Source organism: Nymphaea colorata, chromosome 7 (genome assembly GCF_008831285.2).
Source record: "Nymphaea colorata isolate Beijing-Zhang1983 chromosome 7, ASM883128v2, whole genome shotgun sequence".
Classification (NCBI taxonomy): Eukaryota; Viridiplantae; Streptophyta; class Magnoliopsida; order Nymphaeales; family Nymphaeaceae; genus Nymphaea; species Nymphaea colorata.
In genome coordinates, this window is record NC_045144.1 from 7572413 (window position 1) to 7633360 (window position 60948).

General features: G+C 39.3%; 3 protein-coding genes across 3 annotated transcripts; 2 read left to right on the forward strand and 1 right to left on the reverse strand.

Moving 5' to 3' along the window:
* Nucleotides 1-18278: 18278 nt before the first annotated feature.
* On the reverse strand, nucleotides 18279-20103 carry LOC116257011 (uncharacterized). The gene is made up of 3 exons (XM_031633597.2): nucleotides 19949-20103; nucleotides 19706-19793; nucleotides 18279-19353 (listed from the first exon to the last, which is right to left on the reverse strand). The coding sequence occupies exons 1-3, from the start codon at nucleotides 19955-19957 to the stop codon at nucleotides 18590-18592; spliced, it is 861 nt and encodes a 286-aa protein (XP_031489457.1). The 5' UTR covers nucleotides 19958-20103; the 3' UTR covers nucleotides 18279-18589.
* Nucleotides 20104-29505: 9402 nt separating this feature from the next.
* LOC116257082 (uncharacterized) lies at nucleotides 29506-31906 on the forward strand. Its single transcript, XM_031633696.2, has 3 exons — nucleotides 29506-29809; nucleotides 29905-29971; nucleotides 31691-31906. The coding sequence occupies exons 1-3, from the start codon at nucleotides 29617-29619 to the stop codon at nucleotides 31833-31835; spliced, it is 405 nt and encodes a 134-aa protein (XP_031489556.1). The 5' UTR covers nucleotides 29506-29616; the 3' UTR covers nucleotides 31836-31906.
* Nucleotides 31907-39329: 7423 nt separating this feature from the next.
* LOC116257688 (heavy metal-associated isoprenylated plant protein 7-like) lies at nucleotides 39330-46036 on the forward strand. The gene is made up of 5 exons (XM_031634643.2): nucleotides 39330-39484; nucleotides 40235-40478; nucleotides 41336-41535; nucleotides 43054-43141; nucleotides 45556-46036. The coding sequence occupies exons 1-5, from the start codon at nucleotides 39476-39478 to the stop codon at nucleotides 45912-45914; spliced, it is 900 nt and encodes a 299-aa protein (XP_031490503.1). The 5' UTR covers nucleotides 39330-39475; the 3' UTR covers nucleotides 45915-46036.
* Nucleotides 46037-60948: the final 14912 nt, after the last annotated feature.

Genomic DNA, 60948 nt, shown 5'->3' on the forward strand with positions numbered 1-60948 from the left:
AGGTGGGAACCCGACCTCAAATCCATGGTTAATTTTATACAAATAATGTGGATTTAAGATTCACACTACTAAGGTCCTGAGTTTAAATCCGAGGCTATCAAACGCTACCTATATATTCCTAATAGGAGTACTAAGAACCAGCTCTTAGCTAGCAAATACTATATGCACGCACACATATGAATATGCAAACATTAATCGTATCTCGAGAATGCACACACATATGTGCATGCACGTACATACACACACATGCTGTTCAAGATTGTTCTCAAGAATATTCACACAACATGTTTGTGGAGTCGATCAACATGGGGCATGGTTTTATGTTTTGCATAGGAAATTCAAGATTCAAGATGAACTGGTTGAACTATCAATTTTATTTTATGTATTCTTGGATAGGATTCAAACTTGGATGTATGTTTTGTTATTTTCGAGTTACCGATGTCCATATTTGAATCTAGATCCAAATGCGAATGGAAAAAAGTCCATAGCATACCCGAACATGACTACTTTTAAATTAGAGTTTGGAATCCAATTTTCAAATTCACAACTTGTTATGGATCTAACTTTTAAATTCACAAATGGATCGGATCTGCATTGTGATGTGTTAAGAATCAACTTTCAAAAGATGTGGTTATTTGATATAGAAAAATTTACTAGCCATATTGATGTTTATTGTCTTATCTATTCAAATCCAAATCTGCAACCGAAATTGATTAGACGTCATTTCTTAAATCCTAATCATATCCGATTTCTTAATTGAATGTCAACTTTTTCTAATACCCAGCTTTAACACATTAGTTGGTTGTTTGATCCAAATCTGATTCATATTGACACCTCCACCTTTACCGTATCCTATTTATCTGGTGTTGACGCATTCAGATTCAAATGTAAATGAAGAAAAGTCACCATATTCAAATTGTGCTTTAACTTCACATTCGAAACTGAACTGCATTATGATATGTTAAGAACCGACTCTTTCAAGATCGATGGATACTTATATAGAACAGAATCATAAATCTAAATCCAATTGGATATTTATTCAAAACCAAGCTCAAGTATTTTGGTCAAAAGTTATATCTTTCGAACAGTAGATTTCACATTTTAAGTATTTGATTAATCTAATTCTAGGGAATGAAAAATCGTCGAATAGAATGCAGAAGTTGAATATCAAGATATGAATGATGCGTCTAAATAGCGTATTAATGAGTATGAGTTGCTAAGAAATGGGGGTGGGTGTTAATCAGATTTTGAGAATTCAAAATTAATCTAATCTGACGGCCGGTGTTAATCAGATTCTGGAATTCAAAATTCGGACTTATCATTGAAACAGGAAAGACGAACTGATGGCGGGGATTCGGCCCGTTGAAGTCAATCCCCAAACCGCGCGAAAGAGAGGGAGAGTGTGTGTGTGTGTCAGAGAGACGTCGGTTTCCTTTCCGATGAAAGTTCATGGGCAAGAACTCGGTCCTCGTGCTTGTGATAAGAAAGAAAAGAAACAGCGAGAAGAAGAAGAAAGCGACGGTGACGATGAAGGACAAGAAGAGAAGAAGCACGAGCAATGTGGGGAGCATGCGCCTACCGTCCGGATATAACGCGGCGACCTTCGCCAGGCGGGGCAAGGGAAGGCACGCGAGCCATCCTTGTTGGCATTGACCTTTGGGTCGTCCTTCTTCCCCCTCCCAGTGAAGATGTTATGTTCAAGGTTGCTCATCTTCTTCAATTTCTTACCCGCCACCTCTCACATGGTCATAAGAACCCTCCGACCTTCTTCCCATCATCCATCGCGTCGGTGAAAGCAAATGGTGCAAACACTTGAGCTGCTCCTCCACATCACTTCTATAGAACCCACTGCTCACACGGCCTGAGGAGTCCTCCGACATTTTCTCGATGATCCATCGCTTCAAAAGCATCGAGAACGACAAACGGCAAAATCCCTAGAATTGCTCTTCCCCTCTCAACGAAGACCACAGAGATTGTTCATCTTTGTCTCTTCCTTCACTACCGCCGCCAACATGGCCTGAGGAGCCCTCCCACCTTCTCTACATCATCCATCGCTTCGAGAGCGTCAGCGGCGACAAACGGTGCAAATGCCAGAACTTCACCCCCACATCACTTCCACCACCCCTGTTGCTCACACGACTTGAGGAGTCCTCCAACATTTTCCTCATGTTCGAAAGCATCGAGAACGACAAACGTTAAAATCCCCAAAATTTCTCTTCTCATCCTAGCGAAAACGTCAGAGGTTGCTCATCTTCATCCTTTCCTTCGCCACCGCCTCTCACATGGCCTGAGGAGCCTTCTGACCTTTTCCACATCATCAATCACTTCGAGAGTGTCGGCGACAGCAAATAGCGCAAGCACCGGAACTGCTCCTCCACATAACTTCCACCGCCTCTGCTACTCACACAACCTGAGAAGAGTGTCGGCAACGACAAACCAGAACTGCTCATCCACATCACTTCCACCGCCCCTGCTGCTCACACAGCCTGAGGAGCCCTCCGACATTTTTCCCAAGATCCATCGATTTGAAAGCATCGAGAACGACAAGTGGCAAAATCCCCAGAATTGCTCACCCCCTCCAGACGAAGACGACATAGGTTGCTCATCTTTGTCCATTCTTTCGTCGTGACCTTTGACATGGTTTGAGGAGCCCTCTGACCTTCTCTGCATCATCCATCGCTTCGACAGTGTCGGCAACGGCAAACAACACAAACACCAGAATTTCTCCTCCACATCACTTCCACCGCCCCCGCTGCTCACACTGCCTGAGGAGTCCCTCGATATTTTCCCCATTATCCATCGTTTCGAAAGCATCGAGAACGACAAACAACAAAATCCCCAGAATTGCTCTCCCCCTCTCGACAAAGACGACAAAGGTAGCTCATCATCGTCTCTTTTTTTGTTGCCGCCTCTCACATGGCCTAAGAAGTCCTCCGACCTTCTCCGCATCATCCACCGCTTCGAGAGTATCGACGATGACAAACTGTGCAAACATCGAAACAGTCTTACAGATCACTTCCATTGCCCCAGCAGCTCAAACGACCTGAGGAGAGCATCGGCGATGGGAGACGATGCAAACACCGGAACTGCTTTTCCACATCACTTCCATCGCCCCCGTTGCTCACACGACCTGAGCAGAGCATCGATGATGGCAAATGACGCAATCACCAGAACTGCTCCTCCACATCACTTCCACTGCTCTGGCTGCTCACACAGCCTGAAGAGAGCGTCGGCGACAGCAAACGTCATAAACATCAGAACTGCTCCTCCACATCATTTCCACCGTTCCTGCTGCTCACACGGCCTGAGGAGCCCTTCGACATTTTCAAAATGATCCATTGCTTCGAAAGCATCGACAATGACAAGTGGCAAAATCCCTAGAATTGCTCTCTCCCTCTCGACGAAGTCGGCAAAGATTGCTCTTCTTTGTCTCTTCCTTTGCCACTGCCTCTCACATGGCCTGTGGAGCCCTCCTACCTTCTCCGTATCATCCATCGCTTCGAGAGCATCAGCGACGACAACAACGCTAACACATGAAGTGCTCCTCCACTTCACTTCCACCGCCCCCACTGCTCACACTACCTGAGGAGTCCTCCGACATTTTCCCCATGATAGATCATTTCGAAAGCATCGAGAACGATAAGCGACAAAATCCCAAGAATTGCTCTCTTCTTCCCGACGTAGATGGCAGAGGTTGCTCATCTTCATCTCTTCCTTTGCCGCCTCTTCTCACATGGTCTAAGGAGCCCTTCGACATTCTCCGCATCATCCATCACTTCGAGAGTGTCGACAACGGCAAACGACAGAATTGCTCATCCACATCAGTTCCACCGCCCTCGCAGCTCATGTGGCCGGAGGAGAGCGTCAGCGACGGCAAACAACGCAAACACTGGAACTCCTTTTTCACATCACTTCCACCGCTCCCGCTGCTCACACGGCCTGAGGAGCCATCCGACATTTTCGCCATGATCCATCGCTTCGAAAGCATCGAGAACGATAAGTGGCAAGATCCATAGAATTGTTTTCTCCCTCCCGACGAAGGCGGCAGAGGTTGCTCATCTTCGTCTCTTCCTTCGTCGAGGCTTCTGACATTTCTTGAGGTGCCCTTCGACCTTCTCTGGATCATCCATTGCTTCGAGAGCGTCGCAATGACAAATGACGCAAACACCAAAACTTTTCCTCCACATCACTACCACCGCCCCCGTTGCTCACACGGCCTAAGGAGTCATCAGACATTTTCCTCGTGATTCATTGCTTTAACAAGCGTTAAAATCCCAAAAAATGCTCCCCCCTCCCGGCGAAGACGGGACAGGTTGCCGATCTTCGTCCTTTCTTTCACCTGTGCCTCTCACATGGCCTGAGGAGCCCTTCGACCTTCTCTGCATTATCTATCGCTTCGAGAGTATCGGCGATGGCAAACGACGTAAACACCGAAACTGTTCCTGCCCGTCACTTCCACCACCGCTGCTTGCTCACACGGATAGAGGAGAGCGTCAGCGACGGCAAATGATGGAAACACCAGAACTGCTCCTCCACATCACTTCCACCTTTCCCGCTGCTCACACGTCCTGAGGAGTCCTCCGACATTTTCCCCACTATCCATCATTTCGAAAGCATCGAGAATGACAATTAGCAAAATCCCCAGAATTGTTCTCCTCCTCCTGACGAAGATGACAGAGGTTGCTCATCTTCATCCTTTTCTTCGCCCCTCCTCTCACATGGCCTGAGGAGCCCTCCGACATTGTCTGCATCATATATCGCTTCGAGAGTACGCAAACACCAGAATTGTTCCTCCACATCACTTCCACTGCCCTCGCAGCTCACACAGCTTGAGGAGATCGTTGGTGACGGCAAACGACGCAAACATCGGGACTACTCCTCCACATCACTTCGATAGAATTTCTCTCCCACTCCCAGCAAAGACGGCAGAAGTTGCTCATCTTCGTCCCTTGCTTGGCTGCGGCCTCCCACATTTCCTGAGGTGCCCTCCGACCATCTCTGCATCATCCATCGCTTCGAGAGTGTCACGATGACAAATGACTCAAACACCAGAACTACTCCTCCACATCACTACCACCGCCCCTGTTGCTCACACGGCGTCATGTGTCCTCTGACATTTCCCTCCTGATCCATCGTTTTAACAAGCAATAATTTCCTCAAAATTGCTCTCTTCCTCCTGGCGAAGATGGCACAGGTTGCACATCTTTGTCCCTTCCTTCACCCCCGTCTCTCACATGGCCTGAGGACCCCTCCGACCTTCTCCTTATTATCAATCGCTTCGAGAGTGTCGGCGATTTCAAGCGGCGCACACACCGAAACTGTTTCTCCACATCATTTCCACCGCTGCTACTTGCTCACACGATTGGAGGAGAGTGTCAGCAACGGCAAATGGCACAAATACTAGAACTGCTCCTCCACATCACTTCCACCGCCCCCGTTGTTCACACATCTTGAGGAGTTCTCCGACATTTTCCCCATGATCCATCACTTCGAAAGCATCGAGAATGATAAGCGAAAAATCTCTAGAATTGCTCTCCCCCTCCCGGCGAAGGCGGCAGAGGTTGCTCATCTTTGTCCCTTCGTTCACCGCAGTCTCTCACATGGCCTGAGGAGCCCTCCGACCTTCTCCGCAATCATCCATCTCTTGGAGACCTTCTGCGACGACAAACAGCCCAAACACCAGAATTGCTCATCCACATCACTTCTACCGCACTGCTGCTCACACGGTCCGATGAGTCCTTTGACATTTTCCCCAAGATCCATTGCTTCGAAATCATCGAGAACAACAAATGGCAAAATTCCCAGAATTGCTCTCCCCCTCTGTCGTTCCTTTTAGAAGAGAACCACCACTTCGAGCTGGAGCTCCAGCATGTGGGGCGCTAGAATTTGGAGCTAGTTGCTCTGTCTCCCTCTTGCGGTTCTATTAGCACCAGTAAAGACGTTGAACCTTTGCTGGCGTTGGAGTTTGTGTTGGGTGATATTGATCAGATAAGCAGTGAGAGAACACAATGGTTGACCGAGGACAAGGAATTGCTCACATTTTTTGAATCCCTACCCCAAATTAAAACGCAGCGGATCACCAAGGACAAGGAGTTCTTGAAGTTTTTTGAATTCCTACCATAAATTGACTTAAATTGTGGAAAAGAAATACAAGCAGCCATATACCAATCAATGGAACAAGGTTGTGGACATCAGCCAACCGTTGCTTTTCGACGTTCTTCCTCCATCACCCATGACTTGGTACGCCTCAGAGTGTCAGGACTTCTCCATGTACCCCTACTGCTCACACTGCCTAAGGAGTCCTTCGACATTTTTCCCAAGATCCATCGTTTCGAAAGCATCGAGAACGACAAGTGGCAAAGTCCACAGAATTGCTCTCCCCCTCCCGGCAAAGACAACAAAGGTTACTCAACTTCGTCTCTTCCTTCGCCACCACATCTCACATGGCTTGAGAAACCCTATGACCTTCTCTGCATCATCCATCGCTTTGAGAATGTCGATGACGGAAAACTACGTAAACATCAGAGCTGCTCTTACACACTTACACATCACTTCTACTACCCCTGCCCCCACAGCTCACACGGCCTGAGGGGAGCGTCGGTGATGGCAAATAGCGCAAACATTGGAACTGCTTCTCCACATCACTTCCACTGCCCACGCTGCTTACATGACCTGAGGAGCCCTCCGACATTTTTTCCATGATCCATCACCTCGAAAGCAACGAGAATGATGAGCGGAAAAATCCATAGACTTGCTCTCCCCCTCCCGACGAAAACGACAGAGGTTGCTCATCTTCATCCCTTCCTTTGTCATGGTCTCTGACATGCTCTAAGGAGTCATCCGACCTTCTTCGCATCATCTATCGCTTCGAGACCGTCGCGAGGTAAATGACGCAAACAAAAAAACTGCTCCTCCACATCACTACCAATGCCCCCGCTGCTCACATGGCTTGAGCTGACATTTTTCGCGTGATCCATCACTTCGACAAGCGTTCAAATACCCAGAATTGCTCTTTCCCTCCCGACGAAGACAACAAAGGTTCCTCATCTTCGTCCCTTCCTACCCCGCTGCCTCTCACATGGTTTGAGGAGCCTTCAGACCTTCTCTGCATCATCCATTGCTTTGAGAGTGGTGGCGATGGCAAGTGGCGCAAACACCAGAACTGTTCCTCCACATCACTTCCACCGCCGCTGCTTGCTCACATGGCTTGAAGAGAGCATCGGCGACTTGAAACGGTGCAAACATCAAAATTGCTTCTCCACATGACTTCCACTGCCCCCCTGCTCACACTACTTGAAGAGTCCTCCAGCATTTTCCCCATGATCCGTAATTTCGAAGGCATCGAGAACGACAAACGGCAAAATCCCCAGAATTGCTCTCTTCCTCTCGACGAAGATGTCAGAGGTTGCTCATCTTCCTCCCTTCCTTCGACGCTGCCTCTCACATAGCCTGAGGGAGCCCTCATACCTTTTCTGCATCATCCATCGCTTCGAGAGTGTCGACGATAGCAAACGACGCAAACATAAGAACTGCTCCGTCACATCACTTCCACCGCCCTCGCATCTCACACAACTTTAGGAGAGCGTCAGCAACGACAAACGGCACAAACAACAGAACAACTCCTCTACATCACTTCCACCACCCCCTGATTGCCCACATGGCCTGAGGAGTCCTCTGATATTTTCCCCATGATCCATCACTTCGAAAGCATCGAGAATGACAAGCGGCAAAATCCCAGGAATTGTTCTCCTTCCACGGGGAAGACTACAGAGATTGCTCATTTTTGTACCTTCCTTCGCCATCGGCTCTCACATTGCCTGAGGAGCCCTTCGACATTCTCTGCATCATCCATTGCTTCGAGAGCGTCGACGACAGCAAATGGCGCAAACACCAGAACTGCTATTCCACATCATTACCAGTGCCCTCACTGCTCAGATGGCCTGAGGAGTCATCTGACATTTTCCTCGTGACCTATCGCTTCGAAGACGTATAGAAAGACAAACGTTAAAATCCTCAGAATGGCCCTCCCGGCGAAGATGGCAAAGGTTGCTCATCTTCGTCCATTCCTTCACAGCCGCCTATCACATGGGTTGAGGAGCCATCCAACCTTCTACACATCATCCATCACTTTGAGAGTGTCAGTGATAGCAAGCGGCGCAAACACTGAAACTATTCCTCCACATCACTTCCACGGTCGCTGCTTGCTCACACGGCCTGGGGAGAGCTCGGCGATGGCAAACGGTGTAAACACTAAAGCTATTCCTCCTCATCACTTCCACCGCCCATGTTGTTCACACATTCTGAGGAGTCTTTCGACGTTTTTTTCATGATCCATCGCTTCGAAAGCATCGAGAATGACAAGCAGGGAAATCCCCAAAATCGCTCTCCCCTTTCCGGCAAAGACAACAGAGGTTGCTCATCTTCGTTCATTCCTTCGCCGCCGCCTTTCACATGGCCTGAAGAGCCCTCCGACCTTCTCCGCATCATCCATCTCTTCGAGAGCATCGGCGATGGCAAATGGCCTAAACACCAGAATTACTCATTCACATCACTTCCACTTCCTCTGTTGCTCACACGGCCTGAGGAGTGCTCTGAAGTTTTTCCTACGATCCATTGCTTTTCGAAAGCATCGAGAACAACAAGCGGCAAAATCCCCAGAATTACTCTCCCCCTCTCTCATTCCTTTTAGAAGATAACCACCACCTCGAGCTGGAGCTCCAACATGTGAGGCACCAGAATTTGAAGCTAGTTGCTCTGTCTTACTCTTGTGGCTCCATCAGCACCAGTAAAGTCGTTGAGCCTTTGCTGACGTCGGAGTCTGTGTTAGGTAATATTGATAAGCTGTGAGAAAAGACAATGGTTCACTGAGGACAAGGAATTCCTAGAGTTTTTTGAATCCCTACCCTAAATTAAAATGCAGTGGATCTCCGAGGACAAGGAGTTCCTGAAGTTTTTTGAATTCCTATCCTAAATTAAGGGAGAGAATAACAAGCCGACGAATACCCATCAATCGAACCAGGTTGTGGACATCGGCCATCCACTGTTTTTTGACGTTCTTTCTCCGTCACCCATGACTTGGTCCGCCTCAGAGTGCTGGGACTTCTCCATGTTGTAGGAGTCACCTCTTCACTGCTTGTCACAATTTCAATCCAGCATTGTAGAGGGTGAGATAAGTTCCTTCAGCGCGATGTTTGGTGACTCAAATGCACTTCATAGCATTTGATTTATTGATCTTGGCAGTCTTGAATGCCCACTCTTCTCCGCTACGTGCAGTTTCTTACTTCTCTTTAGTTACTCATGACATGTTGTGCGTATCACATTTTTTGCAAGTTTCTTACATCTGAATGCAAATCATCATTCAATGTATTCTTTGGGGTTTTTCTTACATCGGCACTAATAAGGGCGTTGAGCCTTTGCTGATGTTGGAGTCTGCAATGGGTGATATTGATCAGAGTTACCATGAAAAAATGCAGTGGATCACCGAGGATAAGGAATTCTTGGATTCTAATCCCAAATTAAAATGCAGCAAATTACCAAGGACAAGGAGTTCCTAGAGTTTTTTTAATTCCTACCCCAAATTGAGGGAGAGAATCACAAGCCGATGGATACCCATCAACGGAACCAAGTTGTGGACATCGGTCAGCCGCTGCTTTTCAACGTTCTTCCTCTGTCACCCATGACTTGGTCTACCTTAAAGTGCTAGGATTTCTTCGTGTTGCAGGAGTCACCTCTTCACTGTTCATCACAGTTTCAATCCATCATTGTAGAGGACGAGATAAGTTTCTTTAGTATGACGTTTGGTGACTCAAATGCACTTCCTAACTTTTGATTTTGCTGGTCTTGGCAGTCTTCAATGCCCTCTCTTTTCTTCTATTTAGTTCTCTTTAGTTACTCACAACATGTTGTGCACATCACATTTTTTGCAAGTTTCTTACATCTGAATGCAAATCCTTGTTCAACACATTCTTTGGGGTTTTCTTACATAAGCACTAATAAAGACGTTGAGCCTTTGCTGGCGTTGGAGTTTGCGTTGGGTGAGATTGATCAGATTTGCTGTGAGAAAACGCAGCGGATCACCAAGGACAAAGAATTTCTAGAGTTTTTTGAATCCCTATCCCAAATTAAGACGCAGCGGAACACCGAGGACAAGGAGTTTCTGGAGTTTTTTGAATTCCTACCCCAATTTGAGGGAGAGAATAACATGTGGATGGATACCGATCAACAGAACCAGGTTGTGGACATCGGCCAGCCACTGCTTTTTGACGTTCTTCCTCTATCACCCATGACTTGGTCCGCGTCAGAGTGCTGGGACTTCTCCATGTTGCAGGAGTCACCTCTTCACTGCTCGTCACAATTTCAATCCAACATTGTAGAGAACAAGATAAGTTTATTCAGCGTGACGTTTAGTGACTCAAATGCACTTCCTACTTTTTGATTTTGTTGCTCTTGGTAGTCTTGAATGCCCTCTCTTCTCTTCTACGTGTAGTTTCTTAGTTCTTTTTAGTTACTCACGAGATGTTGTGCACATCACATTTTTTGTATGTTTCTTATATCTGGACGGAAATCTTTGTTCAACACATTCTTTGGGTTCTTCTTACATCGACACCAATAAAGACGTTGAGCCTTTGCTAGCGTTGGAGTCTGCGTTGGGTGATATTGATCAGATTTGCCGTGAGAAAATGCAGTAGATCACCGAGGACAAGGAATTCCTGGATCCTTACTCCAAATTAAAACGCAGCGGATCACCAGGGACATGGAGTTCCTGGAGTTTTTTGAATTCCTACCCCAAATTGAGGGAGAGAATCACAAGCCGACGGATACCCATCAATGGAACCAGGTTGTGGACATCGGTCAGGCGCTGCTTTTCGACATTCTTCCTCCATTACCCATGACTTGGTCTGCTTTAGAGACCTGGGACTTCTTCTTGTTGCAGGAGTCACCTCTTCACTGTTTGTCATAGTTTCAATCCAGCATTGTAAAGGACAGGATAAGTTTTTTCAGCACGATGTTCAGTACTCAAATACACTTCTTAACTTTTGATTTTGCTGGTCTTGACGGTCTTGAATGCCCTCCTCTCTTCTCTTCTACGTGTAGTTTCCTAGTTCTCTTTTGTTAATCTTGATTTTGCTAATTTATCTAGATAGCTTCATGCACATGTTGACCGACTCCACAAACAACGAGGTTTTCTCTGGCAATTTTCAACAAAGCTAAAAATCTCTGGAAAAAATCATTATTTTTGTAGAAAAGTTTTTAAAAATTGGCAAAATGTAAAATAAATGAAAAACTAACAATCAAACATGAAGGTTAACTTGTTGAAACGATAAAAATGATGTTTTAGTAATGATAGAAATGAAGATGAATAATTAAGCTAAGTTCTAAACTTTAAAGCAAAAATAACATAAAATTTACAATAAAAGCAAAAAATGCAAAAAATTCGTTGTAGAGTTTTTCTTTTTCAGAAAACAGTGAAAAAGACTGATATTTTTTTGTTTTGTTGTTTTTAACGTTTTTATTAGGTCTTTTTTGAAAAAGATGGGTTTTCGCCAGAGCTAGCGGGAAGCCCATGGAAGATGCTAAAAAATATTAAGCAATTGAGTGGAAGTTCATAAACCTCATGAAGTCTTGTCCAAACATTAAATATGCCGTGTGAATATTAATGGATAATTTCATGTGGTTCTCGGTAAGATCGATGGATATTCTTTCACATACAACAAGCAGCAAAGGTTCAGAACAGTGAGAACCAACTCTTACCTAGCAACCGGAAGTGCTGTATATATTCTTCGAACTGAGTACATACATTCAGAATATATATATATATATATATATATATATATATATATATATATATATATATATATATATGTGTGTGTGTGTGTGTGCGCGCGCGCGCAAGCACACACACTCACATGCGCACATGCACATTGGATTGTCTTGAAACTCAAAAAGCACAAAAAAGGAGAACTCTTGTACAATCTTGCAAGTCACTCAAGTTGAGACTTAACCAGTTGACTGCCCATTGAATCATATACAGTGGCGGCCAGCCCCTCAATGTTTCTTTATTTTTCACGTTATATATATATATATATATATATATATGTGTGTGTGCCATTCCAGAAAAATTTTTCTTGGCCCTGCCACTGATCATTTACCACACTAGGGATATATGTTGAAGAATTGTGCTGTGAAAATTCTTACACTCTATGGTGGCTTTACGGGTATTGGATCTTTTGTGAGGTTAGTGAGTAAATATATCTTCTCTTCTTGCAAGAATCACATGCGAGCTGTTAACATAATTCTCAAATACATCAGGATCGAACACCTAAGTTATACGAAACAAAATCACCACATCAACATTAATGAGACAGGAAATATAAATGCTTGGGTGGGGAGTCCAAATAAAAGATCCACTGTGACAAGACAGCATTCTTGTACAAGGAAATTTAGTTTCATGGAAAAGCAAACAGTAGCGTATATATCCATATGTATTTGTAAACTATGGCCTCTATTGCATGAAATTCGATTTAATTGGGCCAAAGCTCTTTTAGTCCATGAAATATCTGTGGCCATTATGACTATACATAGTCACTAACCTTAGTTATGTTTTTCATGAAAGAACTAATCATATTGAAATAAATAAATTATCCTTATGTGAGAGAAAAGTTTTCGAAGGATGAAATCAGCATGCTATGCAATACTCAGGACCCAAAACAACTTATAGATGCTTTGACTGAGGCTGCTCCATGCAAACAACGTATAGATGCTTTGACTGAGGTTGCTCCATGCAATCAAATTAGAGGCTTATTTAGCAAGTAGGGTTGTAATAATCTTCAAGGAGGTTGACACAACAGTTAGAGTGAGGGCCAGTAGGCGACCAATTCTTGTTTCGAATCTCCATAGCATCAACCCTCTATGTTGCAAAAGGAAAGTACTGACATGCGAGCTGAAGCATGGTAGGGGTGACACCTCGAGTCACTGAAATCAGACCCTATACACTAAGAGGATAGGGGTTTGGGTGGAAGCTTCGGTATTTTTTGGGTGGTGGGAAACCCTGCTCACCCAAAAATTTTATCATATCGATTATACCCACTTGCAGAGCTAGAAATTTTGACTGAAGGGGTCATTAATTCAATAACTCATATATATAAACAATCAAATATATCAAAATATTAAGTTAAGAGTAAACAAACTTTGTGAGGCTGGCCGCCACTTATCATACTTTTTACCATATCTGATTGGCTTTTCTGACATTCAAATGTTTGGATTTAAATTCAGATTTCAGCGTGAATGAGAAAAGCTTACACCTTATCCAAGCCAAAATTGCAACTTTAAAGTCTGAATCCGACCCAGGGACTTGACTTTTAAATATACAACTGGATCCAAACCACATTATCACATATGAAAGACCAACTTTAAAAACAAATGGATATTGGATATACACGACATTTATTTGAAATTAAACCGAAATTTCAATACAAATCCAATAGTTGCATATGTTGTTTCTTAAATACAAATCCAATTTGATCGATTTCTTAAATAGATGTTAAATTTATTTTCCTCATCATCTGATATTTTATAAAGCAATCCAGTTTAATATCTTATTTGAATCCGATCTATTGACATCCCTATGTAGTCGTACATGATTTACTTTTTATTTTTGACTTCTCCTGCCGCTGATAGAACATATTATTTCACATGATAGTTTAAGCAACAAATGCAAGTTAATTAATTGAGAGCTGTGACTCTAGGGTGAATCACAGGATAGCAGCAATTTCTTCGTTCTACGATGCACCGCTCCTTTTGAATATTTCACGTGTGGGAAAATAGGTTCGTGCCACTTTTCTCTTAGTATTGTTCCAATTTTATCATATCTCTTTGAAGAGATCGATACCTCTTTTGTAGGAATGTCAACAGATCCGATTTGAATCGGATATTTGACCGAACCAATTAAAAAAGGATAGGTATGGAAAAAAATTTAGTATCCGATTAAGAAATCGGATCAGATTTGAATTTAATAAATGACATCCGATTGGATTCAAATTCAGATAGACATAAATATCCGACTAGACTTGGACAGGATTCCGATCAAATTCATTTTTGCACAAATATCTTGTATCTAGTGCTATTAAATTTTGAAAATTGGCAAAAACTGGTTTAGAATTTGGATTTGGATTCAGATATAAATAAAAAAAATTAGATTTTAGATTGTAAAATCAGATTTCGGATTCGAATATGACTTTTGTTTATTTTGAATTCGAATCAGAATATGTGAATATCCGAAAAAATAGATATAATTGAGGATATATTATATTCGAATCCGATCTGTTGACATCTCTACCATTTTGTCATCCAGGCCGCTTGATTATGAACTTGACACACGGCAACCAGCTACCCAATCAAGTTTGCGTGCTACCAATTCGATTCAAATATGATAAAATCAAAAGCAGGCTATTGAATGTTTTTCCCATTTTCGAATTGAAAATGAGGGTAAAAAATACAGAATTCAAAGAAGTAGCAGTTTAAAACCAGCTGCGATCTCACTTTTTGATTTTATTACAACATTATGTGACATTTTGAACACTGATTTCGTTATATTGAAAGACTTGTATGTAGGGCTGCAGAACGAGCCGAGCCGAGCCAACTTGGGCTCGGCTCAAACTCGTTAGAAAAAACTTGGTTCGTGCTCGACTCGTTTATAAACAAGCAGAGTTCGAGCTTATAATGATGCTCAAAACGATAAACGAGTCGGGTTCAAGTTTCGGGAACTCGACTCGTTTATACTCAATTCGACTCGCAAACCGGTATTCTATGTAATTTCACAAAAACTGATTTAACAAGTTATATGAATTAAACGAGTGAATGCTTACACAAGTTAACCCTAAATGAGTTAACACCTAAACAAGTTAAATGAGATAAACGAGTCCAGTTCGAGCTCGATTTGTGGGTTTACACCAAAAACAAATTTGCCTAAATAAACATTCCACCGTTTGACATTTCTTTGGCCTTTTCTCGAGTTAGGCAGATCTGGACCAGATTATACGGATAAAGATGTCGAATTCCGACATTTTTTCCACATGAAGGTCTCAAATCGAACCACCTTACCACTTACTGTATTTCTAATCCAAGTACGGACCCGAGATTCGGTATGCCGAAAGTGCCTTACATTGGTACCAGATTTGGTTCGTGCATGCGTCATGTGGCCCAGAAGCAATTAAAACTGCCTAGTTTTTCTGGATGTATCAAAATTCCTTTTTGCCTAGAGGTGATGCAAACGTAAGATACACAATCTCTCTCTACCTCTCTCTTTCTTTATATATATATATATATATATATATATCAAAGAAGTGGGATATGAAAAAAAAAAAATATATTTGATTAAGAAATCGAATTGGATCCATATTTAAGAAATGGGATTCAATCGAATCTGGATTTGGATATATATAAATATTTGATCAGATTTGGATACAGATTTAGATCTGATTTACTTTTAAACAAATATCATGTATCTAGTGCTCCTTCCTACATTTCAAAAATTGATCAAATTAGGCTCAAAATTTGGATTCCCATTCTGACATGAATGTAAAAATCAATTTCAAACTGTTAAATCAAATTTTGGATTTGGATTCATACTTTGTTCGTATTCAAATCCAAATTCGATGCCAGATATGCCAATATTGAAAAACAGGTACAGTTAAAAGTATATTTCATTCAAATTCAATCCATTAATATCCCTATATATAATTGTTACTTGTTGGCATATATATATAATATATATATATATATATATATATATATATATATATATATATATATATATATATATATAGATATATATAAACAGGTACAGTTAAAAGTACATTTGATTCAAATTCAACCCGTTGATATTCCTATATATAATTGTTACTTGTTGGCATACATATATATATATATATATATATATATAAAAGTCCCAATTACAGATATAAGGCGTGTGAAGAAAGCATTGTGTTTAACGATGCTGCAAGGGACACATTCTTCCACATCTAATCTTTGAGATCCTTAGACGTAAAGGTTTTATCCACACCCACCCAAGTAAGAAAAGCCCTGATAGGATAGTCCAGTACATGATTCAATGACAGATATCATTTTCAAGAGTTTATGAATATTTTTTTTTTCTTTTAAAGGTGGGCAGTTTCCATTCTGCCCCTTCACGAGGTGCCGTGAAAAGAGAGCAACTTGTCTCTCTTAAGTTTAGAGTGTTTTTCTTGTTATGTCGCTTACATGAGAAGTCATGTTTCCTTTGTTATACCATAGAGGCATTTTCAAGATGTTATTGGATAATTTTTGTTTCCATTTTTGTCCTTATAGAAAAGGGGGAGAAGTAAGACTGCGCGTCAGGCTGAGCCTGGCCGGCCCAAAACTCAACGAAGTCGGGTTCGGGCTAGCTTGAAGCCTTTGCCGGCAGCCTAAGTCCGACCTACTTATCTATTGGGCAGGGCCTCAGGTCACTTAACTGATTCAGGTCAGATAAATTGGTGGTCAAACAAATCCGCTGTCAACTTTTTACCCGTCAAGTACTCGGTTTGATGTCCATGCATATTTAAGACTCTTAATATTTTGCAATTTAATGTCTCGAAAACCTTACCGACGTGCCAAGGGTTTTTAATGGTGCCATCAACAACATATGAAGAGTTTCTAAGAGTATCATGGGCGGCACATAACGGGTTTGTAAGGGAGTTATTGGCAATGTCCCAAGAGAACCGATTGCTAGTGTCATATGCTGAAGAATATATATAAACCCAACTCAATCTAGCCTAACCTGATTTTTTTTTTTTATTTCAATCAGGCCGGCCCATGTATCAAATAACCAGCGCAAACCTGATCCATCACAGGCTGTACCCAACTATCTATTAGGTACCCGGCCTATTGTCCACCCTTAAGGAGAAGTGAATCTTCTTTTAACCAATAGAGATATTTTGCTCATTTTTATTCTGTAACACATGATCCCTTGTTAGTAGCGAAGGACCACTTCATTTAACATGCTCCTTTAAGGATCCAAACTTTCATATATAGATATATGAATTTACATATGTGTGTCGCCTTTGAGAGAAGCCGATTTGCATGTATCAAGGACAAATATAATCTGTTCTGTAAATGGAAGGTCATTTACGAAACATGTACCAAAGGAAATGTTTCATAAATATACCTCAATCTTTAAGACAGATTCCAGAAACACTAATACAATGTCCATGTCACCAAATACCACGAATATATTATATTTTGAAGCAGGCAACGTTCATATAAAGAGCGTTACTGTGCCCCTTTATGTCATGTTTCATTGATCCGTCTACTTGAGCGGCATTTTGAAGCAGCCCTGAACCAGGAGGACAAAAAGAAGAGACAAAAGGTTTCCACCTTTATTCGAGCAGCTTCGGCTCACAAAAAACTAGAGCTGGTGGCATTGAAGAGGAGGGGAAGACAGAGTCAGCTGGTCCCCCATGCCTAATAGGGAGCTTGTCTTTGCTGGACAACTTTTCATAAATATAAATAAAAAAGGTGCAGCTTATTGTAATTTATAAAAATATAATTAAGTAAATAGAGTGGGCCCCAGTAATGGATGACACGTCAGACGGTATGCGGTAGAGTGTAGCATGAGTTGGGGACGTTGTCCCATTTGCATGTTAGTGGCATGTGATGTGCCGTCATCCTTCTTCATCGTCACAAATCCACGTAGAGAAACAAGTTTTTTTTTTCTTTCTTAATTTTTATCTTTTTAATAAATTATTGGCTCTTAGAACAGGTTTTTCCAATTCTATTTCTAACCAATGTTTTTAAATTAAAAAAAAATGACCCATCTTCTTCAGGCAAACAAGAAAAACTATAAGAAATGAACAAAAATGCACCTAATACATGCAAAAATGTGCCAATTTTACATCCCATATTTCTAGGATGCATTCATGTTTGAGTTCTAGTAGAAATTAATGTGTCTTAGTTGATTGACCATGCACCTTCAAACTGGATGCTTACATTTCTACCTTATATGGCATCATATTCAAAGCATTCAAAGCATAACGCTAGATTTTTATCCGACCAGTTATACTATGCTCCTTGAGACATGCGTTTTCTTTATCTCTTGAAGAATCTTCAATCATAAACACACAAGGAATGAGTACAATGCCCAATTATTCCCTTCCAGCTAATCGTTGGTCCTGTACATGCAAGAAGATAAATCCATCAAAGTTCCAAACCTCAAATGGCCAAGAGGTAGGACCCTATACAATAATCAAGTAGGTCCTACAGACTTGAAGAAAATATACCAAAATACACTTATTCATAATCTTCATATTCTTTGGATCTTATTTAATCAACACTTCCACATGATTTCATAGTATTATGTATTTACTAAATGCTCGTATATTATAATATGCCCCTTCGCCGGATAATTTTAAAGGAACAAATTGCGACTCGAACCCTCTAGGAACGACAAGGAAGCTTCTGGAAGTGCCTCCTTTCACCGACAGCCGGCGTAAAGAGCTATGTCCATGAGAATTGAACCATACCAACTATGCCGGCCGGCGCTTGACCGGCGGCGGCCTAGCGGGGGGCCCCGTCGCTACATGAGCCTGCACATAGGGTCCTCCTCGCTGAAGAACTCGCATTTTTGACCATGGTAGCCGTGATGACGCCTGTAGCTGCAGGCGCAGGCGCATGGGGCGACCTCGCGCACACCGTAGCACGCCCGGTAGTAGCATCCGCAGTGACATGGCCCACAGGTGCACCAGTAAGCCGGCGCGCCGAATGTCGGCAAGGCGTACGGTGTGCCGACTGGCGGCTCGGGTTTCTTTTCTGGGGCGGGAGGCTCTGGTTTAGGTTCCGGCGGTGGCGGCGTCGGCTCTGGTTTCGGATCAGGCGGTGGTGGAGGTTGCTCTGGTGCTGGATCAGGTGGTGGTGCGGGCGCTGGAGCTGGAGCTGGAGGAGGCGGTGGTGGATGCTTGGACGGCACCACCAGGAACACCACCTTCTTGGATTTCCCATTCTTCTTGCCGTTCTTTTTGCCATTCTGGGACTTGTCCTTGCCGCCGTCGTCCTCCGCGGGCGGCGGTGGCGGAGCTGGTTCTGGTGGCGGCGCGGGAGCTGGCTCCGGTGCTGGTGGTGGTGCAGGTTCTGCTGGTGGTGGTGGTGCAGGTTCTGGTGCTGGTGCAGGTTTAGGGTCTGGTTCAGGAGCTTTTTCTTCCTCTTTTTTAACCTCGATGACTTCATAAGCGAGGATCCACTTCCCGGCTTTCCGGCAGAGGCTTTTCATCACCTTGTGGGGATCGAAGGTTCCCGTGATGGTCACCGTGTTCTCCTTCTCATTGAAGCACTTGCTCTGCAACTCTGCTCGGGCAGGGGAAATCTCCATTAAGAACCATCAAAACTCAAAAGGCAGAGGAAAATTTGTAAAGGATAATAGTTGCCAACAAAGTTGAGGAACAGAGTGATCAGAGGTACCCAATTGGAAAACCACCAATGAACCATACCAAATCTTCTCCAAAAAATATAAAATATGAAAAAAAAAGAAAAGACAAAAGAATCAGGGAAAGTTGCAGATTTGATAAGAGCAGAGATCAAGATTCCATCACAGGTAAAGGTAGAACATATGGTCAGACACTCCGAATATGAACAAATGTATCTGATGAAGACCAATAGTCAGTAGGACTCAAGCGATTGTAGGAGAATGGAATTCTACCGCAGGCGCAGATGGAGCATATCGCTTTGCTGATCTTCTTGTAACAAATTTCGCAATCCAACCTCACATTTATCACTATTGAGTATACCTGAAAATTTCACAGAAAAACAGAGAATTCAGTTCTTGAACATCATATTCATCGCTATAGAGTATTTTCACAGAAAAAACGCATAATTCAACACAAATCAATCGAAACTATGAATTGGGAAGAACAGAAACAGAGAAAGTATTTGGTGGTATTACCTTAGACATCGTGATGTAGAAGATGGGAATGTTGACCTGTGTTGAATTGGGAAGGATGGGAGGAAGAAGAATGAAGAATGGTGGTGTTGATTGCGCCTTTTTATACGGCTTGGGGTATGAAGCAGTAACCCATCAGAGCCGCCAACTATCAGGATCTGGACAACTGTCCTTCACAAAAATGTATGGTAAAGTGTGCGGATCAAAGTCGGTTGTTGGTTTTCATCGAGATCTGCAACCTTTTCATGTGATGCCAAAAGCTAGTGTCCTGTGGAATTTTCAATCAAGTTCTTGAGATTTTAAGAGCTGGATTGTACAAAAGTTTCTGAGAATTCTGGTTTTCCTGACTTGAGAAAACTTTTTGGATTCTTACTGTGTCCAGTTATAACCTGCACTACCGATTACCATGAGGAAGTTGCAAGGTTTGAGAGAAAGTTGAGGATTTTGGTTGTTTGGAGCAATTAAATTCATGGTTTTCGTAAAATTTACTGAAAAAAACCTGAACATTTCGAGGTTTCTGTCTCGAAATTCTGACTTTTAGATCCGTTTTCTTTAAAATAATGTGCCCACTTACATGTTTAAATGTGAATAGAAAAGCTTGGATCGAAAGTCGAGGGTATGAGGTCAAAATTATTGAACGGGTGAAAATTCATGTGTCCTTGCATACTGAAATCAAACGCAGGTGGAATCCACTGCCCACTACGTCCCTGACTATTGTTCTTGAAAATTTCTGCTCCCCATGGAGACATTCGCTCGAAATAAACTTCCAAACATCCAAATCATAAGTCCTGGCTCCACCGGACTAGAACGAGAAGCAGTTTTCAACTGTCAATTAATGCCAATTATTATCCTAGCCGTGTCTGTGCTTGTCGTGAAAGTTATGTCACATAAGTGCGGGTGTGGATGCGGGGTGTCGGTGCAATGTATCCCAAAACATTTGGGTGCGGTGCGGTGAGGATATATATATATATATATATATATATATATATATATATATATATATATATATATATATATATATATTCTTAATATATATAATTTTAGTTTGTTTGGTAGCTTAATTTGTCATTTCAAAGTGTACATAAAAAAAAGAAGGGATAAAGAGAAAAAAAAAAAAATAAAAAATATTTTGAACTTGCATAAAAAATGATGCAGTTGGAGTGCGTGTTGAAGCCGCACCCGTATCAGCACCAGCACTAGCATCGTATTGATAGGGGTGCGGCCCTTATCAACACGAGTCTGTGTGACATAGCATGAAAATTACTTGTACTTACAACTAAATGCTTCCAATGGTTTTACTACTTCTGCTTCAATAAGCGTATCAGAGCTGGTCGGGCTGGTCTCATGGATAACACCCATTGCCTGTTTGGTTCATGTGTGCCATATATTGTTATGAGTCTACAAGAAATGACCGAGAAGGTTAATTCTTTGATTTACAATCTCCATGAGCAACCTATGGTGTGTTCGAGTCTTCAGACAATTTTGCTAGCAGGGTATTTTGGTCCCTTAAAAAAAATTTCCACCTTCTAATTTTTTCCTCAAAGGGGAGCCCCTTTTGCTTTTCGAGGGCATTTTGGTCATTACTTTATCTATATTTCATGAGTTATTGTAAGAAAATAAAATATCTAATAGACTTTTTAAATCCAGTACGCTAATAAAGAATATGCTAATGAAGAATATGTGATCTTTTTATTACTATGTTTCGGATGTTTAGAATGATGCCAGACTACTCATCTCCGTGATCAGAATGAGTATTTCACCTTATTGTTGAAAGCCGAAACCCTCACTCTTTCAACCTTCCCGATCATGAATGAAATTCATCAATTATCTAAGTTTTCTTATAAATTTTTTCAATCATTAGTCACATATTCATCAATTAATCCATCAGATCTTGAACTATATCCAACAACGATATTGGTCAATATAACTATATGTCAATACCGCTTCTCCTATAATTAATTGAATATTTTCCCAAAACCATACATGCTTCTGGAGTAAGAACAAAGACAGGCTTGTATTTGAGCATTTTATATCCAGCCACTTAAATGTATACGCTTCAAACATGAGTGTCTATTTGACATTTCACTAAACTTTACGCTTTCTTTGCAAGTATTTCTTTTGATAAACTTGAAAAATGCACAGACACACGTGGCAACTTTTAGAAAGGGAGTAACAAAACCCACGGGCTTTTCATTTTTTTAAAATTTAATCTGATCCAAGGTTGTTACAATGGTATTAGAGATCGGTTCAGCACGGGTGGATGCATGCACTATAAAGGAATGAATTATAATACTTAAAAATGTTTAGTCCCGTATTTAAAATTATAAAGAATCTTAAGAAACTGATAAATGAGTTTGTTAAGTGATTGGTTATTCTTGTTTTTATTAAATTTTGGATTGCAACTATTATACGACGGATTGGGATCCACCAACCAGAATCAACAAGAAAAATCAAGTTGGTGGAAAGGGACGATTCTTCACTACTTTATCGACACATGTTTAGATGTGCTCGTGAAAATGTTCGGCTTTGACTTGGAAAACATTTGGCACTGTCGGCATGCAAGGGGTGCGAGCATATTTTAGACCGCTCTCAAATTAAACACTTGAATCAGGGGGGAATCAGAATTTTTTTTCGTGGGGCACGAATCATATAATTAACAAATTTTTAATTGGCCATGAAGAAGTGACCTAGGTCTCATGGGGCTGTCTTATATAACTAGAACTAGATAGCTTTAAGAGAGTGGGTATTCCATAGAGCCGTCACCTGTCTACACCCCTGACCTAAATATGTAGCTATGCTACAAGTACCTTTTTCAGGCCAAGGTCTAATTAAATCATTCTGTCAAGTCTCAATGCCCATATCTTACAATTTTGTTGCATGTGCTGGTCAACGTATTGGATTCGGATTGGAGATATCCTTAATCATATCTGTTTTTTCGGATATTCACGTATTTGGATTCGAATTCGAACAAAAAAAAGTCATATCCGAATCCAAAATCTGATTTCACAGTCCAAATCCGAATTTCGAACCAGATTTTGCCAATTTTGAAGCATTAGATATATGATATTTGTTTAAAAATAAAACTAATCCGAATCCATATCTGAATCCAAATACGATCGGATGCCATTTATAAATCTAAATCTGATCCGATTTCTTAATCGGATATTAAACTTTTTTCTATATCCAATTTTTTTTTGATCGGTTCAGTCGGATATTCGATTCAAATCAGATATATTGACATTCCTAGCTGTGCTGTTGAGTTTCATCCTTGTTTTCTGCATACAAGAGTCGTTAAAATCACTTAAATCGCATTTTCACATGATTACAGACCCAAGTTTCATCCATAAGAGGGTGTTTGTTTTGGTAACAAGAAGAACACAATGTTCCATGAATTTATTCCAAAAGGCCAAGCACATTTATTGAACATTGTGTTCGACTAATGCAATGTTCCGCTTGTCAAACACCTCCTTAATGCATGTTGGGTGGCCCTGAGAAGGAAGCCTTGATATCTCTCTGGCTTCAATGTCCCTTTGCTTCTTTAGGTAATCTCGCGGATTTGAAATCCGTGGATTTGAGATCCATGATTTATTAGGACCATGAATCTTACGGTAGACCAGACCACCAGATATGAGATCTCAAACAAAACTAAATATTGACATTTTCATGATTTTTAGCCTTTTCTTTAATTAATCACAAACTAAATGTTAACTTCCTTTCCGGCTACTAATGTTGAGCGTTTTGAGAGGCTCTATAATCTAAATGCACGCATCAGATTCTTGTGATTCAAGCCTTAATGCACATAAATATTCATTTATAGCTTAAGTTACAAGCAAAGTTCATTGATAGTTGGAAGGCACTTTTTTTTCTTTTACATAGCCTTGTAAGTCTTGAGACTTGTGTCCAATCTCAATTGCTTGGACTTAGCAACAGAGTAGAGCAGGTGGACTCTATAATGCCATAAAATAAAGGAAAAAATCATGCATGATCATTTTAGTTATATATAAAAGAAAGGTGGGGGGTTGGTATGGGAGGGGCGAAAGCCATCCCCCTTTGCCCCACCCCGAACAATCTCGGGCTACGTGGTTATATGGTTAATTTGAGTGTCACGCATGCCACTACGTGCAGTTTAAAGTAAACATGAACAATCTCGGGCTACGTGGTTATATGGTTAATTTGAGTGTCACGCATGCCACTACTTGCAGTTTAAAGTAAACATGGGCAACAGGCTCTGGCACCCGACGGGTACCCAGCTTGGGCTCGAAAAAACTGGCACGGGTTGACCTGATTAAATTTTTTTATTATTTTTATTTAATAATAATGTATCTTATATTACTAAAAATATATTTGTTATTCAAAAATTTTTATTTTAAATTTAAAAAATATTTTTGGCTCGGGTTTCTGGCATTGGTTATCGGAATAGTAGTCATAAGAATTGTTTGAATTGAAGACGAGTTGAAAAGAAGAGACCACAAGATTGTGATATCTCATCCATAGAATCGAAACCTTGATGGCTTTTTGAAACGCAACTTTTGAGGTTATCTGAAAATACTATAAATAAGCAAATCCCACAACCATGAAACAAATTAAAACCTTTTATTACGCACTATATTTCAGTGATTTAAAAGCCGATATTCACTAATCCAACCACAAAAATCATGTTCATACATTTGAAAAAAATAAGTAGTAAAAATAAAAAAAAATGGGTGCACTACCACACGCTACACAAGAAAGAAGAAACAAATGCAAAAGGCTAAATTCCATTATGCATCTCATCACATTTCTAATATATCTGAATGATGGTTGGGAAAACAAAAATCTATTTTGTTCCACATCTCCAAAAAAGAGAAAAGGACGCCTTTTACTTTGTCTATAGCTCTAGGGCTAGCTGGACCAACATGATTCTTAGCTCAGTGGCTTGATAGAGAATCCAGAACGAAGCATAGTTTTCAAAATTGTGAACCTCATTCCTCTTTAACAAAGAATTTTGGAGATCAAAGCGCAATGGGTTCTAACCTTTATGTCATTTTCTTTCAACGCCCACTTCTGGTGGTGCAAAATCACTGCCAACTCTAATATCTTTGGTATTCTTGGGGCTGTACTGAGGCCTTTGATGGAACTTTTATCTGGCAATATGAAAAGTGAAGATAGAATATTATTTTGTCTTCAATTGTTATGAGAAGCATTGGGCACTAAAAATGACCGTAGTGCGCTCATCCACATGGGCGGTCTTAGTGAAAGTGATGGCTCATCTACCCTTTAGAATGTGATGCTGTCGATGTTGGTTCTTGTTTGTAGCCACATGGTTGATAAATCTTGATAGAAATCGAGATTAATATGTAACTAGCAAAATTTATGCAAGGGCAGATAGTTGGGACATATATGGACTACTTTTTAAAAAATTTACAAAAGTTTAGCTTTCAGGAGGGGCAAGGATCTTTCAAGAGGCTACCATGTTCCCACGTTTTTAACGCTTTTTTTTCACTTTTTGTATTTTTCAATGCCAAACAGTTTTTTTTTTCATTTTTTATTTTGTATTGGTTGTACATCTATTTATCTTTTGATGTTTGTGTTATTATTTTCTTATTTATTTTATTTTCTCTATTTTTAGTTTTTTAATTAAAAAATACAAATTTTTTCAGTTTTTTTCTATCTTTTTCAAGCTCGTCATATAGAGAGAGAGAGAGAGAGAGAGAGAAAGAGAGAGAATCAATGGGAAATGGCTGATTTGAAAACATGGGAATATCGATTCCCATGAAGGAGAAATTTTGGATTCCTTGGAACCAAATTCCCACTTGTTGTGGACTTATGGTTCCCACAACAATAGTAGATCTTGTTATGGTGAAATACTTTAAAAAGGACCTTATGCATAAACCAAAAGGAACACCTTTCCAGCTCGGGTGAGCCCAGGATTTTTTTTTACATTGAAAAAATTAAATTTTTTTAGTTTGGCCTGACCGGTCGCTCCTCGTCGCTCTTCTTGTCCCGACCCTAGAAAAAATCCTAGCTCCGCCCCTACACGTAACCACGTCTCCATTCCAAGATCTCGATCTCATACTAGGGTGATTGTTAAGGAGAAGCTCTAAACACAAAAGGTGCAGCATTATTGCTTTGCAGTATAACTAGTTGGGCTTGCACCAGCTAAATTCTGCATCTATCAGTTTGATTCATGTGAGTTATTTCTTTCTGTTAACAACACAGTGATAATGTTGTTGATGTATAGTAGGCCTGCAAGGGTCCTGGCCCCACCTCAATTTTTTTTTAAAAATTTACATGTAAATTAAAAAAATCACTTATTTTATATAAAAATTTTGAAAAATGATATTTCAAACATAGTCAAAATTTGAAAACTTTAATTCGGGCTCTGCCTGCATATTAGGTACCAACATAGTCCCGAACCCTTTTGGAAGGGGAAAAGAGAAATGTTTTGGCTCTTAGTAGACCAGTAGGGTGTAATACTCCTTTTATTTGTCAATCAACCATATTTTTGCAGAGGTTCTTTAGAGAAACTACAAATTTGATCAAATAGGACGTATATTACTCTTTTCAAATAGAATTACGTGAAGCTATGTCACAGTGGTACGCGGTGGTACGGCCTGGTACGTTTGGATTTGGTTTTGGGTCGAAACCAGATCCAAACTGTATTATAACTAAAAAGTAAAAAGAAAATGACTTGATCTTTTATTTATTTGTTTGTTTTTTTTACTTGCATAATTATTAACATAAGAAGCCTCATTAACCAAGATGAAACCTTGGTAATTTATTCATTAGCAGCCTCTTTTTGTTGGCATTTTCATTGTTTGAAGTTTTTTATCAAAACGAAAATAAACATTTTTGTCAAATTTTTTGAGTTAATTATATATAATAGTCGCCGCACCCGTACCAAGATTTACGAAAACGTCATACCAGTACCCGTACCCCGTACTCGTATCCGCACCCATACTCGTACCATTGTGACATAGAAATGAAGTCAACGAGGAGCCATTTGTGCACTGCTGCCATCATCCATTGCTTGAAAGAGAGTTTTCCAGCTTATCAACATCACATCTTACAGAATTTTTTTGATGATGCGACTGATAATTTAGAGAGAGAGAGAGAGAGAGTCATGCATGACGTTTAGTTCTGGTCCCCTTTTGAGCCTCCCAACTATAGTTGGGGCGCCCAACTTGATTTATGTACATTGGGCACCGACAAGTTTGAGTTATCTCAATTCTCATGTTCGATTAATTAACTTCCCCAACTTCATCTATAAAAAAATTGTCTTGATAAATAACTACATTTGTCTAGATTTGCGACTGCTACGCCAATTATTCAACAAGAAAAGGTAACGGAGATCGAATAATTCAAATCCGCATCACGTGGGCAGTCTTAATTAAAGGATGGGGATGCACATCATGTTTGAATGGGCTTCATTGCCTCTTTCCCTTTATCGGCTAACATGTGTATATTTACTACGTCATGTTTGTTCTAATACTCCCAAGAGAATTCATAATTTGGCAAGTAATGTGCTCCTTGGATATTCACCTCTCAATAATTGATGTTTGCATTCAATAAAGTTGATAATATGCTTATCCGAGTCCACGTAGCACTTTGATGCACAGTAATATGTGTTATTTTATAAGTTGTGACATGTTATTATATATATATATATATATATATATAGAAGCCACAAGAAGGCTGAAATTTTGAAGCAATCAGTTTAGAGTGAAATGAGATACGAAAAAACATGTTTTTAGATCACTCTGCTCTTTGGGTCTGTGTTAAATTTGATGGCAGCTCCACAGAAAAGCACAACCAATTCAAATAGTACAAGTTCTCGGCCGGAAACCGGAATTCGAGGCCATTGCCCTCTGTTCTTGGTCCCGGCAGTACTATGGGTGTTCTCCCATCCATGTTATATCTAAATTCGAATTCAACTTGATTATTTGAACGAGTGGACTCATGAACTCAAGCTCGACTCGTTAAGTAAATGACTCGACTTGAACTTGCTCACGAGTCGAGCTTTAACGAGCCGAGCTCGTTGTTCACCGTTACCGGAAGGGGATCTTCAAGTTGGGTAGAATGGTTAGTAAACTAATTTCAAACACGGTAATTGCAGATCATGCTTTGTTGTGAGCCCTTAGATTTTAAAACACGACAACATCATCAGTAGTTAGCATGCGAATAGCTAGACATCTTGCATAGTTCATTCATAATATTGGTGGATCTAAGATCCCTCGTTATAGTTTTGATGCAATCAAACAAGGGATCTCAAATCCATCGTAAGAACCCCTGATCTGATATCTGGGGATCTAAGATCCTTGGATCTTAAATCACCTTGGATTTTCGTTCTACGTTGCCAAACACAACCGTAAGGATTCGATTTTAATTTCAATGTTCTTTTTTTTTTAAAAAAAAAATGGAAGAGTATGTTCTTGGTATAGGTTGATCCGAGTCGGGTGCATGTCAAAAACAAGATAAATTTGGTTAGGCCGGTCGAGTGCACCCGACACACATTGACTGTGTTAGGTGCCGTGTCAGAACCACATCCCCATTGCACCTGATACACATTGTCAGCCCGTGTGGCTTGTGACCCAGCTCAAACTTGGCTTGCACCAACTAGACATGTGCGCTGGTGTGGTCAGTTGCCCACACCAACTCTTTAAAATTCTTTTATGTTTACGTTGACAAATTTAATATTTACTTTTATACACATAGGTGCCCTTTTATTGATGTTTCTAAACAGGTGTTCCCCAGCTAATTTATCAATGTTATCAGCACGGGTCAGTATCAACCCTCAACAAGCCGATACTCTTGGTGTCAACGTGAAACCGAAACGAGACAGACCAAAACAAATCGCCTAAATTTTCTTATTTTCATAAAAATAGTTTGAACTAGTTTTAACTATTTTAAATAGGAAAAATTTACTGATAACAATAACGGTAAAGTCTCTTTAACACTGGCTTGCATCAACCTTCCATTTACTATAATGCAAAGGAAATAAACTGGTTCGGATGCCGATTCGGGCAAGATCAATGTTTGGAAGCAGTGTCATCAGTATCGCTCTGTATCCGCTGATGAATATCGTGTCGGACGGTGACCCAGTTCTAGGTAAGTCTATCTCAAACTGACCCAGTTCAAGCTCAACCCGACTCAATCTTGAGTCTAGTTCTATAGAGTAGGCTTGAACTTAACTCAAACTCAAACTCGAGTGAAGCTCCATAGAACACGCTCGAGCTCAACGATACACTGTGGAGCTCAAGTTCGACTCACTTAACTCATTTTAACTCGTTGAACTATTATCTTATTATATTCAACATTTATTATATAGTCGAGCCAAGCTGAGTCGAGTTGGATCGTTTCACATTTCAAGTATGCATTTGTGCTCGAATTCGACTCATTTATAAACTAGTCAAGCTCGAGTCAAGTTTTAATGAACGAGGTGAGTATGAACCGATCCGGCTCGACTGCTTGTGCAGCTCTACTTGCAAGACAAGAACACAAGAACAGAAACTTCGAAACTCTGAAAAATATCCGAAGGTGGGTGTTATTTAGTCATTTCCGGTGAGGGTGAGAGCTTTGGATGAGTGACCTGACAAGTGACAACCAAGCATTGGCAAGTCGATATTTTCAGCGTTATCTATATCTGCAAGCCAAATTCCCAGACTTGGGCAGCGTGATCATTCTGCCAAGCAATGGCTCAGGCGATGCTTTCCTCCTCCTCTCCCTCCATGGCGACTGCTGCCCTGCTACCGTTATCCTCCACGCCCTCGTCATCGCCTTCTTCATCGTCTTCTTCGATCGCCAGGGTTCACACATTGGCGCGCTTCAATACCCCGGCCATTTCCTGGTCTCCTCGTCCTAGAACCAGAGTGTTTGCCAAGTTAGGTGGGAGACATCATATATGGCAAGACAATCAACCGAGAATTTTGCCCATTTGGCTGTGTTTCTCTGACTTTTTTTTCTCTGCTTTCTCATCGCAGGTGGTGGGGAAAAGGATTCGAAGCCTGCGCAGAAGAAGTTTATTACTAGAGAAGAAGAACCGGAGCAGTATGTCTCTTTATCTCTGTTTTTTCCTTCAATCTGCTTGAACACCAAAGGGGCATCGTTCTCTCAATTTTTTTTAGCCTAGGTTTGTGGATATGGATTCTTGTGCCTTTATAATGTGACGTACAATTGCAAATGGAAAATCAAAATGCAAGATTCGTAAAGAGCTTCAGTGGAAACTCAGCCAGATAATAATGAGTGAAAACAGCACGTCATATTGCCAGTTCTCTTTATTTACATTTTTCTATTAGTGTATTTTCTATACAGGTTTAAAAGCTTGTAAAATTCCGTTGGTTTAACCTGAGGGAGTCTTGTTTCCCAAAGAAAAAATTTTTACAGTGGGAATCTTCCTGGTTGTATAACTTCATATTGAGAATCGAACTCTTGCCTGCACATCCTTTTTCCCTATTATCTGCGGGATTGTTTATGTTTCCAGGAATTTCAGAAACTAGGATCCGATACTTCTGAATTTCCTTCACTAAGCTTGAAGATTGGTTGAGAGATTCAGTTCATTACATTCTAAGAATCCAGACGGATCAGAATGGTAAACAAAAGCATCTAGATTGACTGGACATTGACTTTTTATTGTTACCCGAAATTCTTCTCATCCAAGATTCCATTAACTCAATTCCCGGACGAGTTAAAATTCCTCTCAGAATTCCGGCGAGCTACCATTCATTAGGAACATATGAAAGATGACTTGATGGCAAAGAGACAAAATGCACCGGTTGCAGATATTGTAGACCTAGAGCAATTCGACCTCTAATTGGCAAAATCTCCAAGACTAGTGCTATAGTCGACTACTTTCAGAAAGATAAGGGGATAACTGTCCCTAAACATGCAGACTTTCACTTTCAAAGAACCCCAGCAACTTGCTTTTTGAATCAAACTTCATGCTTTCGGTTGTTGAGAACCTTTTTGATATAATCAGTACCCCTGCAACAAGGGTTCTTCTAGCTAGAGTCATCCACATTGTTACTTCTTGTATGGATTGCTTTGCTTTCACATTTAGGTTGAAAAATGACTAAATTTACTGCATAACATTTTAGTTTCAAATGTCAGCTAGTTCTGTATCTTTGACATTTCATCATTTAGTATTTAGTTGTTAATCTACTACTTGATGAATAAAATATGCGTTAAAATGTAATGTACTTGTGCATTACATATGATTGTATAGACTATATACATATGAAGCCATAATGCCAAACCCAACTTTTGAACAATTGCTATGACCCTTGCCCATGTACTCATACCTACGTGATACTGTTAAATATTTTTTGAGAAAGAAGCTAACGATACACTTTTGAAAAAAACATGAGGTTTGGATCCTTTTTTAATCCTCTGCTTGTTGTTTTGTCTCTTTCAATATTGGTTAAGGTACATTCTGAACACTTGCTTCTGCACCTACTTCTTACAATAACAACCACTGACCGAATAACTAGAATTATCCCCTAAATTGGAAGATAATCATTAGAAAAGCCAACTGTTCCTGCAGCATCCCTTAAAGGAGCAAATCCAGAAACATTACGTCCTACTTTCACAACTGGTGGTGACATCATTCTTATTTTCTGTCTTCACGAACATCTCTGCTGCACCCAATGGCTGGAAGAAATATTCTTTAAATAGATATAACTGGGTTTCGATTTTTACATAAATGTTTCAGTGGAGTACTTCTAGCCTTGGTAGAAGTGATCATTGGCGATGTAATGGCTTTGAGTGCAGGTACTGGCAGACAGCAGGAGAAAGAGAGGGGGAGAACCCAATGAAGACGCCACTTCCATATATCATTATATTTGGGATGTCCACACCATTTGTCATCCTGGCCATTGCTTTTGCAAATGGCTGGATCAAGGTGCCTGTAAGGTAATTGTACATGATGAGTGTACATGATGAGAGAATGAAGATCCAGAAATCTTCATGGAGGTTCCCTTCTTTCTACTCCTCCTTGTAACTTTGTCTGAGCTTGTATTGAAATTTCATTATGGAGTTACAAACTTGGCCATGTCAAAGGGGTGGGACGGGGAGGGGGAAGGACTAGAGGAAGGGAGAGCGAGAGTGACAGATAGAAACTGCATTTAGACTCGGACGCCCAATCTTGCTTGCTTTTGATAATGCTATCAATGGCATGATACTCCAGTACATCTCAAGGTGTTAATGCAGCTGGAGAAGGCCTCTTTCCTGTAGAGAGATGGTAGAGGTTCAAAGTTTCAAACCTCATTATAGCCCCTTGGGTGAAAAGTAGACCCTCTTGGGGCCCTCCACCACAGAGTCTTGATTCTTGAACTGAGGCAGAGGAAGTACAACGGATTAAACCAGTGTGTTCAGCCTCAGGTTTTCCACCTTAAGAATGGTTTCTCTGTTGATGAAAAACAAGAACACGTCCTTGCACCAAAGAAGCCTCCTGGTTACAGATCCCAGATCCTTTGACTTTGAATGCTCAACTGAGTAGAACACTCCCAAGTTGTGTTGACTGCCATTTAGATAGTTTAGGCTTCGTCTAGAACATGTGTTTTTATCAGTGACGTGGAATAACAGTGGAACCCGAAGGTCAAGATCACATCATGTTTGCTGCTGCAACAGAGCTATATGGGGATCATCTGAAAAGAGAGAATTGCTTTCAATGCGTCGGTCTGCAATATATTTCTAACACTCTGCCTAGAATAACCATAACATTTCTCATAAATTCTTGGAGTAATAGACTAAATTGATAAGGAATAAACATAACCTTCGAAAAAGCTTAGCAATAAAAGCGAAAAATGAGTTTAGGATCATCAACATCTTCATCCTCCAGTGCTGTAACTATCTGCCAGCCGTATGTGCAGAAGAACCCTGCATATTTGTTACTATGAAAATGCAATACAGAAGAATCATTAAGTGTTAACAGCTATGAGATCTGATCACCAAGCCGAGAACGGTTCTGAATCTGTGACTATAATACAGTACAAGTGATCTGATCCTATATTTACCAAATTCAGGACGTAGGAACTGGGCTACATTGAATCAAGACCCATAGAGTTGGACCTAAAAGCAGCTGGAAACATGCAATAAGTTTCACCAGAAGAGAAGCACAGAAGCAACGTCAAAACCAACCCTGGAGATTAATAAGATTTCAAGAAGATTTAGGGAATAGATCTAAACTAAATTGGCATCCTTTGTACACGTGTAACCAAAATAAACCAAAATCTAACAAAAAGACTCAATTTTTAATGATACAACAAAAACATGTTTACGTTTGATAGCTTTTTCATGCCGAATTCAGTTGTCTAGTATAAAACATTTGACCATGCGCATGTTTTTGTTATTCCTCAAGAGTTGAATGTGCCTTATAGAATCCCCAACAGAACATTATTTACTAATTCGAAGCAAATTGACTGGTGTAGGCCAGTTTGCAGTGGTATTGAAGACATCCGCAGGACTAACATACAGACTTAAAAACGTGAATATTACCCAAATTGCTTCCTATAGTTTCAGATCTGCTGAAACTATGATAGAAATGCAGAAATTTACCATTAAGAACTGGAGGATTATGGCTATAAGAGACCATAAAGAATGGCATTTCCAGGTTGCTTTCATGCCAAACTGAGTATGCAAGAACGGGAATGGTAGAATCGGAGAATATACTTCAATTGCTGCCAAATGAGACTGATTGCTTTCCAGAGTTCCTGGACAAATTCACCGCATGCAGTCGAAGGGTTCTAGGAAGGAAGAACATGCAGGTAAAATGATTCCAGAAACAATTGGACAGGATACTAGTAGGTTCAGGCTTCAGTGAGAATATAAACGAGTCCTTTAAAAGAACAAGAACATGGTGCAGCTGCTTTATCACCTAAAAGTGATAAAATTATTATGAATCTTTGCTGAAAGGTTAAGCCTCTGAATTGGGCTCCTGATAAAGAATTTATTTTGATTGTTCCGTACATGTTTTGTAGCTGACTTCTCTGACAGGGGGTCTGCGTGATAACTCCAGCTTACTATTCCAAAGAAAAGAAAGGAGAACGTGAACAAGGTTACAGGACTAGGGGAATGAAGGCGTTGATAACTCCCCTAGATATGTTTAAATATATAGGTCAACAATTCAGTAGCTGCCCTCATGGTCAAAGTGAAAATATCAAGGTTCACAAGAGCACAAAATGTTCTTTGTCAACTACAGTAAGTTCGAAATTCCACCACCAGTCCAGCTGAAAACCTGCTGAGCTCAATTTCCAATGTCTCTCAAAATGTGATTCATGGCAACATTAGTCAAGCCAATTACTTTCCTTCCTGCTTGCTGTACAGTCTACAGACCAGTGTGTCCCTGCAGGTACATCTTTTCTTCTTCCTGCACTGTTTTCTGGAAATGATGGACCAAATTTCTTTAGAACCAAAAATAAAAGCAATGTAGTCTTTCATATGAGATCAAAACTCCTTATCCCTAGTGCCTTCGTCAGGTGATTATAATCAGAAAATCAAAAGATGGTTTCATCGTCGGAAGATCAACAACAAAAGCTGGTTTCAACAGGGCACGAGGACGGCTTGCTCCATCTAACTTCCCAATATTAGCAGCAGATCCTTATAAGGGTCCACACACACATATCCAAAAATGTCTAGCATGTGGTTGCCAACATCAACAGTATTATGACCACAGCAACATTATTGACTCGCCTTAGGTGCAGAATGCTGCAGATTATACACTTCAATGCCGGTGCATTCTGGCTTCACAAGGTCTGCCAGTTCCGTTGTCAATCTTGGGATCACAAACCTGTCAGCATATCAAAACCATAGCATATAATCCTGATTCTTTTGTCTTTATAAATCACAGAGAAAGCGTAAAAAAGAACCAATAAAACAAGTCTCGTGCGCTTAGCGATACTGAAAGTTGCCCACTACAATCACGAGTGGACGTTTCCTCCTACAACGACTAAGCAAATATTTGTCAACTCATTTGTCTTGCCATTTCTGTCTTATTTTTTTGTGAAGAAATCTCTTCACTAGTGGTGATGAATTCATACCTTGAACACAGGAAATCCACCTTAACGAAGGTGTCTGAGTGGACAGAGCCAAGGGAGCCACAGTTTCTGAACTTGAGCCTCATCTCCTCTGCCGTCTTCCTTTCAGTAGGCATGTGTCTGTTTAAATTTACATTCCTCACAAAAAGAAGGGTTTAACTGTATATAAAATTAGAGTGCATAGAAAACTATCTCTGTCAAATCCCATTTCAAGACAATTGGAAGAAGAAAAAGGAGCACTGGCTGCATGCCTTGTTTTCAAGTTAGCACCCCAAGTGGCATGCATTATTGCTGAACCTGGGAAGCTGCTTCCTCGATATCAAACATTGCTGCTTGAAGATAACGGACAAGTGAATTGATGAACGATACCAATGTTCAACTGCAACCTACAGCCACAGAAATGCCTTAATATCTACACAGACAATTCAATACCAGCTGCCATATTCAGAAGAAAGACTGTATTTGCAGTTTTAGACCCAATAAAGATGCTACTAACGAGTAAATAGCAAAAGCATAAGAGGTTACGCATCGTTTAGGTAGGTTAGGCATCACACAGTGTCAGTTGTACATATTTCATGCATCATTAATTACTGAACAAATGGATTTTGGCGTTTTGCAGTTGATAAGACTTGAACTTTCGATGGTCATCGTCAATATGGTATCCAAGGTTGATGGCAGGCATAAAATCCTCCGCTTGAAATTAAATATACTATTTCATAAGATCAATACTTGCCATTCGTCAACTGTAATGTTTACTGTACAAGTATCCTTCAGGCTGAACCAGGTAATCTGCCGTAATTCCTCAACTAGTTTGCATGTTAATGTACAGCTGAATGAATATATATATATATATATATATATATATATATATATATATATATATATATACCTAACAGGAATGTTATTAATGTGTTCGGTGCTGGACCTAACCTTCTTCAATTTGCATTTCCCTCTTCTTCTGTTCTCCACGTTGTAGTCACCTACCTCAAAAGTTGTTTCCCATCTGCATTTACAGCCGTTAATACTCAACGAACAGCAAGCAAAATCCCACTGTGGCATTTATAAATGCATTTTACGATATGCAACTACCTCTTCTCCTTCTGTGGATTATAAATCCCATGAATTCATTGTCAATTATGATTACTAAACTTCTGCTTAATTTACGCATATTTTTCTTCGGGAACATCAGCTCTGGTACTGGAAGTGAAGATCCCACATCAAACCCATTGTTTTATGAAACTGCAGATTTTGGGGCGGAGTTGAGGACCGTGAATTTAATGTCTCCTTTATATATTCATCAATTCGTAGATGCCCAGTCAGAGAAGGGATTAAAAATCCATGAATTACAGGTTCCTGTTGGAATCCATCAGACAAGGTATCTAAGGACATCCCTGTTGAAAGCATGGATCTAGCATCTTGGAGTCTCAAAGCTCCTAGGATCCGAGATGGAAGGGATTGAAAGTCCATGGATTACAGGTGATATGTTAAGGACTGATATCCTTATCAAAGTTGCTGATACGAAATGGAAACTGATATTTACAACATTGATTCTACATTTCCCTTATTCCCGGATCTTTGACAGACCCATGTTCACTATATAAAGTTGTTTATGGCAGAATAAAAAATAATTTATTTTTTATAAATATAAATAATTATACAATATATAATTTAAATAAAATAATATTAAAAATAAGTTAGCCAATGCCCAATTTGGGGGCCCCGGACACAATAAATAAATAAATAAATAACTTAACTGGCATCAAATCACCACTTTCGGCGGAGGAGTACGTCCTGCAAAACTGCAAATCCCTTCTTAACGAAATCATTAACTTCCAATTACTGCATATTAATTTACATCACCTAATTAATTCTCTTACATCAGCTTGTTTGTACTCGTAAATTATATTTGATAGACCTTAAGAGCCAGTGTGTTTATGTTAGGTATATTATTTAATGATAGCTTTATGTAAAACAAAAATGCTATAAGTGCTTTCTTTAATATAATTTTTAGTTCAAGAATCTTATAGTGCACAATTTATTTGTCAAGACAAAAGGTAACAGATTCTAGACTTTGTCAACGGTTATGAGAATAAGAAGTGAAGCTAGCTAAAAGCCATACTTAAATATAAAGCAAGAGATTAACTAAATGTTTTGCATAAAGAAGTTTGTGAACAAGTAAACACTTCTGCATTTAGGAAGTGAGATGAAGCAGGTATTAAACAAGCCGGATGACAAATGAAAAATTTATTAAATAGAGTCACTTTTTTTTTTACTTAAACCAATATAATTCTTTTAACCTAAAACTCAAAAAGTATGTTCATAATAAGAACTACCTTTAAAAAAGAGAAAATATTTGGCGTGAAATACATCTTTGGCGTGAAAATATATATGGTACCTTTTGGCCAGTTTAAGTAAGCTCTTGCTAGCTCAAATCAGGATAGGTTTACCTTAATGAAATAAAGGTATTATTTCTCTACTTTGATTTACCTAACCCAAGTTTCAGTCCTATAATAACTCACAATAAAGAAACATTAACTAAGCAACCTTAATATAACTTGTAAAAAATTGAACTTACAACTTTGAATATTGTGACTCACTCCTTGAGGATCAAAATCAAATGAATGTTAACCTTTATTTTTTCAAGAAAAAGTAGATTGACAATGAGAGGAAGGGTCTCAGAGATAGGCAACAAGAGTCTTTAGAGATTTTGAGTTCCATGATCTTTAGATATCTTTCTTCTGAAATCTTCAAGTGGTTTGATAAAGAAGTTGGATAGTCTGTTTTCTTACAAGGTTTTATTAAAAAAAGGAGATACATATTGAGAAGAACTAGAGTCTATTTTTCACCTTGTGCTCATGGAAGGAAACACTATTAACGATTCCAAGCAGTACCACATTTTCAACAATGTCTAACTTTGGAATAAGTTAAAATTAAGTTCTACAATTTATTGAGTGAGTGGAAGGAGTATTTCATCCTACCGCCCAACAAGAAATTCGAAACCTCCACACTGTCCCCAATTCTCGTATGATGTCAGACCTGCTTTTGATGCTTTAAGATAAACTTCAACTATGTTTTAACTTGTATATAAGTGTCTTCTCTTTTGAAGTATAGGAAGTTCATGTCCCAACAGTTAAAAACAAAGACAACCACTTACTTGCTCTTGGCCATCAGTTGTATCAACCCCGGTTTCACTCGATAACAACAAAGACAACCACTTACTTGCTCTTGGCCATCCGTTGTATCAACCCCGGTTTCACTTATGAGTTTTATAAGGCCATATTTCTTGTGCAAGGAGTTAAATAGACAGTCTTTTACATAAAGCCGTTCATATTTTTTATGACATAATAAAATAAGCTTAATTTTTTATTTTTTTTAATGTATAGTTAAATGAAAGGTACAAATTTAAGCATGTTCTTATTATATCATCAATTTTTTTTTTTAAATGTTTAACATAAAACTCTCAAAGTCATACTTTTATGCCTCTAATATTTGGTTTACTTTAGAGGATAAACAAACTTATGGTACATCTTTCAACTTGGGTGTCACCCTTATATTTTTTGCATCTTAAAAGTTTGATTTTGTAAAAAATGATAATAATACATATTAAATAGATCTCATGGCTTGGTATATCATTTGAAAAGTTAACACTGATACATTAATTAGCAAATTAATAGGGAATGAGTAGTTCTAACTTCCAATGCATCGGTTCCTGAACTTAGTCGACCGGGCGCCGTCGCGCCGATTAGCCTGTTCATCGATTCGGTTAAATCGGTTTTTAACAGGCTAAAATTATTAAAAATTTATTTATAAAGCTAAGTAAACAAATAATATATAAATTTTTTTAAAAGCGTAAAAGAATTTAATTAATTAAAAGGTGGCATATCTCAACCTTAGCGGCCAAATATCGGCTACTTCCGGCGCATCCTGGCAACATTTAACTTCCCTTAAAATCTCCATTTGGGGTGCGCGATCGAAACCCATATGTGAAACACCGGCGAAAGAAAAAGGAGTTTGAGAGCTGAGAGCCGAAAAATCCGGCGAAGCTGGTTCCCGTCGTCCGTTCACCGGCGCCACCAACGACCGAGCGAGTGGGTGGCGGACCGTCGTTCTGACAGAGCAACTGCCCATTTCTCCGGCATCCGATGCCCACAGGCCGAAGTTCCTTTCCTCTTTCCTGATATTTACGGACATGTCCCTCCCAATTTATCGTTAGGTAAAAACCACGTTGCCCTCTAGAGCAGCTACCCATCACTTCCCCTGAGTTTTGTGGGCAGTTTGGTCTTTTCTCTTTGACCGGATGGCAGTCCGTCAGCGTGACGCCGGCCGAGTCAAAACAAGATGGCACCAAATTAACTCACTGTAAGTGTCTCTCTCTATCTCTCTTTCTCTGCCTCAAAATTTTTTTGCACATCTCTCTAATATAAAAGAGAAGGCCTTTGTCCTCTCGAAGACGAAGGAAGGTCCAAAGGAAACTCAGAGAAGCACTTGCAACTGTCTCCCTCTCTTTGGTTCTCTCTCTGCAATGGGTGAAGTACGTTTGAGCCATTTCCTCTGTTAACAGAAAAACTCTCTTCCTATCTGAACAGAAACTCTTTCTCTCCCTCTTTCTCGTTAGCTCTCTCTCTGTCTCTCTCTCTTTGTGAAGAGAACAAATGGTCGAGTTTTTGTTTTGGTTAGCTGAGCCTTTTTTGGATCTTTCCTTTACTTTTTCCGTCATCATTTTGAGAACAAGGAGAGCATGTTGGTGGTGAAGATTTCGATTTTCTCGGCGCTTTTCCCTTTACTGATCAAGTGCATTGGATTGGAGTTTTGAACTGTTTTATGGTTTTCGAATTTTTCGTTCTTCTAAGGAGAAACAGTTTTTGTTCTTCGTGTTTGTTTCTGTTTTTGGTTAAAAAATTATGTGAACTTATTAATATTTCAGCGTTGCTCTTTTCTTTTCTTTTCTCTCATTTGGAACAATCGGTTACAGGGCGAGTTATTGTCTGTTAATTCTTCTTATTTCCTATTAGATCTTGATCGGAAACGCTCTCTCTCCTACTTTTTAATTCCTCTATTATTTCGCTTCAGTTTCAGTACATTTTTAGCAAAGTCCAAGTAGGAGAAAAAGGAAAAACAAGGTCTCTCGATATCCCGAACGGCATGGTTCAAAATCCTGCAGTTCCATGAATTTATGATATGTGGAAAGACTTGTTGTTCTTCTAACTAATTAAAAATAGTATGCGCAGTAACTCAGTCGTTTCTTTTCTTTACAATAATTTTTCATCGCTACCCAATGCAGGAGACAAAGGAAGAAGAGCAGAAACAAGAGGAGAAGAAGGAAGAAGGAGGCGGCGAAGGGAAGGAGGGAGGGGAAGCCGAAGCAGATCAGAAGAAAGAAGGAGGAGGAGGAGGAGAAGAGGAGAAGAAAGAAGGAGGAGAAGGGGAGAAGAAGGAGGAAGAGAACCCAGAGATCGTGTTGAAGGTGGACATGCACTGTGAAGGCTGTGCCAGGAAGGTGCAACGTTCCCTCAGAGGCTTCCCAGGTCCTCCCTCTCTCTCTCTCTCTTACAGTAATCTTCTGGAATCACCGCTGCCCTGGTTTAGTTCCGGAGCAGTCTATTTTAAGCAAATTATTGGGTGGTCACACCATTGTCCTGCACCCTCTCTCTCTCTCTCTCTCTCTCTTTCTTTTTCACAAGCAAAATTATGCGGCGCTGGTGTCTTGATGATCTTGAGATATTGAGAAGTATTGATTTAGGTTGAAGATTGCCTAGCTCTTGAGGTTAATGTGACTGGATCTTCCCCTCTCTTTTCATACTTCATCTGCTTTTTTTTTTAAGTAGCAAACTCGTGGCGGTAACTATGCTTTCTCTCTCTAAAATATTTCTCTTTCTCTCTCTAAAAATATTTTTTTGTTAGAATTTTCTAGAAATTACTTTATTACCGTGCATGCCCATAGAACGTATTTCTTAACCAGTGAAAATGTTTTCCTGTCATTTGCTTTGAATTAGTTTGCCTTGCACGTGGTTCCAACTTACATGGTCGAAACTATTGCATGTCCAAAGTCTTTCAGTCTTTCATTGATCAATTACAAAGTTGAAGCAGTAAAAGGAAGACTAGTTCAACGATTTTAACCTCTCTTCACGCACACACATTTAATCTCTTCTCTCTCTCTCTCTCTCTCTCTCTCTCTCTCTCTCTCTCACACACACACACACACACATATGTGCGGGCATACAACTTTATAGCTACTGATAAATCCACCTCTACCTTGTTATACTTTGCCTTAAATTGTAGTCCATGACTACATTAATAAGAAAGAAATGCATTTTTTTGCTTAAAATTTAGATTGAGCCTATATATGTGCTATTTTTTTGGCTAAATGAAGAAAAATATGTAGGTGTGGAAGAGGTGTACGCAGATAGCAAGTCTCACAGGGTAACAGTGAAAGGGAAGGATGCCGACCCAGTGAAGGTGTGTGAGCGGATCCAGAAGAAGAGCGGGAAGAAAGTAGAAATCATCTCCCCCTTGCCCAAGCCACCAGAAGAGGAGAAGAAGGAAGAGGAACAACCCAAGCAGGAAGAAGAGAAGAAAGAAGAGGTGAGTGTTCATGCATACTTGTGTTCTGTATATATACATATATAGAATAAGGTGATCTTTCTTAACACAAAATCGTCTTAAATTGGTTCTGCATTGAAATTTTCAAATGTTGCTGCCTCTGAACAAACTGCAACATTACCTGCAGTAACAGTTTTCAAAATGTTCTTAAAACTTCAGTCCACGTTATCGACAAAGCAGAGAAGAGAATTCACTGCCACCTTTTCATTTAATTCTCTGCCTAACTTTAAAGCAAAGGGTGAAAAGAAAAGGAGGGAGTGAATTATGGGAGTTACTGCTCTTTTTGTCTTTGAGGGAAGGCAAAAACTGAACGCCTACATGGCGAAAACAGGAGCAAGGTGATGTGCGGACCGATCTGGCCTGACATGCCCACTGAAATCTGAACCACAATATTTATAGGTGGTTCTCTGGGGGCCGGACAGTTCTGACGTCCCTCCGATCCAGAAACATACGGTCCAGATCTGTTCTACTCTTCTTCTCTTGTGCACCTGACAGAACAAGTGGCTGCTGGCCTTCCCCTTTTGGGCACAGCGCGCAGGCCTTCTTTCTTTCTTTGAGTGCTCTGAGTTGATCTTTTACTTGCTGCCATTAATTGCGGCCATTGATAAAAGTAGGAAGGACGGACAGCTTTCCTTTCATAACTCTGGAAAAGAAAAGCAGAGCCCACAACGTCTTCTCTGCTTCATGTTTGTGGCACCAAACACACCAAAAGACGATTTCTTTTCTTTCTTTTCACCAAATATTTGCATGGGAACAGACCTACTTTACTTTCACTATTTGCTAAAACTACTGCTCACTGACATTGCCTACCCCTTTCTCTCTCCTATATAAAAAAATTTGTTGGTATTTAGTAAGTATGGTAGTTATTGCCATTAACTTTTACTCACGAAGCTTTTAGTTGTTAGATATTATGTTTAGTTTACCTTGCATAGGTCACTTAGATTTTGCTAGTTGGCATATATATATATATATATATAAAGGGAGAGAGAGAGAGAGAGAGAAAGATTTATCATATTTTTTATACTAGACTTTAATAAGAATAATCAAAACCAATAACTCCAAAAAAATTAGATGGTGGAGATTAATTGTAAATATAAAAACCAAACTGTTTTATCAAGAATCAGAAATACTTTTTAACTAGAGAGAGCGAGAAGGAGAAACCTAAAACTTTTTCTCTTTTCAGTGGTATTTAAGGCTCTGGAAAAAGTAGTTTGATTTCTATGTTTGCAAGTTAATCTTTATTATTTGATCATTTTAGTGTCAATGTTTTGAATGATTCTTATCAAGTGTAACGTATAAGGATCTGATAACTACCAATTTCCCTATATATATATATATATATATATATATATATATATATATATATATATATATATATATATATATGCTTACCAACCTCACACACTAGAAATTTATGTGTATGTGTGTGTGTGCGTGCATGCACACGCGGTGTTTGGATTGATGGTGTTGGTAGTTACTTTGTGATATTGTGGTTGGCAGCCCGTCGTTGTTACGGTCGTCCTGACCGTTCGGATGCATTGCGAGTCATGTGCTCAAGTGGTCCAGAGACGTATACACAAGATGAAAGGTCTCTCTCTTCCCCGCACTCTCTGTCTGTCTCTCTCTTTTTCTTTCTCCGTGCATGGGTAACAAGAAGAAAAGATAAAAAAGAAAAAGGGTGCATGATCTTCTCTGTGAGTGTTGCATGATTCCATGTGATTGTGATGTTTTATTTCCAAAAGCTAACCAGACGAAACGGAAATCTGATCTTCATATATGCTCCGTTTTTGTTCGTTTCATACACTTCCGAGCTCATTTTCAGACAAACAAAAGCTCGTTCCTTAAATTACATCCCACTGATCTTGTAAGACCAGAGAGATGCACCAACTTGAAAATATGAACATCATCAAACATGACATTAGATGTAACCAAGTGCCCTTAAATGTTGTTGATGTTTAATATATGTATATCAGAGTTCAAGAGACTTTGTTGCTCACCCAGTGACTAGGCCTGCACACATGGCCGAGTCCAGCTTGAGCTTGGCCAGCTCGAGCTCGACTCGGCTCAAAAAAATCAAACTCGAGTTTGGCTCGAACTCGAGTCGAGCTCGACTCGTTTAACCCATTTAACTTGTTTAGGCGTTAACTTGTGTAAGCATTAACTCATGTAAGCGTCAACTCGTATAACTTGTGAAACCGGTTTTGATAATATTATATAGAGTACATGTTTGCAAGTCGAGTTGAGTATAAATGAGCAACTCGGCTCGTTTATTGTTTCGAGTGTCTTTGTAAGCTCGAACTCGGATCGTTTATAAATGAGTCAAGTTTTTTCGAGTGAGTTCAAGCTGAGCCCAAATTGGCTCGACCCGTTGTGCAGCCCTACCAATGACCGTGATGAAAACTCTTTTAAGATGGTGCAGGTGGTCGGACATGCCAGGGGAAGTTCTATGTTAATTTGATTTTTATAGGTACTACTTATTTGGACTGCAAACAACAAATATAAACTCTTTAATTGATTGATGTACGATATTATACTGAGATCCAAAGTGGAGCTCATCTGGAAAAACTTTACCGTAGGTGACAAATGAAGAGAACAAAGTGGAGAATATGCGATGATCAGAGGATTGAGGGGCCATGGTCGGCTGCAAAAGGACAAGTCGTACCATGTCCCTCGTCCTTGAACACTGTGTCTATGCGTGTTTGCTTTGGCTGTTTGCGGCTTCCACTTCTTCCCCCACCATGATGGCACCCATGTGCTCCTGTTCTCCCTGTGCTCTTTTTTAACTTCAACCTCAGGAGAAGAGGGAACAAAAGCTCAGAGAAAGTTAGGAATTTGCTTTAGAGGGTTCTACTTTACCTATAACTTAAATAGATGGCCAGCGTTTTTTGGTTTTCGGGAGAGCCTCCTGAGTTACATGTAGAATTTGTGAAAGTTAAACTTTTGGACGTTGTTATGTCAGGTAAAAAATGCTTTTCATTTTCTACTCAAAAAGGTGGAAAATTATTGTCACTTTCTTTATCCTAGCTCACATTTTCACTTAGAGGAAAATGTAAAAGTAGACTTACAATTGCTAACCAGGAAAGAAGAGGCCTGTATAAAGAAAAGTGGAAGTATGAGCCTTATTTTTGAATTACGTTCTAAGGGTGGTCAATAAATAAAAATTCCCCAAAAAAGAAAGTAGAACCAATCATCACCCACAAGACCCACGCTTACGTTGGTTTTTTCTGTACTTTGGCAACCTCTTACGTGGATTCCATTTTACCATCGTCTTGTCATCTCTCTCTCTCTCTCTCTCTCTCTCTCTCTTTATATATATATATATATATATATATATATATATATATATATATATATATCTTTTACCTTGTTACAACAAACTGTTGTATGCATCTGATCCAATATATTCGTTAATTGTGATGGAGAAATCCTCCAACCTCTTTCGATCTAGTTTAATCACATTCACCTTGCATTTATGCAAGCAATTGTGATTGAACAAAGATTTGGATGGTTGCAGAATTTCTAACTTACAGTAGAATGGCTGCATGTGTGAGAGATCTCAATGGACAAGTGGCTAAAAGAATCTAATAACCCCATTATATATATATATATATATAAAGAATGTCAACTTAGGCCAATTGTAAAAATAACAAATATATGATCTTCCCAGAGCTTTTATTTCATATCAGTTGTTCTTATGTGAAGCATCTTAGGATGATGATAGAAACTTTTTTGAGACTCATCAAATTGAATGGGACCTTTAGTTATGCCGCATTATTTCTTTATTTGTATTTCTTTTGATCCTTTGATGGAACATATTCAAGAAGATCATATCATCACATTGTGATACCTCCGTGTTTTCTAAAAGACAAAGCAGAAAACGACCGTTCATCTATCAATTACTCTACGCATGAATTTTTTTGCAGAAATATGTAAAGGGATTCTTCCCTCGGGTTAAAATTAAATGGCTCATAGACTAAAGACGCATTAGTTTACTTCGTGCAGGTGTGGAATCAGTGGAGACGGACTTGAAGAACGACAAGGTCATCGTGAAAGGAGTGGTGGATCCAGAAAAGCTGGTGGAATATATTTACAGACAAACACGGAAGCAGGCGACCATTGTGCCGCCACCGCCGCCGCCGCCGGAAGAAGAAAAGAAGGAAGAGGAAGCAAAGAAGGAAGAAAAGGAAGAGGGTGAGAAGAAGGAAGGGGAAGAAGGGAAAGGAGAAGAGGAATTAAAGAGCGAGGCGAAGAAGAGTGAGTACTGGCCCTACTGGCCGCCGCCCCGGCACTACTATGCGGAGCAAGCTTATGCGCCCCAGATATTCAGTGACGAAAACCCAAACGCTTGCTCTGTTATGTGATTTTCACATTAGAGTTCTGAGATCTTTTTGTTCTTTCTTTAGTGTTTTTTTGGTAAAAGGTCAGTTATATCTACATAATGATAAGCAACTTACCTTATGTAATAAAAACCAATTACTTAAAACTCTCTCTCTCTCTCTCTCTCTCTCTCTCTCTCTCTCTCTATATATATATATATATATATATATATATATTTGACGCCAAGTAGTGTGCCGATTGGACTAGCGGTGCATCCACAGTGAATCTCAGGTTCAATTCCTGTGGGCATTACACTCAGGTCGATCAACAGTGAATCTCAGGTTCAATTCCTGTGGGCATTACACTCAGGTCGATCGACAGTGAATCTCAAGTTCAATTCCTGTGGGCATTACACTCAGGTCGATCTTGCGGGCTATTAGGACAACTGGGGTTGTAGTTGCAGCCCCTTTCCTTGTCCCTTTCTCTCTCTAAAACATATTTTTGTATGTTTATTAGACAATTAAATGTAAAGACTACACACAGTAATTACCAATGGGATGATCAACTTAATTAAGTGTTAATTTACAGTGTGTCACATATAAAGTTATTTTTCTAAGGTGAAAAAATAGTTGTTAATTCACTTATTTGAAAGAGTAACTTTATAGGCGACGCTGACATCGACGCAGCTTAGGACCCCGGAGGCAGGGGGAATGGGGGGGCCTTCGGGCCTCTTTCGGGCGGTGGGTTTCATACCCCTTGCTCACCTAAAAAAAAAGAGTAACTTTACATGTATACCTTAAATTGATGTAATAATGTGTAAGCAGTTCAATACTCTACACAAACATCTAGTTTGTCAGTGGCTGTCCAGGTGGTTCCTCTATTTTACATTTTTTTTTCAAAAATGCAATATAAATTGTAAATTTATAAATAACTGAATAGATTAAACTTTTCATTTGTTTTTTGTTTTTTAAGTGCCTTAAAGTCCTTAACTAAGGACCATGACAGGTGTAGGCATTGTGTGGACAATTGCCCACAATGCTCACAAAAATGCTTATTTTCATATTGATATTTCCGGATAATTTTTCTTACTTACATATTATTGCCTCTAAAATTTTTTAAATTTTATAACTGATTCCTCTTAGTTAGAACTTTTTTTCCCCTATTCATAAAATCCAATGCAAATAATTTGTGATTATTTTATTAATATTTTCCAACAACATGTATCCATTTATATGACACATAAAATTAAGGGTATATTTATATGAAGAGAGAGAACATTGTCTATGCATTTTTGTAAAAAAAAAAAAAGAAAATTCTCCTTCCATTTTTGCCCTCGCAGGTGGAGGTATCTACTTTTCAAAAGAGAGCAGCATTTTGGTCATCTCAGGCCTGTTCAGTTCTTCACTTTAAATCCGTCTTATTATTATAGAGAAAAAGTTTGTAATATGTGAAATATCTTATGATCATTTAATAAAGAACGATTAAGCTTTGGATCTGGATTGTGTGATGTATCTTATTCAAATGAACCACTAATACTATATAGAAACCATTCATTAGGTGTAATATAAGGTAAACTATAATAGTACTTTGCATAGTAAAAAAAATTAACATAAATTAACCAATGTGAAATTGATTGACACTAATGGTGTTTTATTCATTTATTTAATAACACAACTTTGGTTGATGATAACCCATGAATTTTTTGTAAATTGTAAAAAGTAAATTATAATTTTTTGTAGCTCGAGACAAAAAGTGAAGCTCCTAATTTATAATTTCTTTAAATTAAAGAATAACCTCATGCTGAGTTGAGTTCTAGACAGCAAATTAAGGTTTTTTTTTTTTTTTGGTGATTCATCACACACTCCCACTTCAAGAAAGTTCTTTTAAGAGAATTATTATTTTTTCTTTCCTGCAAGTATTTCACGGCAGAGGTTGAGTTTCTCGTCTTTATCAATTTGTGTCACACCCTTTGATCAATCTCATATGTATGGCTGACTCGCCGAGTTGGCTTGTGAATCGCCCAAGTCAACTCGGATCACTAGAAAACTTGGCCACGAATCAAATTGGCTCGGCTTAACCTTAACTCGCCCCTGACTTACTCGATTCAGGTTATTGTTAAAACTCAATCGAGTCTACGAGTCAACTCGCAGACCCGATCATCTGCCGATTCGAGTCCGAGTCATGAGTTTGCCGACTATGATCAAATACCTTCTCCCTTTTCCTCTTTTTCTTCCTCCTTCTCTTTGTTCCGCTTTCATAGAAGAAATGGTCGGATGCCGATAAGGCTTATCTCGCAACTTGGCCGACTCTCATTGGATCTACGCGTTGGGACCCACATGATTCTCAGGTCCTCCTTAGCTTTGGTTGCCTATATATGTGTGATGGGTAGTCCTGCACATTTTCAATCACTGGGATAAGGAATCCTCATCCCTTCCCTGGCCCAGTTTGAGTATGACTCTCTCTCTCTCTCTCTCAATGTTACTTTCATTAGCATGCTTTACAATTTGGTGGTTTCTTGATAACAAAAGATTGGCGAATGAATTCGAGTCTCTACATACATAAAAATCACTTTAACTTTTTTTTTTTGGGGTTCAATACAACAAGTTGCATTATGTGAAGTTTTTCTAAGAGGAAATGAACTTTGAAGTTAATTTAAACACATTGGTGCTCATAATTCTCATTTTTTTCTTAATTCCACACATTTTACAACCACATGGGAGTATGCAATTTCATGAGGAAAGTTGTTTTGACTCCATTCACGTTCTAAATGCTCTTACGACTAAACTTCTTGTTTTTAGAGAAATTTTTCTCATTTACATATTGGTTCCAGCTCTGACTTAGATTAGGATGGTCAATTTTATGATAAGTCTGGTTGAGATTCTTCGTTCCTTAAAAAAAAAAAAAAATGAAACGTCTAGTGAACTGCACATCAACCACATCATTCACATCCCGTGACGGAAAAAGGCTCCTATCTTCATAAAAGTTGGTGCATATAAACCAAATCTATCACAACATTTGATGAAAAAGTGAAGCGAAAATGTCAAGGCTAAGATAAGCTTAGGCTCCAGCAGCTCCTAATAATGGCTCACCTTGTAAAAGCGACATATATATATATATTTAATATCCTTAGATCAGGAAGATCAAAAAGCTTCTTTCCTCAATTATTTTTCCTTTTTTTGGGATCACTTGCTACATTTTTTAATGTTCCAAACTTTACAACCACAACCATTTTGGTGGCTTTCTTGGCAGCATTTTTTTGGTAGATATCACGGGTAGAGCCAAATTTTTTTTTGAAAGGAGACGAATTAAAATTTCTAAATGTCAAAAATATCAAGCTTTTATCTAAGACAAATATAATTTTTAAAAATTTACATGTAACTTTTTTTTTAATTTTTTTTGAGGTGGGCCAAGGTCCCCCCTGGCTCCGCCCCTGGTGGGTATGAACCCTTTATAAAGCTTAGCTCATATTTTGGATTCTATTCTGGTGAAGCACATGGAAACTGGTGGCATTTTTTGTAAGCAGGAATGTGGTCGGGATCAAAATCCAGAGCCGGCTTCTCCTGGCCAAGAACTCTGCCAGTGGTCGGTTCCTTTTGGATCTTTTTGAAGACTTGTTCTTATTCCCTTCGACTAGTCTTCTTTTCTTTTCTTATTTTGATGATATTCTATACGTGCCAACAAGCAGGGGCAGAGCAGAACAAAAAAAAATCATGTAAATTTTAAAAAAATTTACTTGTCGTATATAAAAATTTTGAAAAATGATATTTAGTATGTGTTAAAATTTAGAAACTCGTAAATATGTATGTGTGTGAGAGAGAAAGAAATAAGTAAAAACCAAATATCTCAAAAAATTTGTGACTAGCTTATTTCTTCAATATCTACCTATTATAAGGTTGGAATGATGCCCTCAAGGTGCATAATATAGCTGCACGTCGAGCTCGTGTATGCATGAACCATTGTCACAGGAAACACATCTTATTCGAAAAAAACACATATAATATGTCAAAATACAGTCAGTCGTATAAAACGTAAAAGAAATACATCTTTTTTTTAAAATATACTACAAAATAAAAAAAAGTGAAAAAGCATGTATTATATGCATTTTTTGTATTATTGATAATTTTTATTTTTTTATAATTTTTAAGATTTATTAAACGATTTAAGTTTTTTAAAAATTTTCTGAGAATTTCTTGAGATATACAACTTTACCGTATTATACCCGAATATTCCTCGCCGTATATTACCCATTCACGTTTTTTGTGACAATGGTGTGAAGGTTCAGTCAACAATTATATTCATGCGTGCACGTTACTGATACTTATAAAATTTGATTTATTTACGTATTGATACGTCATTCCCCATTACTGTTTATACATACGAGTGCTTCTTGAAACTTTAATTAATAATACCTCTCAACCCGAAATTTCTAGCTCCGCCACCCGTTTCTCAGCAACTTAAAACTAGGTACACCTATTTTACATCCCTTATTCATGACCCCAGCTTCCATTTTTCTCTAAACTCCAAAATTGTTGCCTCTGCATTTTTATAATATTAGTTTTCCAAAAGTGGTTGGTGCCTCTAAAATTTATGGGCCACAATTTTTTTGGGAACAAACAAAGAGGGAAGTCCAAGTGATATCATTGTTTGCAATCACATAAAATAATTCCAAGATCATTTTCCCTTTTCATTGTGGTTTCTATCAATGTGTATATTCTGGATCAAATCATGAACCACTATCTTTTTGGAGTGGAGTAGTATGCAGAATAAGCAAGCAAGAGTCATATCATGATAGGTATCTAGTGGTCCTACTTAGGTTGGCACTAAAATGTTTGTATCAGTAGAAATGGGCCTGCCAGTGATGTATCAAAGAAAATATTCTTCAGAACAAAAAGGTAAAAGGCTTTTTTGGTGTGGCAATAAAGTAGTGACTTTGTTCTATGTCATATAGTCAAGATTCCAACATAATAGTGGTTAATATCACCAATATCACAAATACTTTCTACTGGTTGCGGCGGCAGAACTAGAAAATTCTGGCTAAGAGGCACTATTTATAAAATTTTAAATTTTTAATCAGCATAAACGTGTAATATCTATATGAAAATAGGAATTTTTAGTGTGTTTGTGCAAGCAATTACCCACACCAGCCTCCGCCCCGGAATGGTTGAGAGCTATGAAGAAAGGTTTATGGGAAGTCTTTCTTTGTCTTCCACTTGAGAAGCTTGGAATGCTTTGGACTTCATTACCTCTTCACTGGCTCTTTGCGAAAGTTGAGAGTTTTTAAGTCTATCTTCTATCCGGTGGATGGAGGCGTTTGATTGAAGGAATGATTTGATAGTACATTAAATTGATGATTCATTTGGTAAAATTAGTTAAGCATGGGCATCGGACCGGCTTGACACCTGAAACTCAGGCCTGAGCTTGGCCCAACACTTAAAAATTCGAGCATGCCGATTAAATTAAAATATATTTTTAAATATAAAATAATATATAGATATAATTAATCATAATAAAATATTATAATTATATATAAAAATCAATAAAGATATATTAAAAAAATCTTATCAAGCCGAACTAGGCTTAATCGGGCTGGCCCGATGCCTTTTTTTTGGGCCCGAGTCTGGTCAGGTATTGAGTATTTGTCGGGTGCCCAACCAGGCGCCCAACCTTAAAATTAGTGCTTAATTTGTTGCAGCTTTTTTTTTTTGTGTGTGAGAGAATACTTTCAATTTTTGGAAACTTCAGTTTCTTTATTGTGATTGTGACACTTGTAACTAGGAATTTTTTGTCATAAGAGCCGAACTATAGTTTCAAAAATTGAACTATGGCCCTGTTAACATATTCATATTCTAAAAAACATTCTATGTAACAAAATTTTAATATTAATACTGACAAAATTATTAGCTAATTCTAAAATTCTTCAGCTTTGAACTCTTTTGACACCTGAAATATAAAGCCAATATTCATAGAATATTTAAACTTTCTAAGTACATGACAAAAAAAAAAACCAATAAATTTTACCACCAAACTTCAATATTAATTTATAGTCGCACCTCCTTAATTAACTTACTCTGTCATCCGCACCATTTACCTATGATATCACAGTCTTGATACTTAGGCGAAGCGTAATTCTGTTTTCAGCTCTCTATTGCACTATAGCTCAACGTGATTCAAGATTGATATCAAATTAAACCATAAAATAGCAACTTCCCTGCCATAGTTGGCTTCTAATTTGACGAATAATGATACAAAATATTGTTTGTTGTGGCACCACTCGATAAAAAAGTATTCCACCATTTCCTCTGAATCCCATCCTATCAAGTAATGAAGATGAATTATTTGAAAGTCAATCTTTCATTGCAGATCTGTCAACCTCAACTCCTATTTTGTGCTCAGTTACTCAAAATAATCATGTGGTAATAACTAGTTCCTGAAACCTCTCTTAATGTGAAACTTGTATTCTATAACTCTTTCTATATACAAGCACAGGGCTGTGTTTAGGGGTGGGCCGACAGTCCAACCTCTGGATTTAGGTAGGACCAAATTGAATTCAAATCCAAAAAATATATAGTGCAATTAAAAAATTATTATTTTTTTCAATGAAATTTGTTTTTCATTGGCCAGGGTGGGGCCATGGCCTAGGCGGCCCCCCCTCCCTCCGCCCCTGGCTGTGTTTGTTTCCCATGGATCTGGGATCTAAGGTGATCAAGGCGATGTCAAATCCCAGGATCTAACATCTTTAACATATATGGTGAAGGTGAAATTCATGTAGAGTTGAGAAATCCACTATTTGTTTAAACAATGGGTCGCAGAGACGGTTGATTTTATATCATCGTTGGGTCTAAGATCCAAGACTACCAAACATATGAATTGTGAAGCTTCTATTGAATGAACTATTTTGGCCCAATTATCAAGCTGGACTCTCTTAAGAACCCACGAAGTGTAGTGATTCTTGCGTTATGCTTCCTCTTTTTTAAGAGTTTTGTCCTGTTTAAACTCGTCTCCAATTGCATAGCTGGTTGATTTGACAGGCCGGTAAAAGCCAAGTCGCCAAGTTAATTTCTAAGGTAACTATTTTGTTGGACTGACGAAGGTAACAGACAGTACTTTCGAGTTGAAGGGAGTAAGTGTAAGTTCATGCAAATCCCGATACAGCTTTGGCCTTTCACCCTGCAGGCAGTGGGGTTCCCTCTTGCTTATCCGAGAACTAATTATGAAGAGGGCTACGTCCAAGCGAGACACCAAGGATTAAACTTAACTCGCCAGGCACATTTTTCTTTAGTTACTTTTTTTTTTTTTGGTTTAAGGGGTTCTTTTTGTTTTGTTTTGTCTTTGCTGCAGAAAAAGTAAATGAATTCTTCTTCTACCCTGGCTTTGGCTTTTGCATTAATGACCTAATGCATGTGAGTAAATTGATATTTAACGCCAACATGTATTGTATTATTAACTTGCAATAATGAAGTCCAATAATTGAATTCTTCTTCTAATAACTCCAAATTTTATTTGTAAAAAAAAAAAAGAATTACCGACAAACAGATGTGAAGTCGAGTTTTGTAAACAACCAAAATGTTCCCTAAATTTAGAAAATAAAAGGGTCAAAAAAGCACATTTATACGTCTGATTTCGATGATTTTGTTTCACCCACATAAACTTTGAACATTCTAACCTCACATTATAAATTTCTTTTCATGATCGTGCAAAACTGTTAAGGAGGAGTTATTGAGGGCAAGAAGGAAAAAAAAAAAGAATGACACTAATTTCTTGATTATTGAAGAATTAAAAAAATTAAAGAACTCGGTATTTAACTTGGGTACTAATTACTATCATCATATTGATCTAAATATTTGGAAAAAAAAAATCACCCGATCAATTCACTTGGGGAAACAATAGAGATATTAATGATCATATGTGTATGAAGGCTTGCTTGTCAGAAGCTGTCGTCACTACAAAGAAAAAAAAAACACTTATTACTGACGATAGAAAAACATATGTTACCATCAGTAATAGATAGATTTCATCAAGGGCCTGTATAGTTTGTCAGTAAAACAGACTTTTTGTCGACGGAAAACGTTGTCGTCGAAAATACTTAAGCTTTACTGACGTCAACGAAGCAGCCGTCAGACAAAAGTTATATATTACTAACGGCAATGAAACAGCCAGCGAACAAAAGTTAGATGTTACTGACGGTTTTGTTAAGCCGTCAGTATGCGTTAAGTATCACTAACGTTTTAAGGATCCATTAATACTTATCTCGCTAATAGTTGTCGCTAATTCATGGCGTCAACGTTCCTTCACGATGCTTGAAGAACAAGTCCAATCCTCCCCTTTCTTCCCAAAAAAATGCAAAAGTGCAGCAAAAGTTGTAGAAGTCCAATTATATTCGTCGCTGAAAGGCCCTTAACTAAATGGATAGATTACATCAATTCTTCGGAAGGAGCAGCAGCAATGATTTTAAAATTATCCAAAAGATCTACCGACTGCCGGATGGCCAGAGCATTTTAAGGATTATATATGTACATATATACAAAAAACTGAAATCAACCGACTGCCGGATGGCTAAATATTTACACCTGTCGCTAAAAGTATCATAAAACCATTGCTTAGAACATTATAAACTGTTGTCACATCATACATCATTGTTGATGTCATCTGACTAAAGTTTTTAATGACAGATACTAAAAAATGAACCATCCAACAATATTTGGCAGATGTTATATATAGACACACACACGTTAAAAAAAAACAGAGAATATTTTCAAATAAAAATTATATCTCATTACCTACCGTCATTGTTCAGTTCTATGAAAAATTTATATAGAAGAAATAGATGGAGACAACATCAAGACCAGGTCCTAACTATCCAGCAATATTATATAAGGATCAATTACATATTTTGTGAAGTATACAAAGACTTAATGCTTGCTGCATGGCACTGCTCATGGTACTTCTCAGGTAAGTTCGACGAGACATGTGATCCAAGACCAAATACAATTTTTAAAACCTGGTTTTGGGATCTCATGCAAACGGCCCCTAAAAAGCATATTTTCTCAAGAGTTAAAAATATAAAAAGGGTTGCAACTTGCAAGCAACTGGCCTCTAAAATAACCCCAAAAGAGTTTGGTATACATTATATGAGGCAAGTCGCTCGTTTCACTCATATTATGGTCTTCATAAGCTCAAGCAGACATAGAGCTCAGGACTATAAATGCTAATAAAGTCTCTTGGCTCGAGTGCAGTTTCCTTAGATCGCAAACCGAACTTACCTTTGAAGTCTAAAAGAGGCAGAATTGAAATCTGAGGGTGTGTTTGTTTCACTGTAAATCTGAGGTCCACGACGATTGGCTTTGAAATCCAGTGATCTAAAATCACCATGAGGATCCCAAATCCATGGAATTAAAGTCAAACACTCTCATCCAACCTTAAATTCATGGTTTTTTATATGTGAATTTGAAATTTAAGCTACTAAAATCTGCAATTTGTTTAAATTGATGATCTTGCAATACTTTACCTTTTAATGCAGCCTCAGATCTTGTATCAAAGACTCATTAAACACCATCTAAAACTCTAGGGTGGTCTCCTAAGTGAAATTTTCCCTTAAGATGATGATAATTAGTCATACTTCTTGGTAGTGGAACAATCAATGCACATATCACAATCTGCAACTACTGCCAAAACCGACATCAATTCTTAGAGGGAGAGATGAAGCAACGTCAATGAAAGAGATGCGTGAATCGATGTAGAAACAAATTATAACCTGACATGAACTTGTAGAGTGAGATATGAAACAATATAATTAATGCAAACGACTCCATGTAAGAAACCAATTACAAACTCACATGAATTCCTAGAGAGAGAGATATATATATATCATAAAACAATGTAAATGAAAAGTGAAAACGGCTGAGACTTCTTAGAGCTCAGATAAATCCAAAGATACCAATTTCAACCCAACGGACATGAATGCTCAAAGAGAGAAATTAACTGAGAGAGGGAGAGGGAGGGGCTAGAAACCAATACATCCCATGTAAGTGACATTTAACCAAATATTAAAAAGTAAACCATGAAAGTCGAACACATGTCTTCTAAAAAAACATTATTTCTCATGATCCAAATCTATCATAAGAAACAATATATATATATATATATATATATATAGGCGTGCTGGTAGCGGAGGAGACACAGCAGAAGCGTAAAAAATGCAGTTTGTCAAACGTCCACCGCCGGGCAAAAAGCTGTTGCAGTAAGTCACGTTGGCTGCTGAAACTTTTGCCCTTGTTTGCATCCGAGCGGCAGCGATACAGTGGCACGAGGGAAGATCCAACCAGATCTCATTGGCCGGAGGGCCTACTCTTCTTTTTTGCTTTTCTTCCCTTCTCTGCAACTCAGGCAGCCATGGTCAGACATCTGAGTCAGCAACAGTAAAGCCATGGCCCCTGTCCCCATCCTTACCACGATCAAAGATCAACCAACTTGAGTTTCTTCTCTCTTTCAACCAGCCCTTCATCATGAGAGCCCGCCCACCTACCGAGCACAGAGAATCCTAAGATGATACTGCAATGTAAAGCGCACCATCTCGTCTGCATCTTGTCTTTTATGAAAGCAGTAGCAGATTTTGGTGTTCATTGAAATGGATAAGCCATTGTTCTTGTCGACAGGACATGAACTCTTTTTAAACAATATCCGACTCGGGTTCATATCTGTTGGCCGGTCCAGCTTTATGTCAGTCCACATATGCATTGATATGATAAATAACTTACATTTTTTTACTTATTATTTTATACATTCAGGCTTTTCTGATATGTATGAAGGGCTTGTTTGGATGACGTGCCAGGCACATACTCCGTGCACACAAAGAAAGACCACAAGCATTGCAGCAAGATAGATGATTTTAACAACTGACGCTCCCAATAGTGCAACGAATGACAGTTTAGCATGTTTAAAACCTTTCATATATATACAGATTCAAAACTTAGATGGTGATCACAAAAATTTATGAACATGAGATGCCTTTCTCAAGATGGCCAGAACGATGTTCATACTTCACACACTGATATATATATCACTATGGTATTTCTATTGTTTTGTAGCTTCAATTGTGGACAAATAAAAACGAATAAGAAACAAAAAAAATGAAAAACTCATGGTGGAACGTCAGTACTACCTACTAGAGGGATCATAGAGATGCAACTAAATAAAAGGGAGATTCTTACCTGCAGCAGTGCAATGAATGCCTATGCTTATTCTCGCCTGCCTCAAAGCATCTTCACGCTGCAAAGGCTGAAACCTATAAACAACACGCTGTGGTTTCATGAACCTGCAATGATGCATGTTATTGATAGAACCTGATGCCCCTGCCCAAAACTAGGTTTTCAGATGAAAACCCTGGGAGTGGACAGCTTTTACAAAACCTGGTTTCAACCAGGGTTTTAAGAAACCCAGATGAATTTCCGGGGTGAGCAGGAGAGGCCCACCATCCGGCTTGAAGCTTCCATTGACTCCTTGTACCCATAGAATATAGAGACTGCTTTTGGTGCCTCGAATTATCGTTGCTACTATACTTTAGTTTGTGCATTGGTAATCCTCATTTTATGGCATAAGAAGTTGATGCTCCAGATACTCGCAATAGAAACTAATCGCCTAACATCTCTACCCTGAGTCATTGTCCCCCTTAGTTTTTTAAAAATTTTGAAAATTTATATTTCAGCCCCTATTAATGTTTTGAAACTATCTTTCAGCCCCTATAATGAAATATTCCTACCACCGCCTTACCCCTTGAAGATAGGAGAATTCCTCCTTCATTTATTGAAAGAAAGAAAGAATAGAGAAGTTTAGATAAGTAGTTAATTTAGACCAATGTATTAATAAAACCCACGGACTTGATAATTGGTTGTGACTTAGATGGCCAGGTCGATTCGGCTACGCGAATCCAATTTTGTTAATTATTGTTTTTAAGAAAAATGATGTACACATAACTTGTTTTTAATAAAAATGATGTACACGTAACATACCTGATGGACTGCGAGACGGAAGGTGCGATGGAGGAAGTAGAGGAAAGCCCTAATCGAAAGGTGCATGCAGGTCGGAGGGGAACGAGTGGAGGGGAGTCCGAAAACGATGGCGGGGGACGAGCAGAGGTTGGCCCAATAGGGATGGAGTGTGAGACGGAGGAGGCGGAGGTAAGCCATAACCAGATATTGTGTGTAGGCGATGGGGGAAATGGATGGAGGGGTTCTTGGGCAAAGGTGGTGGACACCCGAGAGAAGCCCTGCCTAGGTGAAATGGAGGAGGTGCAAGTCAGCTTTGAGGGGGAAAACCCTGCAGTAAAACTCAATCCGGAGGCAGTGAAGCGTATGGAAGAGCCCTTCAAATTTGCTGCTATCGCTGGCCTTTTTGGGAGTGGTGGAAGATTGAGGACGAATTACAGTTATGTTTGTTCTTCCTTGAGAAAGCAATGAGGGAAGATGAAGAACCCACGATTCTCCATAGTAGGAAACGAAAGGTTTCTAATCAGAGTTGATACAAAAGCAAAGTTGGCAGAAGTGATTCAGAGAAGGGCATGGAGGGTGGGCAGGTACACTCTAATCGCCAGCCGATGGCAACCTGGTCAGGAGCTGAGCATTAATGCGGTGGAAAGGGTTATGCTATGGATTCAGCTACCTCAGCTACTGATTCACCTATGGAATGAATACTGCTACAAGGGCATAGCGAGGGCCCTACAAGGAGAATATGTGGAGGAAGATAATTGCTCGGGCAGTAGGGGGAACACACACCAAGTGATCGTCAAAAGGAGCAAACTAAGGGGAAAGGAATGCAAGGCGACAATGGGGGAGGAGCAGCAAAGCATCAAACTATGGAGCCGAACCCCCGAGGATCAGGTACTCCTTCCAAAACTTTAACTCCTAACCCTTTTCATATTTTGGCTAACCATAAAAAGATGGAGGATCTCGTTTTCCCTCTTGGTTTCACCTTTGAATCTGGGAGGACAGTGATGGGGCTGAACTCTACTTGGGCTGAGACAAAAGAAACAAAAACCCAAGATAAGGTGGTGAGAGGCTCTTGCATTAATGGGGATAGGCAGAAGAAGCATGGCATGCTACCCATTGACACCATTCACCCGGTAGACAAGACTAAACTAGGGGAAGGAGAAAATGAATGGATCAGCGTTGGACGAAAGAGAAGAAAAGAAAGATATGACTTAATTAAGGAGATAGGTCGCGCCTTAGATAAAAGGGAAAGGAGAAACAACTAGGAGGAATTGAAGTGGAGCCGGCGTTGCGCCGATGAAACTCGGTTGTTGGAACATGAGGGGGGTTCCACGGCCGGCAGCCCAACAAAACCTCGTTAATCTTTATAAGTCTAAACCTCGTTAATCTTTATAAGTCTGAAAGGCCTATGATCTGTTTTCTCCTTGATGCACAAGTTAATAAGGTGGTTATCAAGAGTGTTGCTCGTCGTTTGTACATGGAAGGGGTGCAGAGGAATGAAGATGGAGAAGATGGCGAGTTCATATTTTTGGCCACTGCAACCAGGAGCATTTACATAACTATGGTTGGGTTAAAACCAATGGTGGTTGGCTGGTTATTTCTCTTTTACTAATGTGATGCAGATTTTTCAGATAGTAGTTGTTTACATGTCAAATCACCCTCTACTATGTCGTAATAGCTTTGCGGAGCTAGGACTTTTTCTTAATGCTCAAGACATTCCTACTTTGATATATGGAGACTTTAAGGCAATGGGTAACAGCCTCAACAAAACAGGTAAACCTCTGACTGTTCAAGCATACATTAATTTTAATAGGTTCATCATATCTTCCAATTTGAAGGAGGTATGTGACAACCAAATCAACTACACTTGGTTCAATAGACGTCAGGGTAAGGATAAGATTGTATGCAAACTTGATTGGGCTTTCACTAATTCTGCTTGGGAAAGACAAACAAATGTTGTTTGTGCTCTTTCTATGTCCCCCAATGCCACTTCAAACCACAAGGTCATTATGGTGAAGATGGAGAGTCCTCTATGGCAGAGTAGGAACACAAGACGTTTCAGACTCATAAAACTCTGGCTGCTGACCACCATCATGTTATCAGTGAAGTGTGGAGGGCAGAGGTGCACAGGTGTCCTATGTTGCGGGTCCTTCAAAAGCTTGAGGTGGTTAAGCGCAGCTTGATACACTGGAACAATAATTCATTTGGGTGTACTGATGACAACATAAAGTCCCTACAATATCGTCTCAGGCAGGCACAAGCGAATAGTGAGGCATGGGATGGGTGGACTTCTAGGGAAGAGGAATCCATCAAGACAGAGCTGGAGCAGACTTTACACTTAGAAGAGATCATGTGGAAGGAAAAGTCTAGAGTCAAGTGGTTGTTAGATGGTGACAAAAACATGTGCTTCTTTTAAACTGTTGCCAACAATAGATCTAGGAGGAATCACATTGTTGAACTCGAGGTGGCTGGACAAACCTTCTCATCAATCAACAGTGTGTTGGAGGCAACCAGCAGCCATTTTGAAGGTTTTCTTAATGATGATAGGTCTAGTGGTGAAATCCCTAATGATATTTGGAAGGGAGAATTTGTCACGGTGGGGGAGAACTCATCCCTCTTGAAACCAGTCACCTACACGGAGGTCAAGAAAGCTGTCATGTCTCTTGATAAGGACAGTGCTTCGGGGCCTGATGGCTTCCCGAACTCCTTTTATCAAATCATGTGGGAGGAGATTGACCATAATATTTGGACAGTGGTGGACAATTTTTTTCAGAACAAGGAAGATGGTGCGCAGTTTGAACAATACCTACTTGATGCTTATCCCCAAGAAAAGAAGAGCATGCCAGATCGAGGATTTTAGACCCATTGCCCTGTGCAATAGCCTTTACAAGGTGATTGTTAAAGTTATGGTGCAGTTTATGAAGAACATCATGCCTCGTATGATTGGGATAACTCAAGGGGTCTTTGTCAAGTCAAGGGTGATCCACGATCAGATTGCCATGGCCAATGAGCTGGTATATTTTTTTGATAGCAGAAAAGAGGCAGTGGTCTGTTTCAAACTTGATATCTCAAAAGCCTATGATAGAGTATCTTGGAG

Bases quoted from the DNA above. Each gene is read 5' to 3' on its own strand.
- LOC116257011 (XM_031633597.2), bottom strand. The intron at 19,354-19,705 runs GTAGAATTCCAT...CTGCCCGAGCAG, and splicing joins ATGCTCCATCTGCGCCTGCG to AGTTGCAGAGCAAGTGCTTC.
- LOC116257082 (XM_031633696.2), top strand. From the start codon at position 29,617: ATGGCTCAGGCGATGCTTTCCTCCTCCTCTCCCTCCATGGCGACTGCT. The intron at 29,810-29,904 runs GTGGGAGACATC...TTCTCATCGCAG, and splicing joins CAGAGTGTTTGCCAAGTTAG to GTGGTGGGGAAAAGGATTCG. The intron at 29,972-31,690 runs GTATGTCTCTTT...CTTTGAGTGCAG, and splicing joins AGAGAAGAAGAACCGGAGCA to GTACTGGCAGACAGCAGGAG.
- LOC116257688 (XM_031634643.2), top strand. The intron at 41,536-43,053 runs GTGAGTGTTCAT...TGTGGTTGGCAG, and splicing joins AAGAAGAGAAGAAAGAAGAG to CCCGTCGTTGTTACGGTCGT. The intron at 43,142-45,555 runs GTCTCTCTCTTC...TACTTCGTGCAG, and splicing joins ACGTATACACAAGATGAAAG to GTGTGGAATCAGTGGAGACG.